Source organism: Colossoma macropomum, unplaced genomic scaffold (genome assembly GCF_904425465.1).
Source record: "Colossoma macropomum unplaced genomic scaffold, Colossoma_macropomum, whole genome shotgun sequence".
NCBI classification, from domain to species: domain Eukaryota; kingdom Metazoa; phylum Chordata; class Actinopteri; order Characiformes; family Serrasalmidae; genus Colossoma; species Colossoma macropomum.
Window position 1 is genome coordinate 13,385,080 of NW_023494787.1, and position 72,089 is coordinate 13,457,168.

The following is a 72,089-nucleotide window of genomic DNA, read 5'->3' on the forward strand; positions in this document are numbered from 1 at the left end:
TTGCTCTCCTACTGATCTTTCAAAAAGGGGGTCTAAAAATACATTTTTCCCCCACGTGCACTGTGCCATAAAACATTTATAGTCAGCCACAATCTGCTGTAGTCTGGGCGTTGATGCAACAGCCTTGAAATATTCATGAGACTGGCTGCAAGGTTGGCTGGGAGAGAGCCCTGGCAAAATAGAGCGGGGCCATGTTCCCGAGAGAGAGAGAGAGAGAGAGAGAGAGAGAGAGAGAGAGAGAGAGAGAGGGAGAGAGAGAGAGAGAGAGAGAGAGAGAGAGAGGGAGAGAGAGAGAGACTTACGTAATCAACCGGCCGCAGACCGAGGCTGCAGCTTTAGACACACGTCTCTATGGACAACTTCCATGCTTGCTTGCTCTCTCTCTCTCTCTCTCTCTCTCTCTCTCTGCAGTGCATTAAGACATTAGTCTTCTCCTTCTCCTTTTTCCCAGTGTGTCTCTATCACTGTATGAGGTACACAGTTATAAAGAATCATAAATAAAAATTGGAGGTGGCACAACAGCACCTTTTCTTTTCTGATGCAGATTCTGATACTGAATTCTTGAATATTGGCTGGTACTAATACACTGATCAGACTTTTTTCCTTATAAACTACAAAACTTTAAACTATGTGTATTTGAAGCGATTCACTTAATGGCATTTAAAGTATCATTCTAAAGCTGCTCAAACACTGCAAGTCTCATAAAACAAACAAACAAACAAAAAAAAAACAATTTTAGTGCGAATATTTGCAAAGCTAGACTATTTAATCTCAAGGACTTGAAAATATAGTATAGTGGCCCCAAAAAGTATTTGGACACATTAACCATTCAGCCACTGCAGAGATGGACTACAGACCAGGCCAGTGGGATTGGTGCTCAGGGGCTTCTCACTTCCAGGGGCCTCAGGGGGTCTCAGACCAACAAGGCCCGAGGCAGCTCATAGACTGAGGAGAGACCACTGCAGATGAACGAATATGTAATGACCAAATAAATGAAATAAAGGCCTCATACCACCATGTTTAAAATAATTAAGATAATAATAATTTCTTCTTTTATAGTTTGGTAACAGCAATAAAATGAAAAAAAATTAATAATGCTACGTAAGTATGAATTTAGACAATCAGAAACAATAACAGATCAAATGAGAGATAAAATTTTAATTAAATGCTAATTTAAGGAGATTTTAAATGTATAAAAAAGTGTACCGAGTTTGACTCCTAATAAAAGGTGGAACTGAGTTCTGCAGTTTAGAAGCATAATAACAAAAAAAAACTCTCTAAATGTTTTCAGTATTTTACAGAAGATCTAAGATCATATCTTGGAACATAATCAGAGGGACGTTCTCTAAGGTTCGCAGATGCTTAATGGCTACTAAGAGTTTTAATAACTTTAAAATCTATCTTAATAAGACACAGGCAGCCAATACAGTTCTTGCAAGGCGGGTATGATGAGCTCTCTTTTTTGTTTTTAGTAGATGTAAACCTGCAGCTGTCTGCAAGAAAACCATCCAAACAAAAATGTTCTGAAAAGCACCAGCAGCCTTTTGAAAGAATATATTGCCCAAAAAGAAAATTAATTGAGATGCATGACGATATCAGTCATATATGTGTCGGTCAGATGTTTAGATTTGACTGATATTTTAAACTGATATTTAATGATGCATTCATTGCATCACAGAAGAGTAGCACGTGCAGGTGATGCTGGGATACTGCAAAAAAATATCTGCGTTTTATTCATTTTACAGTAGTTGTAACTCTACAGATAGCAAGAGGATAGTGGGCCACTGTTGGCCTGCTCATGGCCAAGCTGGAGGCCCACTGGTAGTTAAGCAAAGTATTAGACAAAAAGCCAATTTTAATTGCTCATTTTCCACTCACAGTCCAATTTACTTAGTTTTACTTCATTTCTTTCTTTTGTTATACTTTGTAAATTCATTTTGTAAATAATTTTAACAGCAATATCATAAATAATGTCTATGTATAATAACTATACAGCTGTTACCACTTTAGCACAATGTCAGCAACAACATTTTTAACAAAATTATTTTATATTAGGCCGAGTCATTAATAGTTCTTCTCAAAATTCTTTGTAGTATTTGTTGTATTTTATGTTCTGAAATAAAAGACTATGTGTATTTAAAATCTGTTTGAGCAGATTAAAAACTAGTTAGACTTGCACGCAGGACAATAAAGTAGGCCAAGTGTCGGCAACATGCGGCTCTTTTCCTGCCCTGTTGTGGCTCCACAGCAGAATTAGATTTTTAGGTAAAACTAAAATAATCCTCCTTTACAGTAAAATAAAGCTCTGCTGATCGTTCAACACAGTTTTAGTAATAAATGGTCTTAAACACTGGAGTTAATGTATAACTGCTAATTCACCCTTTAACTCTGAAGGTTGGCGCGCAGACTGCTGGTCACCACAGCAACGCAGACAACAATCTTGCCTAGCTAAAGATTTAACAAGAATATTGATCATTTGGAGATGAATGGACTTCTTTGCATTTATAATCACTCCAGCTGGTTTCCGGATACGTTTAATCTGCAATGAGAAACTGTCAAACACTAAAAAGTCATGAAGCTGAAGTCAGTTTCTTGTTTGAATTCTTCTGTTCCACCTTAAATGGTGCAGCAGGAAAATTCAAACAAGAAGCTGGCGAATGAGAAGCGACTTCAGCCTCGTAAAAAATCAAACCTTGAGAGACATTTTGCAAGAAACGGTTGTACTTTTGGAAAAGTTTCCTGCCGGAGATGCGAGAAAAGCAGCTATAGCTGAGCTAAAGCTTAAAGTAGAGCAAAGTAAGTCTGCGTTTTCGTTTATATTAAACTAATATTAAGCCTATACTAACACAGTAAAACATACTGAGACATATTTACAGCCAAGATGGTAAAATAGACATAAAATATTACGGCTCTCAAGGTGGTTTGTTTTTTGCTGAAAGGACAAAATGGCTCTTCTTAACATTTGGGTCGCCGACCCCTGATCTAGGTGGTCCGAGGGTGGACCAGCAGTGGCATACAGTCAGCAGGGTGCTACCTCATCAAGCCAACAGACTGATATATGCTTACTTTCTAGGCCACTATACGTAGCTAGCTAAGCTACTTGTTGTTCTTATGTTACCATCAGACTACAGTCTACTGTTCAGGTGACCCATGTCTCTTCACATTATAGTCTAAGCAATCGTGTGATATTTCAAGCTGGATTTGTCACAGAATCACATTCATTCCCATTTTCTGCTGGTATTGGGCCGGTACTGATACTAGGTATCGGGTCTGAGTCATCTCTAATAAAAATGTCTTTGTGCTTGTGAGATATCAAATGTGGTCTGTCTACGCGATGTACACCCCCCTCCAACAGCACTTTATTGATTATTGAGGACAGCTATACCCTCTTTGTTTCTCTCTCATGTCAGCTGTCACTTCCAACAGCCTCCTCCTGCTCCTGCGGCTTTGTCTCCACTCCTCTCCAGCGGCCTTGGGCTGTGCTTTCATATCCAGGGGAAATCTGTGCGGCTGTATTTCTTATCGTGATTAGAAAAGCTCTGTGTTTCCCCCCTTTAGAAAACAAGGTGAATTCCCAGTGTCTCTATTACAGACAGCAGTGCTGCTGGGACTGTTATATGAACGCCATTATAGTGGAGATTTATTGTTTTTGACGGTAGGCGAGGGATACAGTCCTCCTGACTTTAGCTCCAGTCTCTCTGCTCCTAAATGAGACAATGAAATTAATCTGGGCTGTTTCTGATAGCAGACTGGTTAGACTCTCCTTCCAACACTGGAGGAAATGACATTGTTCTATTCAAATGCTAAAAATATTAGATAATGAGCTACAAAAGGCTGAGTGCTACTGTGATTTCACAGGTGAGGGGTGTTCTTAGGCACGACATAAAGCAGTTTTACAGTGAATCATTTAGTAAATGATTCACAACCACAATGATACTGCTTTCCACTGCTTGTACTGCTTGTATGCGATTTGCTGTGTAGTGTTAGCATAAAGCCAAAGGGGACCGCACATTCATTTTTTCCCACACTGGGTTTAATACTACTTAAGGCATATCTAACCAAAATACACACATTTGAGGCATGTAGGACCTTCATGAAACACATTGTTTATTTTCTATATTGCAGTTTTACAGTGAATCATTCAGTACATGTTTTACAACCCCAATGATAATGCTAGCACCTATATGCAATTTCCTGTGTTGTGTTAGCATTAAGCTAACGGTGCCACATATTTGTTTTCTCACACTGGGTTTAAACTAACCAAGGCCTATCTAGCCAAAATACAAACATTTGAGGCATATAAGATATTCATATGACAAATTATTTACTTTATATGTTGCAGTTATACAGTGAACCATTCAGCAACCGCATAGGCCCAGCATGCCTGGTCACCAGCAAAACCAGCATATGTTGTGTTTTGGATGCTGGTATGATGGTCAACCCTGTTTTTTTCAGCAGGGAAATCGAGCATAGCGTTAGTTCAGGCAGGACCCAGAGTCAAGCTCAGCTGATCGCTGGCTACACATAGAATTGGCTAAATTTGTCAGTGCATTTATTTAATCTTTAGCCCGCCCATCCTTGCCGCTTCCTCCGCAGCCACCCGCCTCTCCCCCTGTCTCCTCCCTGCTGTATCTGATTTGTTCAATGTCATGTTTATTGTCATTGATGCCTGCTCTGTTCTGCACCCTAGGGGAGTCTTTCTGCTGCTCTCCCTGCACTCCTTAATGTGTATGCACATGGAAGGGCAGGGAGGTCCCAGAACAGAGCCATAGCGCCAAATATAAATGTACTGCAAGTGGAAATAAAATTTCTTTGACAAAGTGGTCCTGACCGAAATACTTTCATTTAAAGCCTAACACTGAACACAGGGGCAGTTTAATTATAGCCTATTAATTACCTTTTATTTTATCCTGTTTAGCCAGTTATTTTAGGATGGCAGTATGTGGTTTTGGACGCAACATCAGTCCTCTACTCTGTAGTGCTCCCTGCTTGTATTGAAACTTAAAGCTCCAGCTCCGCTGGGAGCTGATAGGCCGATGAAGCACCACCACGCGTCACCTATGCAAACATGAATAGACAGACTGTATTCACAATAGCATACTCTTGTTTTCGGATCAGGAGTTACATGATGCAGACCAGTCCACCCCAAACTCTATGGAACAGTAAATGAGAATAAGAAGCTAACTTCATCTTCATCTGATCTCAGTCCACTGTACAAGGCAGTTACAATCAGTAAACTGGGCTGTATCACCGAAGGTGGGCTGCTGGTTTATCCCCTAAATAAAATCCTTTTAATTTGTCATAATTGATTGTTATTGTGCTTTTCTGTGAGAGTTCATACATTAGCTCAGAGTAACTGACCCAAAATTCTGCCAGCCCACCAGGAATTCTCCCAACACTCCTGATTACCCACTCCAGCATTGCTGTGTACTGTGTACTGTATACTGCAGCAGTATTTACTTCATGCTGTATGCTACTCTTCATCAGTAGTATAAATTAGAGTATCCAATCCAGTACACAATAAATGCAGTGTGCCAAACTACAGGGAAGGGATGCCAAATAGAGGCTGAGCCAATCAGACTGATCTCAAGGCCTGCCCCATCTTCCTTAGGCTTCCAGTCAGTGCTGAGCAAATATTGCTAGCTGCTTTTCAGGTCAAGTCAAGAGATGCTGTCCCAAATCCTAACCTCAATATTTCAACGTATATACTTAAATATGTAATCATAATATTTAGATGTTTTTTTTGCATTTTTTTCAATGTTGCTTTTAAAGATCTTTTTAATTTCTTTTAAAAAGAAGGTTTAAAGAATAGAGAAGAAAGAGATTTTTAGATTTTTCATGAGTTTAATTAAAAAAAAAAAAAAAATGCTGTCCCACGTTTTAATGTCACTACCCAAACACAGAGTTTTGGTCTATAGGACGATTCTAATTTTAGCCACACCCCTGTATTTTAAAGCAGGAAGTGAGACTGCATCCCAGTAGCAGTTAGATCCCATTGTTTTGAAGTATATGTGCCCCAAAATCTGAAAGTCACAGTGAAACAGTAGGAATTGTCAATACCGAAACACATTTTTTTGCAATGAAGTAAACTTTGTGTTTAGTGAAAAACATTCTGTGTGAACTGTTCAAAGCTGTGCTAGTCATGTGGTGTGTTTCGAGTCAAAATTAGATAGAGTTCTCACTACCGCACCATCACTACTGAAACATTTGGTAAGGTTTCGATAGAGTTACGATTGTTTTGGTAGTGATGGAATTCCAAAATGGAATGTTCACTCAATTATTTGAATAAATTAACATAATTAAGGTTTAGGGTCAATCAAAGCAAAGGGGTTTTATTCTAAAGTCCAAGTCAGTTAAAAGTCCGAGATGTCTTTCAACTCTGACTTTGAACTAATTTGGTAGAATGATGATCCATTAAGAACAATTCATCATTTAAAAGACAAAATTCTTAGTGACGAGTTTTGATTGATTGTAAATATAAATCTGACATTTTTCATTTCCTGTGCTCCACATGTTCTCTGATCTTGCCTGTGCGCAACCATGACTAAAAGAGCTTTTCCTGTCATTTGAAATTTGTTTAGCTGAGTGGGTATCAGTATAAGTACTTTGTAGAACTAGTTTGTATGCATTTTTATTAAAATAGTGGAACTTACTATGTATTTTTTAACAGTAAATCATCGTGCCAGTATCAACCAGCATGCATTATGGACCCACTACGTCATGACACATCAAATATTGATGACTCCTCCCATTTCTGTGTGCGTTCACGTTTCTGAATATAGGTATGGAGGGTGTACATTAATAATGGAACAGTGGAAGGGAAGGCCTGGTGCTGACTGAAAGGCCTTGTTGATGTGTGGTGGGGGGTGATTCTGCTCTGGATGGATGCAGCAGAGGTGTATGAATATGTATCAGAGAGGACGATGCTGGGTATTTGAGCTGGTTGAGATGAAGCCAGTCCCACTGCTCTTGTCAGGCATGACGCCCCTTCGCCACGGCTCAAAGGTCAGGCGGAAATCAAATCTGCGTCTTTGCCAGCTACTCGCGATGCACAAATCAAATCAGCCCCGCCCAGGGCCATTCAAATGAAAATAAGCCCGCCGGCTTATCAGCACTGGGTTTTGTTTGGCTTCACGTCCTGTTTTGTTTTGTCTGGTCGGAGTAGAAATAACCTTCAGAGGACTAGCAGATAGGAGAGGAGTGTATTATTTACTGCCAGCCTGGCATTTGCCGTCCAGCCGAGTTTGTTTACTGCTTTCACTCGATGCTTCTTGGCGTGATGTCTGCGGCAGAGTCTCAGACAGAGCAGGTCGGCCTGGCCAGAACGCTGCTTCTAATCCTGCGCCACAAAAACTTCTCTTTATTGACCGTGATAAATATTGCTTTTCATCTCCAAAGCTAAAATGACATTTTTATTCCCTTTTTGTGGGATAATAGTAAACCAACACATATGTGAGCGTGAATTCTCTTTGTGATTATCCAAAAACACTGCGTCACTTGTTTTAGCTATTGTCGCCATCTAGGATTTGAACTATTTTTATCTTCAACAAATAGAGACAGCTCAATGTTGAAACTGGTAATGTTGTCAGCAGTGGTGAATCATAACTATTAAAGCTAGGCTAAGGCCCAATCCCATTTCTTCATTTTACCCTACTCCTTGTTTTCGAGTGTCACCCTAACCCCTTGGAATGGAGTTACAAAGGGTAGTGGTTGAAATCTTGCCCTACAAAATGGGACAATCCTAGGAAATGGGACAAAAAAAAACATTACTTCATTAACAGCTACTAGCGGTGCTCTGTAGGTGACCCAGCCTGTCTTAAAAGTAAAAGCAGAGGAGGGAAAAGTTCAGCTCCTCACTGCTGGGCTTTAGTTACATTTAGGGCATCATATGCCTTCAAAGAGAATTATTTATTATCGACCACTGCTAATTCTTCAGTGGTATGAAGCTGAAGTCAGATATTCACCAGCTTCTTGTTTGAATTTTCCTGTTCCACCTTAAATGGTGCAGCAGTTACATTCTGGTGCTTCAGACATCGGTACTGCTGTACTATTTAAGGTGGAACGGGAAAATTAGCTAGCTAGCTACTGAGACATTAGCATACTTTTAGCGAATTTATATGCTTGTTACAAAGAAAATGAACATAATACATTGAAAAGACATTAAACTAAGATAAAACAGTGGTTATCGTCATTTTTTAAAAAGAAAATATTCACATTTGTGGGTTTCTTTGGTCACTCGCGCAGCCATCTTGCCGGTTTTTCTTTTTTATAACACTCCATTTGGAGTGAGTCTTTGAAAAACCTCCGTTTGGAGGGCTATGTAGCCCGAACACTTCACCCTACCCCCCCAGAGGGCTAAGGGCTAAGTGGTAGGGACAAGGGATGAAATGGGATTGGGCCCTATCAGTTCAGGCCACAAATGTCAAAGCCTGGTCAAAAAAAATGAGAAGAAAACTCTTAACTCAATGCACAACAATAATGCTAATTTTTATTAGTGCCTCTATGGCATTTCTTTTAGTATGTTAGCGCTAAGCTAATGGAAGTGCCTACATTTTTTTAGCTGTTCAAGACTAAACAGCTTGTAAAAGATACTACGTTTTATTAGACGTTTGTAACTGACGTTATTATATATTTTACATTTTTGTTGCATTTTTACAGTGACTCTTTCAGTAAAGAGTCCTGATATAGACCTGCCACTGCTTTCCATTTCTAACAACTGACTGAAACCTGGTTAGACTGTTGCTTATATTCACAGTCACTGATGTTTCCATGACTTCTAGAAGGCCTAGAGTGAGATTTTTTCTCCCAAAATTGGTCTCAGCCACTGGAAATCAAAACGTGATTGGTTGATTCCACTGTCACTCCATAATGATTTTGGTAGTGAATCGAAATGCCTTCATTTTAGCTCTTGAAGACCTAACCAATGGGAGAGCTTGCTTGGCTGTATCTACCTATATATCACAGAGAAAAATCCTGATTGGACAATTTTCCATTTTTCCAAAGCCTTCTCTGAGGACCTAGAAGGCCATGAAGGTTCCCTTCTGGTTGTCTGTGTTCATGGGTTCATTTGGATGATATGTTATTAGTGTCCACCTCCAGCTCCTACTCTCCTCAAACAAAGAGAAAGCAAAGCCTCCACACAAACAGGCCTGTGCTCTGGGATCAATTAGAGGTGCTTTTTGCCATGAAATTGGCCAAGACCAGCTAATACACAGTGAGTATGTGTAAAATCTACAGCAGTGAGATACTAGTGTGGATCAGGCTTGGTCATTTCAGACATGAATGTGCATGCCCCTCATGACCTGCCCATAGGAACCCATCAGCATGAGCCTCAACAGAGAGCAGACAGGATAAAGTGTATTGACTCTGTCTGGTACATATATGACCCACTGTCCTTCAAATAACACTAGGTGTATGTTTCATTAACCCTCTGGGGTCTATAGGCTTTTCTTGATTTTTGCATATCTTCTTAGGTTCACCTTTAAAGGCACTTGCATATAACACCATATCTATGCTCCGGTATCTTCGTACTACTTTCCAAAATCGCTGCAGCAACTTTAGCGGCTGTAAACTCTTTGCACACCATTTCATATGTGCCTCCAATGTCGACTGAAGAACGGAGAGTTTCCGACATGATGGGTCAGTCTTTAGTGATTTCCTGAGTGGTCAGTTTCACACAAAATGTAGATGGACACACAAATCCACCAGTTACACATTGTAAAAGGCAGATGACGTGTATCTCTACGCCATTTAATAGCCTCATAACTGCAGATGTGAGTCACAAATGATCTCGTGATGAGAAGGAATAGAAAGGGCAGAGTCTACACATTCAGGAAATGATTAAAGCATACTTCTGCACTGTATTATCACAAAGATAAAGAAACATACATACAAACATTGAATTTGATGTGTGAGTGCATTCGTGGACCCCAGAGGGTTGAAGAAATAATTTGGAGAAAAATCAAATTTACACAATTTGCCGCTTTTGTGGATGAAGTCGATCAGCCAAGACATGTTTGGCGTCCACATTTTTCTTCTATAGTTTAGCACTATAGCTATGAGGCTAACATTGCTAACAAACAATAGAAGTCAATGGTCACTCAAATCTTTTCCATAAATATGTCCTCAAGACTTCTCTTAGCACACAGACACAGCATCTAGGTCTTCAGTAAGTTTGCACAAACCTGTACAAGTGGTTTAGGACACAGTATGAACTATAAAAACGAACAAAACTTGTGTTCAAATTATGTCGCATTTGACTAAAGCTCTTACATCTGAATTTTACTCCTCTGACTAGTAAAAAACTGCGGATTCCTACTCGGAAATTCAGGATGGTGTTCTCAACTCTGTATAACATCAAGTCAACCTGGCTGCTCACAGCATTAACAGTAATAAAGAACCACTTCTGTACATTTAAATGAGATTATAGCAGCATTTGTTTTAGATCAGTCGGCATACAGACACAGTAGTTGGTTAAATCTACAACACTGACTAGAGTGTTTGCTGTGTTGAGAGGATAAATACATCATGAATGCTAAAGCTGTCACTCATAACTCCTAGCGTTAGCTGGCTAGCTTGTTGTTAACTAGCTGTCATGGAGGCATCCATGCTTTTTCCCCACAGTGTAGGTCAAAAGCACCGAGGTCGGACATGGCACAGTACGAAGTTCCAACTTCTCACTTCAGTACCGAGTCAAATGCAACATTATATGACTTATTTGCCAGGATTATGGTGTAATTATCCAAAAACACTGCATTGCTTGTTCTAGCAATTATTACCGTCTAGGTTTTGAAATGTGTGGCACAAACAGTAATGGACTACAGACATATCTACAGCCTTTGATGTTAAAAAATAATGAACCGCTGTCCAAGGACAGTTATCTTTCTCTTTGTCCCCAAGGCTTTTTTGTGCAGCTTTGAGGACATCAAAACCACGGCCTGGTCATTTAATGAGGCTGAGAACCTTTCAGAGTGTAGCCACTTGCAAAATTGATGATACGAATGAAACATTATTTTGTCCAGAAGACTATGTTCTGAACAAGAACACGCTGTACTGAACGACTCTCAAGATAACACGCTCTCCTCGTGCCTGAGTAGAACACAGGTACCTCACAGCGCTGAAACGCAGACATGAAAAGAAAATGACTGGGGAAAAAAGCAAGAAAATAATCGAGAAGTAACACATTTGTGCTGAGAATGGGTATAACGTGTCTTATCTAAGTGGCAGACTTGACTGAATGTTCAGGAAAAACAGGCCCAGCCATTAGCAGACTCTCAATGCAATATGTCCATTAACAAAATGGACATATCGCATTGATTAAATACAATGACCTTAGCGTACAAGTAATAAAACATCTTTTTTTTCCCCACTTTTTCTTGTGTGACCTGACCTGCCAGTGATGAAGCTCAATTTTAGAGATACACATAGAGGTCTTATGTATTACTCACACAGGAAGCTCTATCTTTTGTAGGAACTGGACATCATGACATAAAACAACAAAACACTCAATGTTTGTCTTAATCCATCTACAAAACTAAAAAAATTCATAGCCTTTTAAATATTCCAGAATACATGACTGGAAAATGATAAACAAAAGAGCTTTTAAATTAGGGCCCAATCAGTAGCACTGGGGTGGAGCTACCCGAAATTCTTTGGGTATGTGTAAATTCTTTGTGTGAATTATGTTGTTATTTTTCTTGAGGTTAGATTTTGATATATTTTACACCAGTACACTGCTATTAGTAATAGGAATACATGATGATATCAGAAATCCTATCCATTTCGCCAGATAACTGATAAATATTTAGATTCGACAGATATTTGACAGCAAATTCATTGTACTCTGGAAGGGCAGAGTGTTTAGTCAAAGCTGGCATACTTACTAAAAGATCCACTTTTTATTCATTTTACTACTTTGCTAACCCTCTACAACTACATTTTAAAGGGGACATATAATGGAAAACCTATTTGGTGTTTTGGTTATTTATTTAATTATTATTATTATTAACAAAAGCAGATGTGTAGTATGTAAACATTATTAAAGTTTCAAAATACACTTTTCTCCCCCCACTCTGTATGGTCCATACAGGTAAACTAAGCTGTAAGAACAGCCTGTGTTATAACTGCAGATGTTGTGATGTCACAACACCATCATATTTGCATATAGCCACTTACATATATTCAACCTCCAGCAGTTTAGCCCTGCCCATTTATGCTGAAGTTATAAGGAGTGTTTCATTCTGCTTTTTGACAGGCACAATACAGACTAGCCCATCAGAACAGAGGTCATTTACATGTATCACCCCTTAAAGGTACAGTAACAAAAACTGCCTGTTTTATTCAAACTGATAAAGAGAGGTTGGAATGGTCATGTAAAAAATTACACACAAAAAAGTTCAGGGTGGGGGGACATGGGCCTTTTACATTTCTCTTCAGTACTAATTGTGGTAGGTGTAGTCACAAGTTCTACATTTGTATGTACTGGGTTCAACATGAAAAATATTGGGATATGGACATTTGACCACTATTCCCATATCAGTGCATCCCTAATTATTAGTGTATAGTATGTGATTCTGGATGCATCCACAGAGTTAAATAGGGTGTGATTTACCTGTCATTTCTCAGTTTTTGACATACTTTGAAAATGAATGCCTGTTGTCCTTTATATTGTGTGTAAATTTCACATTTACATCAAAAGTAAAGTATGTTTTTTCCCTCTTTTTATATTTATAATAAGGATTGGATTTCTCATATAAAATAAATCAAATGTATAACACTCAAAATTAATTTTACAGGACCATCTCTAAATCCGTCAAACAGCCTGTGTTTATGTAAATGAACGCTGTTCTGATTGGCTGCACTGTGTTGTGGCATGTTCAAAAAGCATTCTGGACTGAAACACTTCTTATGGCTGCTTACAGTTATAGCTACTTATACCTCTGCGTGAATGGACGGAACTGCCTGCGAGCTGCTGTTTTAACATGTGGATGCCGTTTATATTGTTTCTTGTGACATCAAAATAATTAATTTCAAAGCAGCGTGTTTTCGTAGCTTAGTTCTCATATATAGAAATACATTTTCAAATATTGAAATATACACTTTAACTATGTTTACATACTAAATCAAAGTCTTTTATTTAAATCCGGAATTTGGGTTTCCATGACACGGGGCCTTTAACACATTCAGATATTTAAAACATCCAAATTACCAACGTTTCACAGAAGATGAATTTGAATTAGTTTTAATTCACACAAGGTCAATTTTAATCAACTTCTGTTGAATCCAGTAGTCGTGACAGCCCTATTACATTCATGATCTACTAGAACAGCTCACCATTTTGCTGAACGCTGACCAGCGCTGAACCACTGACAGTGAAGAGAAACACAAGGAAAACGAGCACCACATCGGTCTGCAGGGTTGAATAAGCCTACAACTTTTATTGCACATTCCTGTTTGGTTTTGCTCTGACCGTGTCCTGTGATGTTGCTTTGTGTAATCTGGAAAATACGCTTCGTCATGTCCTTTATTCCTGACAGCCCGGAGCCTGCGGTCCCTATACGGCAGACCCCCCTTCAATCCAGGTACATAATATTCCACTTTAAGGTTTTTTTCTCATTTTTTTTCTCTTTAATCAGTGACAATACCTGCAACATGCTTCAAAATCTTCATTTTGGCAAACCACAAATAAATTAAAACACAAACATTCATATAACACAATCTGACATTTAAGACATTAATGAAAGAAAAATGACAAAAACAGAAAAAAACACAAGTAAGATTTTTTTTCCTGTTCTTTTTTTCCCCCCATAGTTTTCCTGCTTTTCTTTGAAAAATAAAAAAAAATTGAAAGCTACCTAACAATCACAGACCACATGCAGATATAATACAATAGAATCATCTCACTTGTTTGGACAATTAATTCAGTTAGTGTCTGCAATCTACCAATCTAAACTATCACAAAATTATGCTCTTAAAGCCAGCAAACATCCAGTTTTTGAGATAACTTTGACCGGTTATAATTAGTCGATGTTATAGTATCTCCTCTTGCTACGTCCATACGAATATGCACATGACCACTTTTCAAATGACTGTCCAAACAGAGACTGGAGAAGACCAAGAGCGTTTGATTAGTGATCCGTTCTCTACCAGACGGACATCAAGTAAAAACCACATAGTCATCTGACATTTGTTTCTAAGCACAGGGACAAACCACCAGTTCTTTATACTGGAGTGTAATTCTTTCATCCACACTGCCTTTAAGCACATCCGGTTCCTCGAAACTACACGAGAAAGCTGTGACAAAAAATAAATAGTCATATCTTCAGCAGATATCAACAGCCCTTTTCTCTCTCATTTGCCTCAGGCCAGGCGTACACACCAGGAATTTTCCCAATCTTCGCCCTCTTTTAGTCTCAGAGGAGCGTTCTGAACTGCAGTGAAATACTGGTGTTTATTTTTTATGTATTTTTAGTCTAGTACAGGGAGCACTTTAAAGGAATACTCTAGCATGTCTTTAATCTGATCTCTATCTGCCACATATTTAGCATACGGTCAATTACCACGGACAAAAAATTCAACACGTCTTCCTGAACTTACGAAAGAACACAAAACTCATTAACAGGAAATACTCGTCCAATAGACGTCTATGGGCAGATGCTGAGTGTTCTGTTCTTGAACATGTTTTTATTTATCTATCTGGAATCATGATGTTGCACCAATTTATTTTGGGAAAGAAAATCGTGTCTGGACTCTTCCAGAGTAAAGGCTGTTATGACATGCCTTGCTAATAATGCGGGATCTTCTTCAATGACATGAAAGAGAAGGATGTCTGGAATTAAACTGTACAGTTCAAGCACCAGCATGGGCTCAGCAGTGAAATGCTGTACCGTGAACGCTTCCCTGACATACAGATTTTCTAAAGTCCATGTATCTTCTTGACCGAAACAGCATCAAAAAAACAGAATGCTTATTCGTTTGTTTTCTCCTTCTCCCTTTTTTGAAATGCCATGTTAATTAGCAGCATCCCTTATGACATTTAAAGTTCCCCTGAAGCACCAGAGGATATAATCAGGCTTTCTGCTACCAACTGCGCAGTCATGTAACGTGAAGCGAACGACGCACCAGGGACTGCATGAAGGAGCAACGAGAGGTGAAAAGTTCAAGCTATATGCAGTTTAGCTGAATTTGCCAGATCATAAGATATGAAGCAATTTCAGATCTTCTCAAGGTGATAGTCTAATAGCATATACTGGAGTAGCATTAGTTCAGGCTTGTTTGCTTTCTGCAGACACACTGAGGCTCGTGCCATTTTGGATTCATGCTGACATTTGGAGAGGCGGTCGATAACACCAAGGTGTGCCTCCCAGCATCAGTCGGGTCACTGAATGAGCTGCTAGCATTCCACACCACTGCTGGACAATAAAAAACACCCTAAACTGCTCCTTTTAGGTCCATCTTAATTTACCTCTTATCAACAGTGGCATCAGCAGGCGCATAGTGTACTGGCTAAGGGTTGTACTTAGGCCCAGTCTGGAGTCATAAAAGAGGATCTAGCATTTTAACTTTAAGGCTTGTCTACAACTAGAGTTTAATATGTTATAGGTTGTTTAATATGCAGTGCTATGCTCCTTCGCAATTTTGCATCATTTTCGTTCATCAATGTTCTCTCACTACAATTCCCAGCATGCATTATGCAAATACTTTGGGACATTCGGAATCCCTGTGGTGTCATCCAATCCTGACTGCAAGCCCAGCGACTGATCCATAGGCTAAAAAATATAACCAAGCCAGCATCAGTGTAGCTCTTACATCAGTCGTCAAACAAAAACACAAAGAAAACACTGATTCTGTTTCTATTCAGGACAAAATGGACACCAGGGGCAAGTTTTTTACCCTTTCAGCCAGAGTAACAAAGCCAAACTTTGGCACAGTATCTAGATAGCTAGCTACCTTTCTAAGTTCAGCTTTCAGCTTGTCATCCTCCTCATTTCTGTCATTTCTGTAATCCATTCTCCCCATTGAAACAATGATTTGAAGATAGCTACTACAGTTACACAGCTGGAATATGTGACTACAGTAACATTCGCTATCTGGCCTCCTTCTGCATTGTATCGTTTTCATTCATCAATGTTCTCTCACTACGATTCCCAGCATGCATTATGCAAATACGTTGGGACATTGGGAATCCCTGTGGTGTCACCCAATCCTGATTGCTAGCCTAGCCACTGATCTATAGGCATTAGTGTAGCTTTTACCTCAGTCGTCAAACAAAAAAATGCAAAGAAAACACTGATTCTGTTTCTATTCAGCACAAAATGGACACACGGGGCAGGTTTTTATATCCTTTCAGCCAGAGTAACAAAGGCAAACTTTGGTACAAAGGTAGCTAGATAGCTAGCTACGTTTCTAACTTCAGCTTTTAGCTTGCCATCCTCCTTATTTCTGTCATTTCTGTAATCCATCCTCTCCACTGAAACAATGATTTGAAGATAGCTACTACAGTTACACAGCTGGAGTGAGATATATGACTACAGTAACATTCGCTATCTGGATTCCTTCTGCATCCACCAGCTAACATAAAAAACTTCAGCCAGCCTGCAAAAATCCACCCAGAGTAGTTTTAGTTTTTAAAGTTCCTCTCACCTTCAAGATACATCATCAGAAGAGAGTTTCTTAGTCTTTAAACCAGAAAATCTCACTATAGAGGTGTTGCAAGATGCGAGTAAACAGGTTTACAACAGACGTATCAATGGCAGAGTCTTTCGTTTTGGTCAGAGAGTCCCTTTAAGATTAACAACTGAATAATACGCCTGCAGTTTAAGGTGCTGATACAGGCTCTGAGGCTCGGACCATTCTCCTTGACCCCTTGCAAGCCCTCTCTGCCTGAGCCATTTTGCTGCCTCTGCGCTGAGCATGATGAGGAACCGGAACAGTGATGCAAAGTCAGTGCAAGAAGAATTGGGCAGCAAATCAAAGCATGGCCACACCGCAAGGATAAACAACCCGAGCAGGTCAGTGTGTTCAATCTCCCGTATCAGAAAAACATCTTTTGTGTGCGACTGCAGTGTTTGGCTTGCGGGGAAATAAGCTGCAGCAGTGCCAAAACACAGTGTTGTCTTTACGGCTGTGCCAACGTGGGCCGCCAGTCCCCGCTGTAGCCATTACGTCACATAACTGATGCTCGCTGCTCTGAAGAGACTGACTTCATAAGCAGCGTTCATGCACGCTGCTAAAAACCACGTCACCACAGTGCTTAGCGCACGCTACCCCTGCCCTGCACTCAGTGTGCATTACGCCCACCTACACGCTGGGACTTTGACATTCGGTGCTGCCATCTGGTATCAAGATCATCAGAATTATAGGCTTTTGGTCTTCTCCAAAAAAAAGAAAAAGAAATAATATGTTAAATGACTATCAAGAATGGCTCACTACCACTCTTTTTTTAATCTTTACTGTACCTCTGCATAAGCAACGAGTGTTTTTTTTTTTCTCCATTAGAAATCAATCACCATCTACGCAACACAGTGATGTCTAAATTTAGCCACGCGCATGGAGAGAGATAGAGAGAGATATATATAGAGAGGGAGAGAGAGAGAGAAAGAGAAAGAAGAGCACAGCTCCACATAAATTACAATCTTCATGTTGCATTGAACTGTGAAAAATAGCACAGCCGAAGAAGAAAAGGAAAAAAAAACTGAACCTCAAATGTACTGTACTAATCTGCCTATCTATTAAATATTAACAGAGTCATTTGCATGTAAATGAAGGAAAGGCTGATGCTGTTCAGTGCAATGCGTCGTCAGCTCTAAAAAGAAAGAAAAAAGAGGAAAAACAGAGAAAAAGAAGAGGAGGAGGAGAAGTAGCAGGAGGAGTGAAAACACAGAGCACACTGATGAACACAGAGAGGTATAGAGTGATAGAGAGGTATAGTATAGAAGTAGGAGGTGAGGGTTGGGGCATGTCCTGTCCCAATACAGGGGCATTACATTCCTCAGGGCCTCATTCATTTCCACAGTCCTTCAGCAACAGACTGTCTTTTAGCGTAGTCCAATCCACAGCATTAATAAACGCAACACGTCACAGCCAGCGACTGGTCCATGGCACCTGGGTGAGGAATGAGAGATGAGCGGGGCAGGCGTGGTGGACGTGGTTGTGAAGAGTCAGCAACATTTGGAGGGTGCGACACGATAGCTTTTTTGTTGCGTTTTATTTTATTTCTTTTTTTTTTTTTCCATTTCAAGTTTGGTGGTGTGAAAAAAAAAACAATGAAAAACCCAACTCAAGAAAGCCACGTGGAGGAGGGAGGGAGAGAAGCTGCTGCACCGCTGGTTGAATTCGTCAACCGTCAGACACTGGAGGAGAAACCCAGCCGTACTTCTCGTGGGTCTTCACAAGGCTCTTGAAGGTGGCTTCAGCTTCCTTACGACTGAAGGCTTTCTTAGACTTCCCTGCTTTCCTGCAGATCCGGCCCTAGGAATGTAAAAAAAAAAATGGAAAAATTTGGTCGGAAACTGCAAATAAATGCAATAAAGAATACAGTAAAGATACAAGTGCATTAAAGATACAAAATACAATGTCTTGTACTTTATTTTTCTCTTGAGGTCCACTTAAAACATTTGTGTGGTTTTATGTGCCAAAAATTGTCATACTTCATTTCTCCAATCTCTCTTTAGCCCTCAGAACTGCACTTTTTATTACTGCACCTTTAAGAGTGATGTATGTAAATGACCTCTGCTCTGACTGCCTTTTATTTCGCCTCATTCAAAAAGCACTCAGAGCTGAAACACTCCATACGAGTCTGAGGGGCGGGGCTGAATAGGTGTAGTTGGGTCTTGTGACATCACAGAAACAATGGGCCTCATTCACCAACCGTTCTTAAGACGAAATTTCTTCTTAAAATACACAGTTTTTACAGATTCTGACATTCACCAGTGTTTTCTTACTTAAGGTTCTTAGGTAAGAACAGAATCTACACACACTCAAGAGCATAAAGGTGAGAACAATTCTGCGGTTTAATGAATCTGACGTAGAATAAATTTAAGAAGAAACACAGGAAGATATTTGTGAATAAGGCCCGACAAATTCAAAATGAGCTGCACTGTATGAATTGGGGAGTTAACTGTACGTTTGAAAGTTTAACAGTGCTTACATATTACTTCAAACCTTCCTTTATAGCAAATAAATCAGGAAAATTCGGTTTTCCTTGATACTGGCCTTTTAAAAAGAATGGTTTAATAGAAAATCAAATATACCATCTTACACAAACGTTTGAAAGTTTGAGCGTTATCTAAGTGATTTTATATATATATAAATAAAGGTTTGGGCACATGTCACATTTTATGTTTTTGTTTTCCCAAATAACTTAAATTGTCTTGACTGAAAATGTCTCATCTTTAGAGCATGACAGTGTGGGAAGAAAACCTCAAAAAACTTTACGGAAGAAGAAAAAAATGTTCTCAAATTTCAGTGTAAGTTAATGTGACGAAATTTTATTCTAAGTAATGCCACAAAGTAAACGGCAGCTGGCAAAAAAAGTACGAATTTGACCAGGAGTGTCCAAACTTTCACATGAGACTGCCTGTTTTTCTCCCTTACTTCAAATGTAGTCAGTGAGCCAAGATGTGTGGTTTTCTTCTTTAGTTTTGCACTGAAGCACTTTAGAAAATGTGGCTTATGTAGCTAAAAATTAATGAAGATTACCCCACCAATTAGCACTGTGCACACCTAAATCATCACACACTGAGCTCATGCTGAACTACATTTGTGGTTATGGAAAAATAGTGCAAATTTAGATTTTTAACCAAACTGATCATTTAATGAGCACAGAAACAAAACTATTCTTAGCTAACACCTTTTCAACTCACTGCAGGAACCACAAGAAAGCATGTTTCGACAAGCGACAGCTCACCTTGACAACTTTGTAAAGCTGAGGAACAGCTGATTTATCGCTTTAAGGAACCATCAGACCATGTTGAACTGTTCAGTAATCACTAAGAGACTTGCTTGTGAGCTTTCAGACACTGCATGGCACACAGTTGTCTATAAAAACTGAGTTGTGTCCAATACGATGGGCTTTAAAGGAACAGTATTTGAGATTACTTGACTGCTCCAGATATAAAAGTACATACTTCATGTGACATTAATGCAAGCAGCATTTGGCTTAAAGCATGCAGTTTACAAAATGCTAATTGTGTGCTATAGGCTTGCATTACATCTTAGCTACATAAGCCTCCATGTAGCTCCAGTGCAGAACTAAAGAAGTAAACACTGGACACCAAACATATGTTGGCCGATTGACTCGATTTAAAGGGGAAACTGTATAAATCTTATTTTCCCTTTAAAGTGATGAGGTTCGGTGCTGTTGGAGGGCTGTGACTAATCTCCCAGAAGCTGCAGTGCCGCAGGAAGGCCACGGTGTCCTCCAGCTTAAAGAGCGCTGCAAATCACCAGAGGACGCCAGGGGAAACAGCTAACTTCATTATGTAAGTAAACTGCTGTAGTGCTTAGTACTGCCTCCACAGTGAGGTCAGCCATTCTAATTGTGGTTAGGAGATACCAGGGTTTTCCAGAGACACCAATGGCATGAGTCCAAGTTCAGTTAAATCAAGATAATCTGATTCTGATGTGTAACGGCATAGCAGGAAACTTCCAGCAGTGTCGTGGAGCAGCAGTGGAAAATCGGACCCTGTTCATGGCTGTATCGAGGTTTATAATAAAAGGGCGATTCCACTGATTTTTCAAAATTTCTGTAGAGTTAAATAGTTTAGATGTAAGTCATTCAGAGTGAGTGTTGGTGTGAAATGGCCATGTGGTGGTGATAAGAACCAGACATCCGTAAGCTTTAATGCCTCTAAAAGCTCCCTCACAGTAAATTACTACAAAAAATAGTTACAAATATGCTGCTAAATAGTTCTGAGACAAACTTTTGGCCTAAAACATATTTTTTAAATCCATTCATGGTGGACAGATACATGCAACACGGATTCAGATTTACTCCTATTTTACTATTATCGACATTATATATAAAAACTCCCGTGTAGGTTCACTGGACAGTAAATAAAATAGATTTGCATTGTAAGCCTCATGACCCCTGGTTCCTATCTCCTCCACTGTAAAGAAATCAGAGTAAGGTGCTCCATCATGCACCATCAAACCACTATGAATGGCCTGGTTTCCATCTCAACAACTGAATTATGCAAATATTTGGTAGACGTTTCCTTTAAAGAAAGAAAAATACTTCTGATCATGATTAGTTGCTTTGATAAGACATTCTTGCACCAGCTGGTGAACGAAATGACTCACATTTGCAACTGTGTTGACTCACACTATAGAGCACATTGCCGCTTATAAAAAATATAATTCAGTCCTACAGCCTTTGCAGCAATAACCTTAATCATATGGCCTTGAAAGCCATTTAGTGTTCTCTCATTCTGAGAAGTGCAGGGGAGCGGTGCGCTTGCTGGGGTTTGATTTGCACAAAATGGCTGCTGACCATCAGACATAATTTTAAAGATGACTTCACTTAAGCCTTCAAATGTGCCTGGCATTTCAACAGAATGAGTGCCTACCTAAAACTGTAATACCTTATTTTTTTCTTATTTCTCTTCACATTTCACTAAATGTTATTATCTTCCATCGCTGTTCTTTTTTTAATCATCAGTAGCACAAACACAAAGCGCTCTTTATATCATTTTAATAATGAACTAATTAGGTTGCCAGAGGTTTGTTAAAGATTCAGCCTCAATTTGAGGCCTACAGGCTGTGTGGGACAAACAGATATTTGAGCTGACAGCCTGGTTTCTCACACACAGGCAGCAGCATATTGACAAAATGTAATATCTTGATTACATTGCTACATTAGGGCTGATTAGCAGTGGGCAGTGTACTGGCACATACACTGTTATACTGGTGTGCCACAAATACATGCAGATAACATGATATTCAAGCAGTGCAAACCACAGGAGCGTTAGCCTGTTTAGCTGAGTGGCTGAGTCAATGTTTCAGTCATGTTAACAGAAATGCAGCAGACCCTTGATCACCTCCTGCTGTCTAGTCTGTTGCACCTTACGTAGTCCACTTTGTTTTCAAGGCAGCGGACATAAAGGGACGGCTGGTCTTTTAGGGCTAGCCTCGGCCTAACATGGATACCAGACTGATAGTCGCACTTGTTTTCCTCTCCTACCACCTGAGAACTTGCCTTTTATCAGACGAGGCCACAGCTGGGGTCTTGTCTGCACAATAAGCCACAGAGCAGCTGGTACTGAAGCATGAATCACTGTAATATTTTACAAATTCCAGCAGTGTTTGATGGTCAGAGGTGTGAGTACATGGAACACCATTTTAGAAATCCTACAAAGCTGAAGCTGGCTTCTTATTCGAATTTCCCGCTCCACCTTAAATGGTGCAGGAGTTACATTCAAGAGCCTGTCATTGTGTTCGATTTAAGGTGGAATGGGAAATTCAAACAAAATGCTATGAGCTGAGTTGGCTTCTTATTCAATTTTCCCGCTCCACCTTAAATGGTGCAGCAGTTACATTCAAGAGCCTGCACATGTTTTCCATATATATATATATATATATATATATATATATATATATAATATATATATATATACACACACACACACACACTAGGGGTGGGAATCTCTAGGCACCTCACGATTTGATTCGATTACGATTCAGAGGGCTGCGATGCGATTATAAAACGATTATCGATGCACCTCAATGCACCTTTTTTTTCTATATAGCATTTATATTTTATCACAGTGTGAGCTCAAGTTTCGAGTTCAAGTTTCAAGTTTATTTGTCACTTGCACAACATGACATTTATGCATTGAAATGCTTGTGGTGAGGCTCAGCTAATCACTCTACAGAAAGTAAATAAATATAAATACAATACAAGAAAAACCAACTGAAATATATTAAATATACACAAAACATACACAGAATATGGAGACAATATACATTTTAAAGTGACTAACTCTGTGTTATTGTTATTTAAAGTGACTTGGTACTTTTAAACCAAAGTATTTGTAATGATCCATAATGAAATAAAATGCGCGGTTATGGTAAAATAAGATCCAGTGTCAGTGGATGTCCACGCAGCGCGTTACAGCCGTCCTACCCGGTTTCTTTAGTGATTTTATAACTTCGGTTTTGGTCTCGTTGTAGAGACGGGGGGATCGCTGTGTCAGTAAAGTATCTTTGAGACGGGTCGTGTGAAACATAGCGCGTAAGCCGTGTTTCGCAACAACTGAGAACCGGCGTGCAGACTGCAGGTCACATAGCAACGATGCGTTATTCGCATTTATAAGCAGCGCAGTTGGTTTCCTGGTACGTTAAATCTGCAACGAGAGACTGTCAAACACTAAAAAGTGGCGGAGCTGAAGTCAGCTTCTCTTTCGAATTCTCCCGTTCCACCTTAAATGGTGCCGCATTTACATTTGGCGCCTCAGTTAGAATTTAAGGTGGAACGGGTAAATTTGAACAAGAAGCTGGAGAACAAGAAGCGACTTTAGCCTCGTAAAACAGCCGAATGTAGAGAGACATTTAACTGATCTACTTCTGAGGAAAAGTCTTCAGGAGGAGATGGGAGGAAAGCGGCTGTAGGCGAAGCTTAAAGCAGAGCAAAGTAAATCTGCGCTCTCAGTTTACATTGTTTAGTCTATACTAGGACATCAGCACATACTGAGACATACTGGACATTAAATGTTGTGGCTCCCAAGGTGGTTTGATTTTTGTTGAAAGGACAAAATGGCTCTTCTGAACATTTGTGCTGTGACTCCTGATCTAACCTAGCTTGCAGAGGGAGCCGGTCGGATTAATGCAGAGAGAGCCAGGCACATTTGAAGGCTTAAGTGAAGTTTTAATTATATCGTGGTGTACATTTATGGCCATGCTGCCCACTGCTACACCTGATACCTTGTATTGGATCTGTGCAGTGGCCAAATCATTGTTAAAGATTAACAAATGATATACAGTGCAGCCCTCACACACACACACACACACACACACACATGCTCACATTCCACTCAGCGTGTGAGAGCGGTGTGCGAGAGCAGTGGGGTCGTACCAGTGCCACTGCTGATGTAAGGCAGCGGGGACGCAGAGACAGAAATAGCTTTGCTCTTGCCACAGGCTCTCTCCGGGCAGGCAGCGGCGTAATGGCCCAGAAGTAATGCAGTGCACTCACTTGTGAGGAGAGCGTCCTAACTGCGCACACAAAAGCCTGTGATTTTTGGATTAACAGGAGCTAACGAAACCTTAATTAAGCCACAATGCATTGCGGCTTAGCTCAAGAACAAGCGGTGCGAAAAAGAACTGAGAATTCGGTCCGGCTGCATTATTTCCCGCAGCAACACCTGCAACAACGTTAGCATGAGCTGATTTAGTGCAGCATGTATTGAGCGCTACACGGTGGCGGTGTGAGGTGCCAGATGGGTAATCTTCTGAATGGGGATCAGTCAGTGGACGCATTGGGCCTTTATGCATTGTGGGTGAACTCAAGCCACTGTTATTACATAACCCACACGGGCCTGTGAGGGATTTAAATGACGCCATCAAGACCTCATGGGTACATCCTGTTTGTGACCTCAGACAGACAAATCTGAAGGTGAAGTGACTAAGCAGTGGACTGTATTGTTGTGGTCATATTAAAACTACTGAAGTCATTTTTTTGTTTTTCATTTTTACACCAGCTGTACTTAAAGTTAGGAGTTCATGATGATGATCAATAGAGATTAGGGATGCACCGATATGGAAACTGCGCTATACACATAAAGTAGAAACTGGGAACACATCTAACTAGATTAGCATTACGGAGAAACGTAGCATTATTTCTGTATGGTTACAAGCCTGATATGAATCCGATTTAGCGCATCCCTAGAAATGGTGGTAATGAATAATATGCAGTATTGCAAGGCGTATAGGTGAATAATAAGCCCAGGGTTCAAGGACATAACCATAAACAGGTGATGGCAGATGTCGTATGCTGTCATGAGCGGACATGGTAGATTATTCCTAGTAATATAACGGTGTCATGTTACCATTACTGTTAAACGTCATATAGGATGCCATAACATTTGGTGACATGACGGCTAGAGTACTCAGCAAGAATCTGCACAAGACATAAGCGTCCTGACAAACATTATGGCATCTGTCATGACAATTACCGATAATCGTAACATAACCCTGAACTGAACAATGTCTGTCAAGACAGTTTATAACATCTGCCATGACATCTTTATGGCATGGTTTTTTCAAACCATGCCATAACCAGCAGAGTTCAAGTAAAGTGTTGCCATTGTCATTTTGGAGATATGTTACGACAGTGACAATAAGCATCAAGACGCAAGAAAAGATGAACGTCTCCCAAACCATCCATAATTAAGACCTGGCAACATATCAGCAGACCTTTCTAATGGAAAAGCCAAAATCTAGCCTAAATCCATTTTCCATATATAAAGCCTAGACAGGTACAAATCCCTTGGGTTTACAACTGGAATTCAATTTGATAATACTTTATCAGCCTTTTTGGGAATTTTGGGTCAGAACACACTCTAGAAAAAGGCATTGAACAAAGCAGCCCTGTTGTACCAAAGAATACAAACAGAATACTAGTGCCGGGCAATATTGATAAAATTCAGTATCATTACATTGTCCAAGTTTATACTAACCTACTATGTAGATTAATACTAATGTAAAATCTAAAGTGAGTTGCAAATTGCAGTCCCTGCAGTTTACATGACTAAAACTATTTAGTAACACTGCTATTGTGTTATATTATATCATGGATACAGTGCTCATTATTGATGAAATATTGCACAAAAATATTGCTAAAACTGAAAAGCAGTGCATCAAGATCACCAAATACCAGAACAGGCCATATGAATCACCCATTCAACGTTACAAGAGTGAATTCAACACTGTAGATCTTAAGACTGTAAGTAGGGGTGGGCGATCATGATGTCATATATTTTACACGAGGTTTGATCAGCTGGTACAGACAAAAAAGAACCAGTCATGCCACATTTTAATAACACTGTCCTTTGGGATGAACCAATCATGAGTGTTTACATTACTAATACATTTCCAGTACTTTCCATTAGCCAAAGTCTCAATATAAATAGCATGATTTGCTCTTTAATGGACCAAAGTGGCATTTTAAATTCATCACTATCAAATGTAAGAGGCTACTGGCAATTTCAAACACACTACATGACGTCTCTCTTCATGCCGTCACTGATTCTTTCTCTGAACACTAAAGGAGATTTCTGCTGCACATCCTCGCTGGTAAGGAGAATCATAATCCGCAGTTGTAGTAGCTACTGCGATGCATTAAATTAATTAAAATTACACAAACATCTCCGAGCTGCTGAGGACAGTAGCCTGATTAGATTGCATCACAGGCTTGCATAAAATGCTTCCTTACAACCGCAGAATTTCATCAACGATCATAAGCAAAAGAAAAAAAGACAAGCAGCAAATAAAGTGTTTGCAGCTAAGGTCTAACAAAGTGCAACGTTGTGTAATTATCATAAATATGACTGAATAATGTCTGTAGCATAACGTAACTATGAAAAGGCTTATCATAATGGACCTTCTTGTTATCTGCAGCAACATTTCTATGCACCGGACCTCCCTGGGGAATCTGCTGTGTTAGCAGTGTCTAGATTGGTAATTGCCCTTGAATGCTTCCGGCAATTTAATGAAAATGTTGTCCTAAAGGCGAAGGCCTATAAAATTGGCACACGAAAGCATTTTTAGTCACCTTGAAGCACAGACAAACATAATCAACACCTCTAAAATAACATGTGGCTAGTCAGCTTCTTTCCCTTGATCTTATTTTTAACACATTTCCATGTCACCAATTACAGGCTTCACAAACCCTCCATCAGCATGTCATATGAGCAGATAAGCCCCATCTATTCTCATGTGCTGTCTTGGATTCTGCTGCATTTGTTAAGCAGAATGTGCAATGACTGCTTATGATGCAGTGTGAGGAAACAATCAGGCCGATAATAAGGTAAGAGAAATCCTCTGCTTACAATGCAAAGAGAAATGTGCACTCGAGTAACAATAGATGCTTTAGTTTTTTTCCCTCTGTAATGAATTTCCTTTACAGCCTACCTTCTACCCACTGGGGCTAAAAAAGGACAGATGGCATAAGCCAGTCCTTGCAGATCTACCACCCTGCAGAGTTTGAGCTCCAACCCAAGTCCACCACACCTGATCCAGCTCACCACTGTGTTCAGAACTTCCACACAAAACCTTCTCCCAAAAGATCCACCTTCACCTCCAGCCCAAACCTCACAAATCTAATCTAGCTAACACAGCAAAATCCCCTTTGAATAAACACCTACAGGGTTTAAGAGAAGTCAAACTGGAAACAAATGAACTCTGAGTGACTTCAGCACCATATGAGTCAACTCAACACTGTAGGTGTGTATTTTTTACTGTTTCATTTAAACACTGTAGATGTTTCAATACAGCAGCTATTAACTCAACACTACATGAGCTAATTCCTCAACACTATATTACTTCATATACGTATGTATGTGTGTATAGTGTGTGTGTGTGTGTGTGTGTGTGTGCGTGTGCGTGTGTGCGTGCGTGTGTGTGTGTGTGGGTGTGTAAACAACCTTGAAAAAGCCCATGTTTGTTCAACACTATGTTCATTCAACATTGAAAGGGTGAATTCAACACTGTGGATGCTAATACTGAAAGTACTGGTGGGCAATATGGCAGAAACATGATACCGTGCTACTTCAAGATATTTTCCTGATACACAATATGCCTCATGATACATTTTTTTCCAAGGTTTGATTCGTTGGAACGGACCAGTCCTGCTACATTTAAATGACTGAATGAATCAATCATGATTTTTTTTACATTACTACTACATTTACAGTACTTTCTATTAGCCAAAGTCTCAATAACATAAATAATATAAACATGATTTGCTCTTTAATGGACCAAAGTGGCATTTTAAACTTACAAATGATGAGAAATCAGTTCATCAAAAATCAAATGTAAGAGGCGACCGACAATTTCAAACAGACCTCAATTATATTGTTTACATCATACAAGTGCAGCAGTCAAAATCAAAATAATAAATTGGCTGATTGGCATGTTCTGAGCAAAAATCTACTGATTACGATTTTTTTCCAATCCAATCCAACAAAACAGGACTAATTATGTAATGAAACAGGTGGTCAGTTGTCTTTAAGCACAAACAATATCCATGATCAGAAAAGCACATCAGCAGTGTTGGAACAAAACCTTATATCTCCAAAAAAATGACTTTACAGGAGGAAGAGAAAACATTTAACGCTCTTTCAGTGTGAGTTAATGTAAAAAGATTTTGTACCATTTCTATTGGTCCTTTCGTCACTGATTTCGTCCTCATTTGGTGTTTTCGAATTATGTCAAACAAAAGAAAAACGGCCAAAGTGGAGATACAAGGTTTCGTTCCCACAGTGATGACACTGTGACTGTATTTATCCCAATAATGGTACATATTGTCATATTGCCCACCCCTACAGTGTACGTATTAATTCAATAGTAAAAGAGTTAATTAAACACTGTAGGTGTTCATTCAGCTCTACTAGTTAATTAAAAACTGCTGGAACTAATTCAGCACTTCAAGAGTGAATTCAACACTGGGGGATTTTGCTGTGTGACCAGGTGTCTTTAAGGCTCTAAATAAGGCTGAATAAATGTTCTCTAGGACCAATCATGTAGTCATTCAACACAGCAGATGCCAGTTCAGCACCTTAGGTGTCGAATTCATCACTGTAGGCATTTCAACACTGTGCGAGTTCATTCAACTCAGTAGATCTTCATTAAATATGCCTGTATCAGGTGTCAATCCTGCTGGTATTCACAAAGCAGATCAGGGTCAGAGAGCTGCTCTCAGATCAGGTTCCCTCTGTGTTTATGATGTCCATAGTAAAAGAAAACCCTGATCCTAGGTCCTGATGTGGTTTGTGAATACAGACCCAGATCTCCAGCACCACCAAACCACCCTCATCCCACCCACCCATCCATCTCCCACCTCACCTGCCCTTTGACGAGGCTGGCGGCGAACTGCCTCATCACGGCCTCCACGGTGTAGGCGCTGCTCCATCCCCTGGGCGTGAGCAGCTCCATGCAGATGGCACCGCCGTCCAGCACGTAGCCGTTCTCCAGGCGCGGCGCCAGCACGCGCATGAAGGGCGGCGCGAAGGGGAAATTGTCCGGGAAGGTGACGTTGAGCAGGATGTACTCTGTGTTGGTCTCCTTCATGTCCTGCCACAGCGCCGAGTCCTTGTCCACCTGGTGCAGCTTCACGTTCCAGTCGTACAGGTTGTCGTCGGCCAGCTCCACCGTGATAAAGTTATCGCCCAGGCGCCGGATCTCCTGCAGCTCCTTCATGAGCCTGCGCGTGCGCACCTGCGTGCAGTGCTGCCGGTTGGGCGCAGGAGGCTGCTGAGGATGCTGCTTTGGCTGCTTCTCCTGCTGCTGTTGCTGTTGCTGTTGCTGCTGTTGCTGTTGCTGCTGCTGCAGCTGCTGCTTCTCCTTGCCCTCCTTGCTCGGCGCCTTCTTCTCCCGGACGTCCGAGGCCCTCTTGGCCTTAATCTCCGGCGTGCCCAGGATGCTGGTGTCTCCTCCCGCGCCGCAGTGCTTGGTGCCCCCTTTCTGGCTCTGGCCGGCCTGCTTGGCCACCTTGCGCGAGCCCTGTTGGTGCTTGGGGTCCTCCGTGTCTCGGTCGTGCAGCCGGATCAGGCCGATCTTCCGCAGGAGAGTAGCCATGAGTCGTGCCGGGGGTTGAAGGGGGAGGTGGGTGGGGGGGTGGGGAGGGAGGGGGGTTAGGAGAGGAGAGGAGAGGAGGGGTGGGGGGGGTTTGTGGAGGCGCGGGATGGGGGGCAAAACGCTGCAGGAGGGGGGGAAGGGAGGTGAGGGAAATAGAAAGGGGGGGAGACGAGACCAGCTCGGATGTGTGCGAGCAGCCCCCCTGGATATCCAGTGATTTCAACGAAGCATCGTTCCCGACGAGCTGAAATGCAAAAGAAGCGTTTTAACGCGCGTCCCCCTCACCGCCCCCCCAACACCCCAGATCGCCACGACAGTCTGTTATGCTGCAAATGCAAAATGCGCACAAAACGCTGTTATGTCAGTGAAGCACATCAGCATCTCTGCCCCTTTTTTACCGTGTCAGGAGCTGAAACGCAACACAAGACACATGAAATGTCACGCAAGCATCCTATGCATTCAATCGAAGCTTCCTATTCGAATGTTCCCGTTCCACCTTAAATAGTGCAGGCGCCAGAATGCAACTGCTGCACAATTTAAGGTGGAACGGGAACATTCGAACAAGAAGCTCCTATGGTTTGACCTGTTCTGCCCTTAATGACCTACCCTTGTTGATGATTGCTTGATGTTGCACCCCTTAAAAATGGATGGATGGGTGGTCGGAGGCGCAGGGCTGCGGAGGTGGATCCCCCAGGCTCCTCTGCTCTGCTCTGTCCTGGCCGAGCTAGAAGCTTTGCTGAAAGGCAGCGGTTGCAGCAGCCCTGTCGCTCTAATGGAACGAACCAATCCGATAATCCGACACCGACAGAGATCACGCTCGTAAAAACAACAGCAGCAGCAGCAGCAGCGGACGACTCGGACTGTAGCTTGGCTGCTTGGCTGCTCTGCTGCTCGCTCGGTTTCCGCTGTACCTGCACAGAATGAATAATCAAGTATGTGGCGCTGGGAATGTGAGGGCTGAGGAGGACAGGGGGCTGGACTTGCAGCGCATCAGCTGGCCTGCGCCAATGAGCTACAGCCCTCAGCTCCACCTACACGCTGCTGCCTTTGTACAAAGACGTAGTGAACGAATCGTTCTTTCGAATCGATTCCTTTTAGCAAACCGATTTTTGTAGCATCCACGCCATATGTAGGGCCGTGTCACAACGCGTGTGACACAACTCTAATGATAGATAGATAATGTCATGAAATCGTGACACAAACCCTCACATATTAATGACAGTTTGATTGATTCAACTGATTCGAATCTTTGAATCATCCGTGCCGATTCGTTCGAACGGTGCCTTTTAATGATTCACAAACACAACAGAGAGAGGAACCACCTTGTTGCAGGTTACAGAGGGAATGTGTAAACGCCGGTACATAATCTGTTACAGTATGTGATGTTTAATGTTATGAGGCCGAAGTGTGAAAGATCATTATTCAGTCGTCCGCCCGAGTAACACAGACGTAAACAGTAGTACACGAGAAGTTCGATTCCCTTGGACTTGTGAATCGGTTCGACTGATTCACTGAAAAACAACCGAATCACAAGAACAATTTGTTCATGAGTGGGACATCAGTACTTGGTGCAATTGAAATTCCATCTTTCAAAAATAAATAAATAAAAACACTCATATTTGCATACTGGTCATCTAAATGGTTGCAGAAGCTCATGTTTTCCCAGTTGTGCCTTTTGTTTTATATGGCTACAGTGATCAGACTGCAGCTTCATGGGAAGGGCGGATTTAGTGATTCTTGGGCTCTAGGAGAAAGACGGGAATGGGGCCCCTGGATGCATCTTTAATGTAGTCGAAATATGTAATATTTCTCAGTTTTAGATTATTACAAGAATATTATAAGATTATTTCTTATTGAAACTTACATCGATCTGGCATAACATTATGACTACCTCCTTGTTTCTATGCTCATTGTCCATTTTATCAGCTCCACTTACTATATAGGAGCACTTTGTAGTTCTACAGTTACAGACTGTAGTATGTATGTATGTATGTATGTATGTATGTATGTATGTGTGTGTGTGTGTGTGTGTGTGTGTGTATGTATGTGTGTATGTGCGTGTGTGTGTGTGTATGTGTGTGTGTGTGTGTGTGTGTGTGTATGTGTGTGTGTGTGTGTGTGTGTGTGTGTGTGTGTGTGATGGAATTTTGTATCCCCTTTTTTCCCTTTTCTCTATGAACACCTGGTAATGAATGTATGTATATATTTCGGTTCTTCTTACTTTTTGGTGGTAAAATGAGATCAAAAGCGCTCGAAATCATAACACTGATTTATGAACTACAAAAAAAAAAGAATAAACTCGGTGTTGTTGGCTGTCCTTTCCACGACACATTTGCAGCAGCCCAGGACGCCGCGCGTTACATCCGTAGAATCCGTTACCATGGCGACTGTCGAATCCCTATCAGCGATTGGTCCACGGTTTGCCGGAAAGCGAGTGTCTAGGTTGCCCGTAGCCGCTTAGCTCAGCGTTGCTATGAGGTTCGTTTCTGCTCCGTAGTTTGTCGTTTTGTTTTGTTTCTGTTTCTGTTTCTGTGATAATTTTCCACATCATGGCCGAGAAGTTCGATAATCTGGAAGAACACCTTGAGAAATTCATCGAAAACATACGACAGCTGGGGATCATAGTGAGCGATTTTCAGCCCAGCAGCCAAACTGTGCTCAACCAGAAACTGTGAGTTCGGTCGGCTTCATTTATCGACACTTTCGGTCTAAACGTTTACTTTAGACGAGGAGCAGTGACGGATTTAGACACGTACGAAGTGTAAAGTTTATGGTGATATTACTACTGGTTTAAGTTTCATTTGTATTCCTAGTTTTGTGCATTAAATGTTGCTTTTCCCTTCGCTTTGTAGAGGTTAGCTGGAGGCTAGCTCAGTATTTTTATCTTACAGTGATCAAACCTCTCGTAAAACTCCACCGAGTTCAAAAATGTAAAAAATCTATATAATTAAATGTTTAGGATGTAAAAGAAGTCGTTCAAAGTTATTTGGCGTGAAATGCTGCGTTGTAGAGACACCTACCAAGTCAGAACTCTCCAGTGGTGGTGATAGGAACCAGACGTCCACCTTTAAAAGCTTTCTCACAGAGAGTTGTTCTATTAACCTCTTATTCTCCAGGGTATATTTTGGTTTTTCCATCTGAATTTACATGACCAAATCGTAAGGCAAATTATTCAGTAACTGCCTGAAATAAATGTAAATTTTATTTGTTTATTTTTTGTAAAAGCTCCCCTCAAATTAACAGAACATGTGTTTTATGATCACACATATTGCTATATGCTTACAATTTACTGCCGAAAGCCAAAAATCTTTGTATTATTTTATCAAAATAATTTTACAGAGCAGATCACTGAAGAGACGCCATCTGTTGAAAGTTATGAAGAATATGATGAACCACCGGTGGTTCCAATGAGTTTAAGAGGCTACAAATTCTACATAATTAAATGGTTACGATGTAAATAAAGTCATTCAAAGTTATTTGGCGTGAAATGCTTCGTTGTAGAGACACTTACCTAGTCCAAACTGTCCAGTGGTGGTGATAGGAACCAGACATCCGCCTTTAAAAGCTTTCTTACAGAGAGTTATTACATTAAATGGTTATGAACACACTGTCTGATGTCTAACACATTGTTTTATGATAGTTTTGTAATAAGTTTTGGCTTAAAATTTATTTGAATCGACTTATTTGAATCCATGGTGGAGGGGTGCACGCAGGGTGTTGTAAGGCAAAATAGTCCCCCCAGATACTTATCTCCCAAAGAAAGCTTTTTTTTTTTCAGATTTATGACTATTTTACCTTTGTCAACATTATATCTAAAAACTCAGAATACACATGTAGGTTCACTGGTGGTTTGGATAGTAAATTAAATGGTTATAATTATATTGTTGACATAGTGACCGCTGGTTCCTATCATCACCTTTGTAAAAAAGTCAGTAAGTTTCTCTACAGTGAGCCACTTCACACCGACCACTCTGACTGACTTTGTTTACATGTCAAGGACTAAGATGTTCAGAAATTTTAAAAAGCTGGTGGAATTCCCCTATAGTGCATGCTACATTGCATGAAAAGCTGAATATTTTTCTCTTTATCAGGGCAGTTACTTTTGGCAACTTCAGTTTCCCATTTAGGTTTTTTTTTTTCCTTTAAGTCAGCATGGCTTAGAGTTGACCTTCATTGTTTGTTCACTGCAAATAAATCAGTTGCGTTGCTTTCGCAGGAACTTCATGATCACAGGACTGCAGGACGTTGAGAAATGTCGACAGCAGCTGAACGATATCCACGTACCTTTGGAAGCGTTTGAGTGAGTGGTTTGATAGTTGAAGTATTTTAAAGCTACTCTCAGAGACTTGCTCAACTGGTGAAGTAAATAAATTGCAAATGTATTACAGAACCAACAGCATGTTTCACGTTTGACACACATACATACACTATGTGGACAAAAGTATTGGGACACCTACAGGAGCTTTCGTGACCCATGTGTCAAACACAAGGCCCGGGGGCCAAGTATGGCCCGTGGCACAATCCTATTCGGCCCACAAAATCATTTTAATTTTCTGTCAATAGTAGCCCGTTCCACCATTAGCTGCGCTACAATACCCAGCATGCTCTGCAACATAATGTGCATCTTTGGGACAGCACCATAAAAAGAAAAGATGTCTAGTTCAAGCAAACAGGACGGTTTAAAAAAACCCACTGTACATTGGGGACATTTAAAGAGCTTTAACAGTGATTTGTAGCTAACATATCCTATTGTTTTATATAAAGCCTATTGTATATTATTATTATATATTATTATTTTATTATAGAAGTATTTAGTGTATTATTTTGCTGTTACGGTTTTGGCATATTTTGAACAATGTTAAGTAAAAATAAAAACGCAGGTGGCCCACAGAGTTGTTGAGATTTTTTAATATGGGCGTTTTAGTGGTTTGACATCCCTGTTTGACATTCCATTCTGAATCAATAGGCATTAATATGGAGTTGGTCCCGCCTTTGCTGCTATAACAGCTTCCACTCTTCTGGGAAGCTTTCTACAAGATTTTTCTTTCTACAAGATCCCTTTATCCAGAAGAGGATTTATGAGGTCAGACACTGATGTTGGACGAGAGGGCCTGGCTCTCAGTTTCATCCTAAAGGTGTTGGATGGGGTTGTGGCCAGGGCTCTGTGTGGGCCAGTCAAGTTCTTCCACACCAAACTCACCCAGCCATGACTTTCTGGACCTTGCTTTGTGCACTGGGGCTCAGTCATGCTGGAACAGAAAAGGTTCTTCCCCAAACTGTTCCAACAAAGTTGGAAGTGTGTAATTGTCCAAAATGTCTTGCTGTGCTGAAGCATTAAGATTTCTCTTCACTGGAACTAAGGGTTCTAGGCCAACCTCTGAAAAACAACCCCATATCATCATCCCTCCTCCACCAAACTTTACAGCTGGAACAATGCCATCAGGCAGGCATCAGTTCTCAGACTGATAGATAGGGAACCGTGATTCGTCACTCTACAGAATACATTTCCACTGCTCCGGAGTCCAGTGTTGTCGTGCTTTACACCACTCAGGTAGACGCTTGGCATTGTGCTTGGTGATATAAGGCTTGCATGCATCTGCTTGACCATAGAAACCCATACCTTGAAGCTGCCAGCGCAAAGTTTTTGTGCTGATGTTAATGCCAGAGGAGGTTTGGATATCTGCAGTAATTGAGTCAGCAGAGCGTTGATGACTTTTATGCTCTGTGCTCCTCAGCACTCGGCAACCTGCTCTGTAACTTTATGTGGTCTGACACTTCATGGCTGAGTTGCTGTGGTTCCTAAACACTTCCACTTTTCAATAATACCACTCACAGATGATCGTGGAAAATCTAGGAGGGAAGAAATTTTGCCTGAAGACTTGTTGCACTGGTGGCATCCTATTACAGCATCATGCTTGAATTCAGTGAGCTCTTTAGAACGACCCATTCTTTCATAAACGTTTGTAAAGGCAGACTGCATGGCTGGGTGCTTGATTTTGTACACCTGTGGCAATAAGACTGAATGAAATTTCTGAATTCAGTGACTAAGAGGTGTGTCCCAATTCTTTTTTCTATATAATGTATCTTTACTGCTGATATGTTTAAAAGGATGTTCTAAGGAGAAAACAGTAGAAGGAGAGTTGTACCTTGCAAGTGAGCCAGTGGATCTGATTTGAACATCTGAACGTCTTTTTCTTGATTACAGGGATGCTTGCGTTCCTCACAGTTCCTTAGTTTGCCATAGTTTCAGTGTGCACAACAAACAAACTGTGATTTTATTATTGGAATGTAAGATTATTAAAACACTGGAGGAAAAACAAAAACATTTGCGAACTCACATGTATACTGTCTGCTAGATTACATCAGAATTTCAAGATATTAAACGTTTTCATTATAATGTAGTGTAAACAAAAGCCCTCAAACTGCCTGACCAGCTTCTCTCAGCATGACAGTTTTCAGTCAGGTTAATCAAACAGTCAGAAACGAAGTTCACTAGCAAAATAGACATGAATGATATTAATGCTGAGAATACAAAATAAAACGATCTTATATGGTGTAGACTAAAAGTCTCAGCTGCTGTTCAATAAAATGTAATCTACAATCAGATTCTTAGTTAACTCACTACATTTATACATTAAATAAATTATATAAAAAAAGTTAAATAGGTTATAGATACATTGAAACATGCCACTTCTTCATTTAAAGCTACCTTGTCCAGTATTTTTATTTCAGGTCAGTTTTACATTATTAATTAACTGCTGGTCTCAGGGCTGTCAGCGTGACTTTATATAACTCTGTAAAAGAAGCGAACCCCTCAGTTTGCTCAGCTCATGTGAAACTCACCCCTAATCATCTTACAGCATTTCATATCAGCAGTTAATTAAGGTTTTTTTTACATCAGGCACAAATCAATTTTGGATTTTGCCGTTCCTCAGCTAATGAGTGTCGCTTTTAACTTTCTCCACAGATACATCGATCAGGGCCGCAACCCTCAGCTATACACTAAAGAGTGCCTGGAACGAGCCTTGGCTAAAAACGAGCAAGTGAAGGGAAAGATTGACACCATGACAGTGAGTCAATATTCTGTTTTTACAAGCATTAGAAATGTGCAGTTTTTCGCTAACTAAATAAAGTTTTGCTTTTTTTAGTATCAAATTGAATGTTGCATGGATCAGTGTTAATTAAGAATTCATGATTATATTGGAATCATATTGGGTGGACAGGTGATTGTTCAGATTGATTTGTAGAATTGACCAGTATTTCAAACTGGTATTTAAGGTGTATTTAATGTACTCCAGAAGAGCAGAATGTTTAGGTGAAGATGCTAAAATATGGGATTTTTAATTAATTTTACTGTATTTGTAGCATTATACAAATAAATGTTAGATTTCTCTGTAATGCAATTCAGATTTACTCCCAATTTATACTTTTATAAATGTTTGTGGTTTGAAATTGACAAATATATAAAATGTATTGTGCATCAGCATCGGTCCAAAATTCCCATGTCAGTGCATCTATTAATTATTCTGTTAATAATTCTATTAATTCTATTATTAGTAAATTGCTTACTTAAGTAACATGAATCAAATAAAGTGCTACATCAAAAGTTAGAGGCAGCTGAATACTTGGCGCAACAGTCGTGCATCGTTATGATGCAACATTTTGATTTAGATGCCGCAGCGTTCAAATACTTGCTCATAAAATTGCAACACAGTAAAAATAAAAATTAATTTTATTTTTTGTCTAGATCACAGTTCTGCACACTTTTAGTCCCATGATGGATGTTCCGGAAACAGTTTTGAGTATTTAAGTATTGGAATGTAGTTTCTCTCTTCAAAAACTTATTAACCCCTATATTATAACAATTTTCTTTGCAGAAATTTAAAAGTCTCCTCATCACTGAGCTGGGGAAGGTTTTTCCAGAAGAAATGGCCAAATATAAAGCCATCCATGGAGATGACCCTCCTTCATAGACACACGCACCATTTTAACAGCAGTATTAAAGTTGTACATATGCTGATAGTCATGTTTTGTAAGATTCAAAGCATCTGTCTTGTTTTGCATTTTTACAGCTTTTTCAGTGTTTCTGTTTGCCTTTGTATTCCCTGAAGATATTCCTGTTGCTTTAAAAGGTGTGAGACGTTTTGTATACAACTAAAATTGAGTTTCATTTTTTGCGTGATCTATTGTTTTCTTTCTGTTGGCTATGTGTGTTTCTTTTTTAAATAAATAATTATTTAAAGTTCAGCGTAAAACTATGATGTTTGATGTTTATGAAAACAAGATCATTTGTAGCCCTTGGAGGGTTTCTGATGAAGCTCATAGATTTTAGTGTTCTCCAACTAGGGTAACCAGACAACCTGTATTTTGGTCCTGTATTATAGATAATGGTGCCTTTTCATTGCTGGAACACTGCAGTGTGTGCGTAGTGTACATGTTCAAATTGAAATGAAATGCAGCTCAAAGTGTGTTGCATGCAGAGAATCTGAACCATAAAAGACAAAGTCGAAAAGCAAAGATGAGACATTCATAAAAATAAATAACAATCACATAAAACTAAATAAACAGATTTAATAAAGCAATAAAATAAACTTAATTAGCTAAATGCCTGAAATGAAGTCTGAAGTCTGCTTTTAAAAGAGGAGATAAGGGCAGATTTCAGCTCATCAGAGCCCTTTCGCTTAGGGGTGGGCAATATGACAGTATTTTGTTGCTGTATTGTGATATTTATCATATATAATGAAAATATCTTAAAGTATCCTAATATTATTGTATTACTTTCTATATCACCTCCCCTACTTGTACCCATTTCACTGTGGGTATAGCTAGAAGGTCTGTGCCAATGGCCATGTTCTATCTGATATGTACAGTGCAAGAAGAAATCATAAAAAATAAGTAATTTCAGTTTATTTGAAGAAGACCTTTAAAATGTACACATTTGAGAAAGTCTAATGCCGCATCTCATCTGTTGCAGGGATTAAGTCTGGTTTTGGACTACATAGCATTAATGGCAGTTCTCAATTGAAAGGAAAGTGTAGTCCAGGACTAGGCTTAATGCCTGTCCAGGAAACTGACTTCATCTGTCTAAAAGTTCATAGACGTCTGATTTCTTCAGAAATCAGGGCTGTTAATAGGGAGTTTGTCTTTCTTTGCTGCCGTAACAGCCTCTTAAAGGGATAAAGATTATCTCCCGTAATCACACACACACATTTTCTAAACCGCTCATCCTTCTGGTCGTGAGGGGAGCTGGAGCCTATCCCAACGGTCATTGGGCGGAAGGCAGGAAACACCCTGGACAGGTCGCCAGTTCATCACAGGACAGACACAGACATATACATTCACACACACAACCAGATCTTCCGTAATCAAATTAGCATTTTTTATATAGTTTAATATTATTATTATTATTATATTTTTTTATATAATTTTTTCTCACACCTAGAAATATAGTTCTTCAGCCTTTGTGTCTCTAAGGCTGTGGCACGAGATAAGGACTTGTTTATGCCCGTCTTCAGTCTATCCTAGTCATGGCGGCAGCCTATAATACAGGAGTTGGAACTGGGCATTTCCATCATCATATAACTGGGTGAAAGGTGACCACTCGGGAACCTGATAGCGACTCTTGAATTTCATGAATGATGCCGTTTTCAGTTGTGTTTCTGAACCAGTCCAAGTCTGCATTATGATAGTCTTGATTTGTGATGGTTAATCAGCAATTGCATATGTAGATTGTCTAATTTACATAGAATTTGCATAAAGGTGCATAGAGGTGCTTTGAGTTTGCAAGGTGGGGAAGACACCACCTCTCTCTCTGTCTCTCTCTCTCACCCAACACTCTGCTCTTCTGGGAAGGTTTTTTCACTAGATGTTAGAACATTGCTGTGAGGATCTGATGGCATTCAGCAACAAGAGCATTAGTGAGATTGGATGATCAGTTCTGGAACTCTAACTGATCCCAAAGGTACTGGATAGAGCTTCATTACTCCAGGGGCACAGTTCCACTGTTCCACAGCTCAGTACTAGGGGGGGCTTCATACTCCTCTAGCTGATGCTTGGCATTGGACATGGTGACCTTAGGCTCATGCATAGCTGCTCCTGACCGTACCATTCTATTGGTCAATGCTTTTTAATGGAGGTTACACAAGCTACACAAGCAAGTTTTGAAGGGCTGTCTGGATACTTTTGGTCATGTAGTGCATGTAATGATATAAACATGGTTCAATTTGCTTGACCCCCACCCCTTTGGCCCATATTGGGCCATGGAATATCAGTCTCTGAAATTTGGTAGAATTTGATTTTGTTCATGCAGCTTATCCATTTTTATGTAATATTAAATATAATATTAAATTTTATAAAATAAAAATTTATTCTGCATTTGAAACATGAACTACAGAAGAGATCGCAGAGACATGAGTAAGGAAATAATTTGATTTGAAGGGGTGCATATGTGCTTTTTTTATAAATTGGCAAACTAGTATGACAGCATGAACCAATTTACCTTACAGAAAATGAGTCCTGATGTTGGGTTTCGTTAAGTATTAGCTGCTTTAATCTTTAAGCCTGTCTCTCGTTTCATAGTGGAAGTGCTTAGCCATTACCCTTGACAGCAGGACTCTGCACAGACGCAGGGACGTCATGAGTGGATGACGTGAGTACTCCTATAGAGGAGACGAGTCTTACCTACGTAGGCAGTAAGTTTATCACAGAATCCTATCATTTAGTGCCTGTTATTACTCACTATTTCACTTAACTTTCTTTTCATCCATGCAGGAATGCGTGGCTGGAGCAGAGGCGTTAAACTGGTGGGCAGTATTCAAGGCCACATTTCATTTCATTTCATTTCATTTCTGTGAGACATTGTTGGAAGATGATCAGCGAACTCTAAACTCATCTACCTGCTCTAGTGTATGAAATGTTTTCTATGTTGAGCACAGGATATTCATTAACTTTTGAGAATCCCACATTCTTTCCTTGCATTGCAATAAACCATTGCCTCCTGTTCTGCTTCCTGTTGCTCATGATCAGAGACTTGAGTTAATGTTAACAGGCCTGTTACTGTTTGCCCAAAACATATGAACGTAAATTTGGATGTTTTCACTTACGTCCCTTTTCCTTAAGTTAGCTGCATACAGTCACTACAGGGAAGTCCAGAGTCATTTAGAGGGTCTTGATGCAAAATTCTTTGTTCTAGAGAAACTTACTGTGTAACTAAGAATTGTTCAAAGTCATGGTGATAGGAACCGAACGTCTAAAGAGTTTAATTACTTTAAAAGCTCCTGAAAAAGGTACTGAATGATAAACAGAGAGAAAGACAGACAGAGAGACATACAGATAAAGAAAAAGACACATATAGGTTTTAGACAGACACAGAGATAGACAGATAGATACACATATAAACAGACAGATAGATAGATAGATAGATAGATAGATAGATAGATAGATAGAGACAAAAGTAGATGTGGTGGATAGATAGATAGATAGGTAGATAGATAGACAGATAGATAGATAGATAGATAGATAGATAGATAGACAGACATACAGACAGATACACAGACAGACAGACGGACAGAGGTAGGAAGATGGAAAGATAGATAGCCCCAAGCAGTGAAATAGTGACTGAAACGAGGTGCATATAGATGATGCATTTCCTTGGTTGGATGAGGAACTGTACACTGCAGATGCTCTCGCAGTGAACAGATTAGTTAAGCTTGTCTTTGAAGCCAGTGATGCTCTCCTTTCTGTTGCCTTTGATCCGGATTTTGAATGTGGAGCCAAATGCAGGCAAACCCTCACGTGTGCAGCCGTTTCTCTAGTGAGCCAGTGGGCTGCATAATGCAGCCTTTTATTTTATTAGCATAATGGCTTTGTAATGCTAATGGAAGGTACTTGAAGCTGACCGTGCTTGTGTGTGTGTGCGCACGCAATACAGAGGAGCTGCGTTTTATTTACTTATTTATTGGTGATTTAACACTTTCCGCAGACAGAAGAGCGGCTGTGTCTGTTTCAGTGACGGTCACCCTCTCTGTGAAGGTCACAAGACAGTGAAACCCCTCAGCCTTCTGTTACTGCAGTCGCCACGGCAACGCCACTGCCTTCCCCTGAGAAAGACAAAGGCTCATGCTGGTTTGGGGGGTGGGGGTGTGTGTGGGAAAAGCTTTAACACTGATGCATATTCACTATGCACACACACACACACACACCACACAGGCATGTCAATACACGTGCAGAGTCTGGACACAGGAAGCTCAATCCACACGACAAAAATGGCTCAAATGAAGCCTAAAACAACCTTTAGTGAATCAACCCACAAGTCATAATTCGGGTGCAATGAATGCAAAACCCATCGCCACATATCTGCTAATCGTTTCCTGTGAGTCAGAGTCCAGTACGAGAAAGGCCCATAATGATCTTGTGCATGAGTCAAAGCAAATACTGATTCCAATTTTGCACTGTTTTATCTGGTGACCTAAACAGCAGTAGACTGTGTGTCAGATTATGTGTGATTATGTGTCGTGCATTTTCAGTATGTACGTTTTCTGACTATGTATGAAAACAGGAAAGCAAAGCTAACCTGCAAGGTCAGGACCAAATAAACCAAATAAATGATTAGGTTCAGGGTTGGGCTTAGAAAATCCTTACATACACACACACAGATACACCGATCAGGCATAACATTATGACTGTTTCCTTGTTTCTACGCTCATTGTCCATTTTATCAGCTCCACTTACTATATAGGTGCACTTTGTAGTTCTACAGTTACAGACTGTAGTCCATCTGTTTCTCTGCATACTTTGTTAGCCCCCTGTTACCCTGTTCCTCAGTGGTCTGTTCCCCCATGGACCCTCCCAGAGCAGGTACTATTTGGGTGGTGGATCATTCTCAGCACTGCAGCAACACTGACGTGGTGGTGGTGTGTTAGTGTGTGTTGTGCTGGTATGAGTGGATCAGACACAGCAGTGCTGCTGGAGGTTTTAAACACTGTGTCCACTCACTGTCCACTCTATTAGACACTCCTACCTTGTCAGTCCACCTTGTAGATAAAGTCAGAGACGATAGCTCATCTGCTGCTGCACAGTTTGTGTTGGTCATCCTCTAGTCCTTCATCAGTGGTCACAGTACGCTGCCCACAAGACGCTGTTGGCTGGACATTTTTGGTTGGTGGACTATTCTCAGTCCAGCAGTGACACTGAGGTGTTTAAAAACTCCAGCAGCACTGCTGTGTCTGATCCACTCATACCAGCACAGGACACACTAACACACCACCACCACATCAGTGTTACTGCAGTGCTGAGAATGATCCACCACCCAAATAGTACCTGCTCTGTGAGGGTCCCTGGGTCGTATTGTCGTACAATAAGACACAGAAAACATAGTGCTTCATGTGGATGCTCTTTTATTGAACAGCAGCAGAGGAGAACGGCCACTCATCGCTACTGACAGGCCAGGATAGCAGGGCAGGTCATAAACAGCCACACAAAACCAGCACCTTCCAAGAGCATGTAAATGGCTGCTTGAGCCAGTAGCATGCTATGTATACATAGAGAAGGGTGGCACAGTGTCGAAGTGGGTAGTGTAGTTGCCTTACAGCAAGAAAGGCCTGTGTTTAATTCCCTGGCCAGGTGACCAGGGTCCCTTCTGTGCGAAGTTTATGTGTTCTCCCTGTGTCCGTGTAGGTTTCCTCTGGGTGCTCTGGTTTCTTCCCACAGACCGTCCGTTAGGCGACTGGAGATGCTAAATTGCCCCTAGGTGTTAACGGGTATATGAATGTATATGTCTGGATGGACTGGTGGCCTGTCCAAGGTGTTTCCTGCCTTCTGCCCAGCTTCTGTAAGCATTTATTTGCTCATAAAAACACTAATATTACAATAAATACAAATAACATTTGAACAACAAGTAGTGATTTTTCATGTCAAATTATTTGTTTATCCCCTTCCAATTTTTTTTTCCTTTTCCAAGTGTTAGTAGTTTTTATCCAGTATATAGTTTGGCTAATCAATACTTTGGTAAGTTAAATCAGATTTTCTGGTGATGTTAACAAATCCTTATGGTGGCTGGAGGCATCCAGGGGTAATCTGGAGCCAAAATTATTTTTTAGTTTTTCAAAATTAGAAAATATTGTTACTTTTTACTGTATTTATATTACTTTGAATATATATGATGTTTATATGATATATATCCACACACACACACATATGGAGACAAAAATGGAGATACAAGGTTTTGTTCCGACAGAGGCGTTATGTTCAACCCGCATGTACGATCCCATATATTGACATTGTATAAAAACAAATGTGTGTGTATTACAAGCTAAGCCGAGGGTCTAATGTGAAACTGTATAGAGGTGAAACGTGCAGGGTTGAGGGCAGCTCGGAAAGAGGCCAGTGCTGTGGATCTTGCTGGTCTCCATGGAGATGAGTGTCTCTCTCCCTCCATCTTTTCCTCATTAAAGCCGACAAGGCAAAAAGCCACAGGCTCTGGCCTCTTCTCTCTGAAGACACAGTAGAACCTGTGCAGTGGGATACTTACTCCCCAAAACACCGTGTAAGTAGGAGAGAGGTTTAGTGCACATGATTATAAAGTCTTTTTTTCAGAGACTGAGGAGGATTTCATCCAAGTACTGGCACAGTATTAGGTTTCAAACCTAACTTTTCTTTCTGTCCCCTTTTCTGTATCCTCCATCTGCCTGAGGGGTCATTAGTTTTAAATATAATCGGCATCATTTGCTGATGTGATTATTAGGTTGCCATTAAAGTCTGAAGTGATACTGTATGTGGCTTTTTGAGTTCCCACAGGCTTTTGCCCTTTGTGAGTGAAATGTATTTTTGGAAAATTGTTTGTTTTTGTGGATTATGTAAACATGTAACATTGACGTTTCCTGCAGTGAAACCATAGTTTGTTTGTTTCATAAGTTGTTTGCTTTTCAAAATGTGACATGTTTTGATTGCACTATGTGGTCACGGTCATAAAAATACCTTGTATCTCACAAAAAGTAACTTTATAGGAGAAAGAAAAACATAATTTAACAATATTTTCTTTGAAGTAATTTAAGACCATTTTCTATTGGCCGATACACTGGTGAGACAAATAATGGTCCTCTGCGTGCCACCAAAAGAGTTCCCATTGATGAGGCATGGACTCTACAAGACCTCTGAAGGTGATCTGGTGGTATCTGACACCAAGACGTGAGCCGCAGATACTTTAAGTCCTGTACGTTGTGAGTTGGAGTTGCTGTGGACTTGCCCATGGATGCTGGAGGCCAGGGCAACACTCTGAACTCTTCATATGTCCAAGTATTTAAAATATTGTATACAGTGCAGCATTATTTACACTGGAATGTTTAAAAGACTCAGCTGATTATAATATTGTCATGATGGAAGTGAACAAGGCCAAGTCATGGCTGGAGTGCAGTGAGAAGTCAGGAGACAAACTGGTGTCCTAACTATGTTAACCTACACAATAAATAACTTCAAAGCCAAACAACACATTATTTCTTTTACTTGTGTTTAACCCAATGTTATATATCAAACTAAATGCATTCAAATGCTAGTGAGTAGCAATGCCTTAAGCGTATCAACTCATCTGACACATTATAACATCATTTAAACATGCAAATTACATTGTGGTTTTTTATGAATTGAAAGTGATTTTTGTATAGTGGGGAAGCTCATGATTGTTTTTGCACAGTGACCCATAAGATCCTTATTACGCCGCTGCATCCACAGGAATGCTGGACCCAGAGTTTCCCAGCAGAACATTGTCCAGGGCATCACACTCCCTTCAACGGCGTGTCTTCTTCCCACAGTGCATCCTGGTGCCATCACTTCCCCTGGTAAACGGCCCACACGTACCAAGCCATCTACATGACGTAAAAGAAAACAGGAACAGACGACTTCCTTCCGTTGCTCTATGGTCCAGTTCCGATGCTCACGTGCCCACTATAGGTGCTTCGGATGGTGTACAGGGGTTAGCATGGGTTCTCTGACTGGTCAAGATTTTTTTGTGTGTAAGAACACATTTGTTAAATTCCATCAGCAGCACTGAAATTAAAGTAATTGATAAGATGAACTGGGTACTGGGTGGCCTACTGGACATCCTTGAGGAGATTACGACTCATCTCAAAATCTCAATGGATTGTTTATTCATTTATTTATCTGTTTTAATCTTACCTAAAAACTTACTGCCCAGATAATTGGCTTTAAAAAGCATTTTCTCAGGTGGCCTAGGACTTTTGCACAGCACTGTATATGAGTAAGTTTGTATTTAACATCTCACTTCATATTTAACTTCATCTTTCTTGGAAAATGAGGCATTTTTATAAATGTGCATTTAGGCCTGATGTTATTTAGACAAGAACGTGAGAGTAGAAGAGGTCAAAATTAGCATGCAAATCATCCGGGCTGATTAAAATGTTAATTTGTATCACCCATAATCCCATTATGTCACATGGGAGACGGGCGCTCCTTTGTGACCGGAGTGTCCGCCTGAACCCTCAAATACAAAACACGGCATACGTCCAGGCCCATAAAACTGCTGGGCCCTGCCCGGCCTTTGTGTCACCATTTGCTCCAAACTCCTGTCCTCTTTGTGGAGGTGTGGATGGACGTCTGAGGCCTCAACGGCACAATAAACTCCACTTATCAGCCCAGACTGGAAAAGGCGCAGACTGCAGGCTTTTTACAGATCTTAACAGTACTGAGCTGCATCATGCTTTCAAGTGATTGTGGGACAAAAAAAAATCCAATTTTGCTCAATATCAAAATACAACTGATCAACAAAGAGATGTCTGAAGAGCTGCGAGGCTAATGCAGCTAACAAGAAAGATGATTTAAGCCTGCAGTTTGTACGATGCTAATTCGCGGCTGTATGTTTCCATGATGTGTTAGCTACATTAGCCTTGTAGCTCCAGTGCAAAACTAAATAAGTAAATTTAAGACACCAAACATGTCTTGGCTGACTGACTTCATTTAGGTTAAGGAGAAAAATCATACAAAAGCACTTTAAAAATCTGGTAACTTTCAGGGAGAAGGAAAAAAATCTTAAAATAATAACAATAAAAATAATAAGCTTTATATTAAGCTTTATTTTATACATACAATGCAAATACTCAAGGTACTTTATAGATGGGTAAAATGATATTAAAAAAAGAGATACAAATTCTAATTAAATTTTTAATCATGCAAGAGCAAAAAAGCAGTAAGAATATAGTCAAATAATATAAAATTAGAAACATAAAACAATAAAATAACCATCCATAATAATGAATGGCAAAAAGTATGAAACAGAAAAAGTAAGATAACAATAAAATAATAACAATAATAATGACAAAAGGAATAATAACAAGAAAAAAAATTGTAATATCAATACTAATATAAATGGAATTGCTTTGAAAACCAAAATTTGTAAAAAATATGTTTAATATATTGTGTTTATGCTGTCAGAATGAAACCTTGCATCTTACTTATTCATTTTTTATTCATTTATTTTTCTTTACATAATTTGAAAGCTCCAACTTCTCCTTTACATTGTATGAACATTTCAAGACAAATACAAATGGTTCAAATTTACTTGGAAGAAAATTATGACAGCAACACTATGTCAATATTATGTTGTTTACTTTAACTTCACTTTAATTCGTACTGGATCCTTTCTGTTGGTTCTTTTTAATAAAATATTCACACCGTGTAAAAGGCAGCTGGCACTTTCAACTAATGTGAAAAACAAAGTTTTCTTAAGGCAGTTATACACTAATGGACCTACACTGGACTTTCTGTCACTGCTGGTTTGGTTCACAATAGGGACGTTACTGTTTCTGATGTTTAAGAGGATCTTAAAGGTCATTTACATGATAACATACAGGCCTCCAGGACGGGTCAGATCTTCAGAGCAGAGCAGTTTGCTGGGGGTTGGGGTCATTAGATAAGGATCATGGTTTGAATGGAGGCTGGGGGAGGATGCGGTCGTCCTCATCTAATAGTCTGAAACGGCCACATTGTTTCTGACTCGTGCTCCAGGTTCCTCAGTGGCAGCAGATGCTGAGTTACGCAGGGCCATTTGAACATAATTAATCACTGTCTGCTCTGCTCTCTGCCCCAGGACCATCAGCACAGACCTTCTCTCAGTGTGTGTGTGTGTGTGCTCATCCACGTGTCCCTCAGGGAGGGTGTGTGGGGTTCAGTCTAATTCTGAGCAAATCTAGGAGTCATTATGCTATTTGTGTTGTATGTGTACAATATGTCTGTTGTATTTAGAGCTGTCACTATTGATTACATCAGGAACCAAATAATCTACCAATTATTTTCATGATTAAATAAGGACATATAATACAAATGGATTTAATATCTACATTGAAGTGTTCTAAAATACTTTATTGGAAAAAGATAAACGTAGAATTAGAGATGTGTGATGATATCTGGTTCATGTATCAGCATCGTATGTCGTATGTCGTTTATCTATTTTGGAGGAGCAGAATGTTTAATGGATGCTCGGTTACTGTATTGAAATATATGCATTATATTCATTTCATTGCATTTATAATCCTGCACAAATAAACTGTATAATTCTAATGCTAATCCAGATTAATTTAGTCGCAATTTCTACACTTCATAAATGTTAATGTAACGGTATCAGCATAAACACATATGCACATAAAAATATTGGATATCAGTGGATCCCTACCAAGATAATTTGAATGCATATACAGTACTGTGGTTACAACATAGGATGTCATAGGCATCTGAGAAAATGGCATTTAAAGCTATTTATCTGGATAGGAAGCTTTTATTTGATTAAAAAAATAATATATATGGCACATAGAATACATACAAATAAATACTGTAAATACTATAACATATAGAGTACATACAAATGAATGCTATAAATACTATAACACACACAATAAAAATAAATGAATACTATACATACTATAACGCACACAATAAATATAAGGGAGATTCGCTTTGCACAGTCTGGATGGTCCTTTTTCTTCTTTGGCACAGAGAACACAATATTCATTATTTCCATTGACAATCTGAAAGGCTGCCTCATCAGACCACAGTACATTTCCACTGTGCATCCGTTCATCTGAGATGAGACAGAGCTTGGAGAAGTCAGAGGCATCTGAGTGTCATTGACATATGACTTCTACTGTGTCTGGTACAGTCCCAACTCGGATTTGTGGATGCAGTGATGAACAGCGTTAATAGACAAGTTTGTCAAAATAAAAATGACAATCTAATTAAATTATTTTCAGAGATTTAACACCCCTAGAAAGCACCAATAAAGATAAATTCCTGACACATGCGAGCGTACTTGGGCAATAAGGCGATTGATTTGCTCTGTACAGGCCAAAAATGAAGAGAGCATGGGAAGGAGGTGTTCGGTGGTCTTCCTCTACAACCAACTCCATCATGTCTTTACGCTCTTGCTTTGTTTAGAGAGCCTTCACAGACTTGAAACATTATTGCTGTTGACGTTCTACTGAAATATTTAAGATTACACTCCGCGTAACCTGTGATTGTTTGCAGTTTAAAAGCGAACATGCCCACTACAAAGCCCACATGCGTGATTCACACCTGCACCTCTCCAGCTCAAGGTCTTTCATCCACACAATCTAGCCTACACTGCTGGAGGTGTGCATGGCTTTTTGTGTCATGCTATATTTTATATAATTTGGTGCTTTATAATGAAAGCTAAGTAAATGCCCTATTGACTCCATACTCAGCTAAACCTTTTACCTAATATCTAATCAAGCAACAGCTGTTTCACCTCTAAAATATATAACCTGAGCGAGAAAGTGATCAGTTAGAGATGACTGATGTTGACTGCAAGTATTAATCAAACACCTAAATCCTAATCCGTCTGAATTCAACCTTATCAACATTTTGGAAAATCTTAGTGCAATGATGTGCACTATGTTGATTTTATGATCATTTGAAAAAAATCAAAGCATTAATTACATAAATAGTGGCTTAGCAAGACTACATTTCTATTGGATTTTGAAAGGAACACCCTGTATCACCCACATGCTGCCAACTGAAGATGCAGGATACATTCAAGTCCATCAACATGCTGGAACAGTACAAATCCAGCCTAAAGAAATCAAGGAGTCTGTCAGTGAATTGATGTGTCAGTTTTGTGTGTTTATTGTCATCTGTCGTCTCATTATAGCCCCACACAACACATTCTGTTTGATGTAAATTATCCAAAATTTCAAATGATAAAGATAAATGGCATATAGTTTATAAGACGTTACTGTGCATGTCACGTATATATCAGCCATTTTCTTCATAATCATCTATTTGCTCGTCCTGTTCAGGTTCCTAATTGCTGTGGATGATGGCTCCAGCCTCGGTTTTACTAATGAGTATTAATTCAGTTGTCAGGCAGGATTTCATTATGAGATTTTGTTCATTCTGGCCGTGAAATTCCCAAGCGGCCAGAAACGCACGTCTCCAGCAGCGGGGTATTGGCTGAGCTTCCACTGAGTGGATTTCTGTTGGCAGATGTTCACCACCTACTTCTGCTGACGTAGATCATGTTTAGGGTTGGACATATGGCCAGATGTCACCATGCAAAGCATAGAGGCATGAACAATTTTAAACAAAACAGTAAACTCTTAAAGGGGCCACATCTGGCATTTTTCCCTGTATTTTTTTGTGTGTGTGGGGGGGGGCAAACTTGGTATTTGTGTTGGTTTATATACCAAAGACAGTGGTACTAAAGGTTACATGATCATTTTGCTACCTCTCTTTATTACTTTATTAAACAGGCTGTTTTTGTTACTGTGCCTTTAAGACTGATGTATGGAAATGAGCCCTTTTCTGATTGGCTGCATTGTACTGTGCCTCATTCAGGCTGAAACACTTTAATGTGATTACACAGGCTGAACTGCTGTTGGCTGAATATGCAGACCTTCACCAATGCATTTGCTTTTGTGACATCACAAAAGCAATTCATTAAAAACTGGCTGAATCTGCAGCTCAGTTTCCATATATAGGGGAATTAATGGTATGTTTTGAAACCGTAACCTGGATAAACTCCTTGAAATCGCTGGTTCTTGGCTCAGGCATGGAAAAACTTAGTATAATAGTTAGTAAAAAGCATTTACATGATTTATAGACTTTACTTTAAACATCAGATTTACAAAAATGTTGCTGTAAAGAACCATCCACTGAAAAGTGAAAGAAATAAAGGTTCTGTTCAGGTACATTTTTCGTTCATCAAGGTACAAACAATGTAAATGTGCCCTCAAAGGTACAACAGTGGTTTTAAGGTCCAACTGTGTACCTTAAATAAGTTTTTCCAGGTGAGAAGTACATATTTGTACCTTTTCATAACTTAATATTTTAAAACAGAACAGTAAATGTATTTACTCCACACACAGGAGTAAATCTTCATAAAACTTGACAAAGAGTAAACAGCAGCTGTCATTTTCAAATCACATAATTCTTTAAAAACATTACAAATTGAGAAAAATGTTTTTTTTTGGACAACACTAATATATGTATATTAATATTTATATATGTAACATGGTATTTGTACATACAAACAGTTCATCTATTTAATTTCCAGTCAAATGGGCATTACATTATTCATTTTATTAGGCTTAATTTAACATAATTTAATAGGAAGTAATAATATATTAATTAATATAGTAATATATTAATAGTAATTATGATACTAATCAGTAAAAACAATATAATAAGATGTGGGAAATCTAATAAAAATGAGTTTCCAAAACGCAAGTTTAAAAAATCATCAGAGAATATGGGCCTCCAAACAACTATGCACAACCTGGTAGACACCAAAACTGTCCCCGTCAGATAAATAACACTTAAAGCTTTCATCTTTGAGAGATGCAACCAACTTCTAAGACTGAACTTTGGAGAAAAAATATCCCTGCAAATTTCTTTATAAAAATTAAAGTTAGTCATCTGAAAAGAACAGAAGCTGTAATAAAGATAAAGAGTGGACAGACTGAATACTGAAAAATGTGATATCATATTTAGTTGTTTGGGTTTCTATGTCATTTTCTGATAAATTGCACAGTACTTTAGGTCCTTACACATGCCTGCTGGCCATTGACTACACAGATCCATGGTCACTAGCCAACCACTGTTGCTATATTTGCCTTTCGGTCAGTGCTGCATACTTTAAGCCAGTAAACATAGAGTCAAATTAGCTGCTGCACTAATTCTCTACTGCCTTGGCTACCAGGCGCTCAAAGTGACTGTATTGGTCATTACATAATGTTATGTAACTACTAGTCTTGACTGTGGTACAAGACTGAAAATAGGATTTCCTCATGAAGACTTAATAATTTGGCGCTTTCTGATTTAACTACAGTAATCCAATTAATCCCTATTAAGCTTCATGCATGTATGCAGAGCCCAGTGTATTTGCATGCAGAGGCATATCCCACTTCTGCATGAATGCAGCTCAGCCTGCTATTATTTGGACGCCAAATTCAATTAATGTAGGACCTTGAAAAGAGTTAGCAACCAATAAAGTGTGATATATAGAAACACAATTATCTGGAACCAGGGCAGGAAAAAGATAACTATAGTGTATTCATAACAGGAGATTAAGTCTGGATCTTTATTCAAACTTGTTTTTGGAAGGGAGTCAATAGTAGCCAGCCATAAATAACTCATAGCACTGCAATGCAGAGGCTGTAGACATAATGAAAAGCAAAAGCAATGCATCAGGATTTTTCCCACTTTCAGAAAAGCGTAGCCACACTTGTAAGAAAGTGTCCCGAAGGCTTGGGAGATGTGATGACTGTAAATTATTGAGCTAGCCTGACTGAAACAACACCTGCTGAAGGTAATGAAGCATGTGGCGCAACCTTGGATGCGTACTCTACTCAAATAAAGATTTCTTGTCTGTCCCATGCAGACACCTTTTTAGATGCTGTAGTGAGAATAAATACAGGTGTCACTTTATTTTCATGGTCCTTTTTAGATGAAATACACACTCAACAGACTCTCAGTAACATATCAACAGTGTATCAATGATATAGCAGCAGTAAAGACATTCAGTAGATGATCAACAGACTTTTAACTAACTTTGTCAATAAAATTAGTTTATAATCTGCTGAATTCAGCTGTTTTTCACTTTATTTGGAGAGTCCAAGTTCATATCTGTAGATGTTTAACCTGAGAAGTCACTGAACATGTAACAGGTTTAATGCAGACCATCTCAGAGACACACTGCTGACACCATTCTGTAACTGGAGCTTAAACTGGATTAGGATTTGGTTAAAGTTAGGGTTTGGATTAGGTTTTGGGTTGAAGTTAAGGTTAGGGTTAGGCCCAGGGTACCTGGGTTTTGAATAAGGTTGGGCAAGGTTAGGTTGTGCTTAATGAAGGTAACATATTAAGTCGACTTCATGTGACATATCAACAATACATCTACTTAATGTAAGTAATGTATCAATAATACATCTTCAAGATATTCACCTCAATGTATTCAGATGCTGCACTACTGCTACTTCCCTGCTGTGTTGCTGATGTGTTACTGATACTCTGCTGAAAGTTTTTAATCATCTACAAAGCTAAGGTGTTGCTAAACAATTGCTAAGGTATCCAAAGTGACTGCTAAGGTGTTGCTAGGTGATTACTATGGTATCTCAAGTGGTTGCTAAGGTGTTACTAAGCAATCGCTATGGTATCCAAAGTGACTGCTAAGGTGTTGCTAGGCCATTACTATGGTATCTCAAGTGGTTGCTAAGGTGTTGCTAGGCCATTGCTATGATGTCCCAGGTGGTTGCTAAGATATTGCAATGTCATTGCTATGGTATCCCAGGTGGTTGCTAATATGTGTATATATGTAAATGTGCTGTGTGTAATGCCTATGAGTGGCAGTATGAGAGATGTGCTTCATTTTAGTGGTTCTAGCTTGAAAACTACAATCCATGAAAATGGTCAAAAATGTGCATCATAATAATAATAATACTAATAAGAAGAAGATCATATTGAAGAACAGTAAATTGGCCAACTTAAAAACAGAAGTTTTCAAATGTGCAATTGACTGACCACCCCAGAGTCCAGACCTTAACATCACTGAATGTGTTTGTTATTACTTTGAGTGTGCAAATTCAACCAAATTCCAAAACTGAACTTTGGAGGTGTGGAAAAATATCCCTGCAGATTTCTTGGAAAAACTGAAAGCAAGTCTTCTGAAAAGAATGGAAGCTGTAATACAGGCCAAGTGTGGACACAGTAAATGCTAAAAAAATAGATTAGATTTAGCTGTTGAAGCCTCTGTATATTTTTTTTTTAAATATGTTTTTTTTCTGCTTTTTCCTGACACTGAAAAATGAAATGAATTGTTCTGTATGCACTGAAGCCTCACGGATGTTCATGAAGCCTTCACACGTGTATTACCGCATACATTTTCATTAGTTTGCTTCACAAGACAGGATATGGAATTAATAACAGTTCCCCTACTTGTTCGTCCCTGGAGAGCATGATGGCCTTTTTTTTTGTTAAGGCAGTGAAGCTCGCCAAATTTAGATTGGCCGAAAACGCTGACGCTACCACAAATCCAGAGTCAGCGAATTGTCTTTTTTCCGAACAGATAGTGCGAAATGAGAGAGGGAATACTTTGCAGCAGGAAGCCTCTCTTTGGCCCAGTTCATAGCCTCACACTGATGGCCTGATCAAGCCCACGAAATAGCAAGGAGGTCCACATGGAGCTGCAGCAGCATTTTAGAATATGCGTTTTGTTTGCCAGTATTGTATGGTGCGCACAATGCGCTTCATATATGTGTCCCTTACTGGCAGAGTGCCCTGTGCCTCGCACTGCAACTTTGTAAAAGATGTATGATACTGCTTGCACGAAGCAAAGGCTCAGAAGCATTTCAGTGACGCAACCGTATGAGTCTCTGGGTCAGCATTCTTCATGCATGAGGGCTTCAGGATGATTTCTAGTCCAAGGTGATGCTGTACCAGTGAATGTCTCTACCATGACTCAGCTGCTTGATGATGCAGAAGGTCATGTTGTTTGAAGGCTTTAAAGGACCCATAACTTGAATTCCTTTTTAGAAATAATGTTTAATAATGTTTAAAATTGGATGTAAACTCCATAGAGTCCATACAGTTGGATGCAAAAGTTTGGGCACCCTGGTCAAATTACATACATACATCATCTAAACTGCTTATCCTACTGGGTGGCGGTGGGGTGCTGGAGCCTATCCCAGCTGACATCGGGCGGAAGGCAGGATACACCCTGGACAGGTCGCCAGTCCATCGCAGGGCAGACAGACAGACATACACAGTTACACACTCACTCACACCTAGGGGCAATTCAGCATGTCCAATCAGCCTGACAGCATGTTTTTGGACTGTGGGAGGAAACCGGAGTACCCGGAGGAAACCCACGCAGACACGGGGAGAACAGGCAAACTCCACACAGAAATGACCCTGGTCACCCAGCCGGGAATCGAACCCAGGCCATTCTTGCTGTGAGGCGAGCCGCCCTGTCAAATTACATTTTTTGTTTATTTTCTTAATGATAATAAGTTAAAACATCCTCTGTTTGCTGAATTTAACATTTTGGGGAAAATTTAAACATAAAACGTGACCTGTGCAAAAGTTATGGCACATATTATACACAATATATGTCCAAAAGTTTGCAGACACCTGCTAAAGTGGCTCATGCAACATTTCCTCTGAAATCAAGGGTAGTAATAGGGAGTTTGTTCCCTTTCGCTATAGTACCAACATCTACTCTTCTGAGAAGGCTTTACACTAGATGTTGGAACATTGCTGTGCGGATTTGATTGCATTTGGCCACAAGAGCATTAGTAAGGTCAGGTACTGATTTTTGGATGATCAGTTCTGGATCACAAACGCTGCTCCAACTCATTGCAAAGGTATTGAATGCAGATCTATCACTCCAGAGAACACAGATCCACTGCTCCTCAGCCCAATGCTGGGGGTCTTTGTGCCCCTCTAGTCATTGCTTGGCTTTGGGAATGGTGACGTTATATGCTTATATGCAGCTGATCCAGAGTGTCCCATTCTTTTGCTAGTGCTTTTCTATGGAGATTATACAAGCTGGGTGCACAGTTTAACTCTTGTGTCAGCTATGGATGCACCTTAAAATAACTGAATTCACTAATAAGAAGATGTATCTTGATGCTTTTGGATGTATGGTCTATTTCCAATATACTAAACTCAGCCAATAAATGGAAGATGCGTAGGTGTTATGCAGAACAATTCTATATTTAAGTGTGCTTTATGTAGATGATGTGTTAGTTTCTTCACTTACAATAATACATGGGATACGGAATATGGTCTATATATGGAAACTAGGCTGCAAAAACAGTTAATTATTAATTTATTTCTTTGTGATGTCTCAAATAGCAACACATTTACATATATCTGCCCATTGAGCATACAGTTTAGGATTGAGGCACAATACAGAGCAACCAATCAGATCTGAGCTTATTTACATAGACCAAAAAACACTATAACAAAAAGTCTAAAGGATAAAACAAGCATTATGATGATAAACTATGACTTTTTTTTGTTACATAAACCACATAAAGTGGAGCTCAGGCATAAGAAAAATGTAAAATATGGGCACTTTAATGTTTAAAGGAAGAGACTGAAAAATGTCAAAAACAATGAGAACAATATTTCCCCTTGACCCAAAAATAGTCAATCAGTCAAGCCATATATATCTTTATATATCATATAGATATCTGAAGTATATGCTTCTTCAGTTTTGCACTAGAGCTGCATCAATTAGCCTGCAAACAACACGCTTAAGTCATCATGTATTTGCCTCAAACTATGTCAAGCTGTCCAGTAATCTCAAAGAGACAAGCTTCTGTGGTTTCTAACCCTGTATCACATCGACAAATGTACCAACACAGTTCACACTTCAGGATGGCTACTACTGTTTTTTAAACTATGTGATGTAGGTTTGTCCATTTTTATAGATAACAGTAAGTAATTCAGTGTCTGAAACCACATAGTCAAGTCTATTTGAGATTACTTGGCAACTGGACACGCAGGCGAGTGTGTGATGATTTAGACATGCAGTCGATTCTAACTGGTGAGTATAAGCAGGCACGGCTCCAGAACAAAATCACTGAGGGTGCATTAGAAATAGATGGGAGTGCACATCAGCCCAGTGCACATTATTCACACGGGCAGGCAAAAACAAAGAACAGAGCAAAACAACAAAACTAGCTCATGCTCACACAAACCAACTCCTACTGGAGAGCTATTAATATTACTGCAAATATATTAGTTGGAGGTTTATATGGCTGTGATATTTATACATATATCCATGGCTACTAAATTTGTAGCTACCTCAACATTAGTGAACATCCAGGATATTAACCCTATGTGTGTGTGTGTGTGTGTGTATATATATATATATATATATATATATACACATTTTGGTGATAAGCAAATTCACCATGGCAGCAGTTGGAAATAACTTTGGTTTTATTAACAGAGCTATCAATGGAACTTGCCACACAAAAGCTTTTTAAACTCTACAAGTATTACCACACTACTCTTGTGTCACTGTTAAGTTCTGGATGCAAACAAAAGGGTTAATTTCTTGAAATGCCCAGTGGAAAATTAGCGCATCAGAAATTGTTCTTCATGGTATCCAGGTAGATATAGCTAAGTGACCTCTCCTATTGGTCAGGATGTCAGGCGCTGAAGAGAAGTCCTAACACATTTCTTTCACCATCATACATGACTGACTGTGAATACGAGCAACAGCCTAATCAATGGACTGTTAGAAATGGAAAACAGCAGTGGCAGCTCTATACCAGGGCATTTAGCTCACTATGAACCTGCTTCAACAAGCAATGTTAGGTCAGTGCTAACAAACTACTAGAGTCCCACTGGGACGGATTTTTTGACCAAGTTTTGATAATTATACACAAAATTAAAGGCCTAGCTCTAAGAGTCATAGTTTACCACTGGAAATTAAAACACTTTTAAACATTTATTGCATCATTAATGTTTTCACTTTGAGACTACTAACAAGAACATTAGGCGTTTTCAGATGCGAGTGTGATGTGTAGGCTAATTATAATTCTCATCCTCTGCTGTCCAGCCTAGGTTTCATCATCTGATGGCCAAAGCATGAAACACTCAATTGATGGAGCAAAAATTCTAACTGAGGATGCTTTTGCACCCCAATAGAAATGGACCTGTGTGAAAATGTCTAATACATGCTTACATGCTACACTACATTGTAGATCAACAATGCTACACTAGCATTGTAGATTTCATGCAAAAGTAAAGAAGCAAACTTAAAACATCTAAAATGTCTTGGCAAATCAACTACATTTGGGGTAATGGGAAAAGTGTAAACATCCGATTTTTGACTGAACAATCGCTTTAAGGATCAGTGTGAATATGCACAGGCTGGCAGTGACATGGCCATGATCAGACACGCCCACTCTCTCTTTGACTCCTCTGTTAAAGCAGACAGCGGCTGGAGGTTTCAGGGTTAAGCTGACATGGCTCCATTATGGTGGAAAGAGGGGGGGAGGGGGGCTAATCTCAATCCTTTGAAGATTTGAAGAGCTTTGCATTTCATTTTTGCCATGTGTTTGCATTTCCTCTTGTCTTTCCCTGTTGTTCATGCCGCTGGTGAATTTAGCAGGAGGGGAGACATATGTCAGCTGTAACAGGCTGGGGGCTGACAGGCCTCTCTCCGCTCATCTTTCACTACCCCTGCATTAATGGAGCTGCCGCAGTGCCCTGGTGTCCTCTCAGTCCGGCCCGCAGGATCAGTTTGATGGAGCGGCAGCTGAATCTCGGCCTGGTGGGTTAGCGGGCCAGTTTGAATCAACTGACTGACCTGATCTTCTCTTCTACTACTAAAAACACAAATTGGTTTTAATCGACAGTTTAGATTCTGCACTTTCAACAGAATTTCTCTGCTTGTTTCAATGAGCTATGAGTGAGAAACAAGTGAACAAAATGTAAGCACAGGTGTTTTAAAGTGTATATGTCATGTGGCAGAGCAGGTTTGAGGATCAGTACCATTGGAGCACTCTGTGATTACCAATGCATTATTTTTAGTGCTTGCTTTGGGCCAGACACCCTTTATCTCCACCCATTTCACCTAGACAAAGCATTGCCTTCCACACAAAGACAACATTTAGAAATAGTACAGCACACAGAAATGGAAACACCCCTGAACCATCTCTGTCCTGTGATTTCAATTTCATAGAATGCATGTGGCATGTATTTTTTAAAAAAACATTAAAATTTCTCAATTTCAGAATTTAATATGTTGTCTTTGTACTGCTTTCAATTACGCACAGTGTTTAAATGATTTGCACATAATTGTATTCTGTATTTATTTCTGTTTTGCACAGCAGCCCAGTGTTTTTGTAAATTTGGGAGTTGTATAAATCATAAATTTTTTCTGTGATAGCATCAATTTGCATTGATGCGCTGATGACAGTGATATACTGATGCACACATGCACTGATGACAATGATATAGAACGTGTTCTTGCCCTCATGGGAGATGACGTCAGATGGCTAACTGCAAAATTGCTGTTAGATTTGCAATCACATCAGTCACATGATCAGATGTGTTAATGCCACAAAGTGGACCACAACAATCTCTCACTCTCTGCCGGTAACCATTACATCTAAACAGCGCCCTGGGGAGTCTGCAGAACGCAGGAGATTGGATTAGTGTGTGTGTGTGTGTGTGTGTGTGTGTCTGTGTGTGTGTGTGTGTGTGTGTGTGTGGGTTGATGGTATAATAAACTTGTAGAGTTAACATGTGAGAGTGCTATGTTCAGCTGCAGTACACATAATCAGTGCACACACACAGGTTTGCAATATCTGAATGTATATATCTCATATGTATGAAAAATGTAAATACCTGTGTTATAATAATGTGTCCCATATATATGATATATATGTGAGTGTCTATAAATAATAATAATATGTTCCATGTACCTTTATGTAATAATATTATGTCCCACATATATCAGATAAATAATATTCAAAGCTTTCATCTTTGAGAGAGGAGAAAATAAAGATCCACTGAAAAGATTTTTGCAAATCCAATTGAAGACATTCTGATTATAGATTAAGACTGAGGTGTTTATATTCTCACTCTACTCAACAATCTGACAGAAAATTTCTGTTTACATGCTCACTACAAGTAATCAGTTCCAAAATTACATGCATACGTAGAGAACTGCTTAGTGTAGATGTTACCATGACAACGAGCATCACGTGAGCCCAATCAGAGGGAGCCGAGCAGCAGTGAGCAGTGCTTGTGTTTGCAATTACTTTAAAATGATGTCAGACTCAGGAAAACATACTTCACATGTCCTTATTAAAGAAGGCCGAGAGGAAGACGTCGTGTTCTGAGACACATAAGCTGGACGTCCGTCCCACCGCCGTCTTTTAAAGATCAGAGCATAAACTTCGTCTCCTCTGCAGACCAGTTTCTGCTCCGCCATGTTGAACGTTATAATCTTTTGCTATGACGTGACGCACATGATCAGAACGGACTTAAAATTTCCGATAGAGAATGTAATCAGATACAGGCGTTTACGTGGTTATTTTTCTTCTCTAGCCTCAATCAGACTAGACCATTCCAAATGAGGTTTATACATGGATGCATTCTGTTCCGATTGAGCTACAGGTCGGATTTTTAACGGATATTTAGGCTGCATGTACACATGTCTACTGAGAAAAGGAAACAGACAAAAGAATAAGAACATTTACAAATCAAACAAAGAAGCTTCTGGTGTTCTCAGAACAATGGACTGACCACCCCAGGGTCCAGACCTCAACATCACTGAATGTGTTTGGGAATACTTGGATGTGAGAACTAGAAAATGCAACCAGCTTCTAAGACTGAACTTTAGGGGAAAAATATCCCTGCAGATTTCTTTCTCTGAAAAACTGAAGGAAAGTTGAAATGAATAACTTGAACATTTTGACTCAAAAGTAAATACATGTAGAGTGGTGTCTGATTTTTGCATATGTAACTATCTATATTAATATATATAACTATCTACATGCATTTGTGATTTTTTAAACCTAATCCTACGCCTAATCCTAATCTTGAAATTCAGTAACCCAGAAGAAATTGTTTTCATAATTAAAACATGGGGCTCACACATGCTGCCTCCCTGCCTCTTCACTCTCTCTCAGAAAGCAGATCAGTCTGGCTTACCGGCATGAGGATAATGCTCATTAAAACAGGAACACACACAGGAGTCAGTGACGGACACGGGAAATCAGATGACTCCATTCACAAAGCAGGATGAGATCAGTTCAGTTTAGCCAAGCCCAATCCAGAATTAATCATAATGTCAACACAGTTTTTATTGAGCACACTAGCACATGTAGTCCATTACAGATTCCAATATCCTCGAAGAACAAAGAAAAAAAAGACACAACAGCATAAGCAGGTTAGTTTCACTGGACTGTCAGTAACAACAACACAGTAGTGCTTTCTTTGTCTTTTGAGGAGGATGGGAAATTTTGTGGGCTTTGACTATTTAAACCTGAACAAAGAGAGAATATGTCTGCCTTTATCTGTATGTGTTTTATTACAGCTTCAACAGAATGTGCCAGAACAAAGACGTGTGTGTGCGTGTTTTTGTGTCCATGTTTGTCTTTGTGCATGTGTGTAACGCCTCATGTACTATGCAGCAAGAAGTGGGTGCCTTTGAAATGCACAAAACATGGGTGACTCACTCACTTCCTTCTTTTCATGTCTAAGTACTGGACTCTACGCTGCCCAGTGCAACCGGGGCAACAGTGCCCAGGGCAACAAATCAAGCCTTCTCTTAAATCGATTCACGTAAGAGTTCAATTGACCATTAGAATGGTCTCCTTGTTGTAGTGTGCACTCTAGAGCCTGAAACAGTCATGATCGATTTATGAAAATGAGAATGAGAATGAAAATTAGATTAAAACTGTCTGTATTTCAATGAACTGAACTGAGCGTTTGAAAAACATCAAAACATTTTTGAAAAACATGTAGCAAAGCCAGTCAATGTATGTAAAAAAGTAGTATTTCAGCAACTCTGCAAATGAACCAGCATAGCATCTGTAGCACTCTGTCGTCGTTTATCCAATCAGATGCATTTATGTAAATTACCAAATAGCAATGGCCTAGCAAAGGCCTTAGCAACCACCTGGGAATAGCATAACCAAAGTTACCAAAGCAGCAGCCTAGCAACACCTTAGCAACTACCTGGGATAGCAAAACAATAGCCTATAAATACTTTAGCAACCACCTAGGATGGCACAGCAACAGCCTAGCAACACCTTAGCAACTACTTGGGATACCATAGCCATGGCTAAAGGTATCCCAAAGGTTTACTTGATTTAACCAAAATGAACAATATTAATTAAACGTAATGTATGTATGTATGTATGTATGTTTTTATTTGTATGTTATTATTATTATTATTATTATTATTATTATTATTATTACTAGTTGAGCTTCAGACCTCTGATGTAGAGTAAGGCGGAGTATTACCATTACCATTCCTATTGCCATCACTATAAATTGGTTTCTCTGCAATTATGCAGAAATTTTGAAAAATCAGTGGAACTCCCCTTTAAAACTGGCAGATGTTCTCAGCAAGCTCTTGTGTGATCACATTGCTTTGCATGGTGAATCTCAAATCCATTGCTTTGCGTCTGCATTCTAACAAAAGCCGTTTATAGCATGGGAAGCGTCACTCTCAGGCGAGAGTCAAGAATATCCTGGCAAGGACGTTCCTCCAGGGCGGGGTAATGAGGGGATAAAAGGGGGTTAGTGGATTTAGAAGAAGGCAGACGGCAGCGGAGGCCGCCTGAAGGTGTAATGTGGTAATAGGCTGGAGGAGCATTGGGTCACAGGGATGGATCTTTAGCTTCTCCACAGTCTGTGAACAGTGAGAGATTAACCTCCCTGTACACATCGCTCAGCACCTGAATTAGAGCCACTCACATATAGACTGCATTAGTGATTGACACAGCACTGTTACGCAGAGAGAGTCTGTGAAAGTGATAGTCTGGCCAAAAATCTAATTTACACAGTTAATCTCTTACCCCAAATACTGTTGGCCAGCTGAGACATGTTTGGTGTCTCAAGTTGGCTTCCTCAGTATAGTTGAGCTGTTTTCCTGTTTGAAAACAAGCTGGAGAAGCTTGACTGTGACATCATGAACCTCAGTGTTAAAGAAGAGGACACTCAGACATAAACATGCATTAATGCTTTAAACACTGCTGTTTATTTGATGCTACAGTCAAGATTCTCCTAATTTGTTCTCAAATTAAAGGGCCCATATCTTACATTTTTTGTCCTTGCTAGTCATATAAACTCAGCCAGAACATGTAGGTGTGCAGTTTAGCTATGAGGCTAGTGTGGCTAACACAAGTGGAAGCTTATAGCCTTGCAATTACTTACAGCTACATTAGCCTGAGCTCTTTTGAGATTAGCTGCTTCATTCAGAAAGCAGGGTTTCTAATCTCCGTGTGAACGGGCGGGGCTTATCTGACTGTTTTTGGAGCTTAGTTTCCACATATATGGACTGTATAGCCCTGTGTGATGTTGTGAAACAATGTTTACTACATCAAACTAATTTGGTAAAAAGTGAGAAAAATACAGTTTTCTATGAAATAGGCTCTTTAAACATTGCCTTTACAACATGGTACAAATAGAAAAGTGTTTAAAACCTATACACTTGGTTTTCCAGTGCATATGGCACAGGCAGCAATTTTAGAATTGGAAATGTAAGATTATGGTGGTCAGATATTACAGTTATGAGAGGAAACGTCAGGTATTCTGTCAGATTCAGACTCAGAAGGGCAGTGTCTAAATATATAAAAAGCATAAATATTACACACAAATAGATTCAATGTAAACATGCAGCATTACTGTTTAAACACTGCTGTTTATTTGATGCTACAGTCAAGATTTTCCTCATTTGTTCTCAAATTAAAGGGCACATATGTCACATTTTTGTCCTTGCTAGTCATCTAAACTTAGCCAGAACATGTAGATATTGCGTCCATAGTCTACATTTTTTGTGTATTTATTTTTCTTCTGAAGTTCACTTTTAACATTTGTGTGAGTTTATGCACCTAAAATAATCATCAATATTTTTACATGACCATTTTCCAACCTCTCCTTAACACTCTTTATATCACAGAATTGAACTAGCTGTTTTTGTTACTGTGCCTCCAAGACAGATAATGAGCTCTGTTCTGATTGGCTGCCTCATCCAAAAAGCAGGGCTGTAACACTAATAACTTCTGCATGAATGGGTGCAGCTAAACTGCAGACTCAAGAGGAATGCATACGGAAATATGTTCGCTTTTATGACATCACATAAACAGTGAATTAAAATGTCTGACTGTTTTAGTTGCTCAGTTTCCATATAAGGATTGTATGGACTGGCATGTTTTGAGACGATGTTTGCTACATCAAACTAATTTATTATTTTTTTTAATGAGGAACATCCACTTGTCCATGATATGGGCGTTGATGTTAGTTACTCAGTGGTCCACCACATTATAGTTTTTTAAATCAATACAGCCATAACAACTTATGTAAAACTACCAGATGTTTAAAATTTTACAAGTGGCCAGTGTAGAGTTCTCCTTTAGCAACTGTTGCTAGTCAGCAGCCTGTCCATGTTGTCCACCCTCACACACACACATATACAAACACATACACACACAGACACTAACAGCAGGCCATGTAGGAGGAGAACAGAGTGAAGGAAACAGCACCTCCACACTTTTATTCCCCGCAGGTTCACCCCAACACCACGTATGTAATATAAATGTGTAGGGGGTGAAGAATTTTATATGTTCTTCACAGAAAATAAACAAAGGCCAAGGAATCTGAGGCTGAAATAATAATACATCACATCATTTTTTCTTTTGGTGAACATTGAAAATGGGTCCCACAGACCCCCACACCACACAAGTGTTAAACACTGCGATGTTAAAAACCTAAAGGGTTGGAATTACAGTGCATGTGGCCTGGACAGGAAGTTTAGCATTGGAAATGTGAGATTATAGTGGTCAGATATTACAGCTATAGGAGGAAATGCCAGGTGTTCTGTCAGGTTTGGTCTCAGAAGGGCACATTCTCCGCCTGTCCTCTGCCTACATTCCCCCTCAATCAGCTCAGTCTCAGGGGAGCCGTTTTGAACAGGATGTTTCAGCCACTCCAGTCATTCTTATTCTGCTCAACCTGTCGAGGGGGGGGGTGACTAAAAAAGGTTACTGCATTATTGGTTAATTTAATATTGAAAGAGGCAGGGCTATTTTTAGCTAACGTTTATATCCTTTTCCCTCTACTCCCTATGTCCCTCACTCACATATAGTAAGGCGTTTGAGTCTCTTGCCTACTAATGAGTCTATTTGTCACTCCAGTGCTGCCAGCAAGCACAGCTAACTTCATCTAATTTCCTCTGGAACTGATTAACTATGCCCCCTCCGCCCACCCGGGCCTGTCTTTCCACATATTAAACATTCACGCGCTGGAATCGCACGCAGCCCAGAGCTGTAACACAATAGAGGTCACTCACACTCACATGCACGCGCACACCGTCTGGACTCACCGACTCACTTCATTTAAATGACCTGAGTCGTGCTAATCAGGTCTGAATGAGCCTTGAGTTCTAGGTGAAAGAGCTGACATGAGGCAGCTACTACCTTCAAGGAGCTGCTCAGAGTGCATTGCACTTACACATCTTTTTAAAAAGCTAGCATGAATATTGCACACAGGTAGATCAGCATTGTGCTGTACTTTAAGACTACTTATTTTATCCTTGCTAATCATCTAAACACAGAACATGTGTGCAGTTTGGCTATGAGGCTAATGTGGCTAACACAGCTGGAAGCTTATACCCATCCAATTGCTTTGCTACATTAGCCTGAGCTCTGTTGTGATTAACTGCTTCATACAGAAAGCAGGGCTTATAACTTCCGCGTGAATGGGCGGGGCTTATCTGCTGTTTTCATGACATCACAAAAACAGTGAATTGAAAATGGACTGTTTTTGTCGCTTAGTTTCCAGATATGGACTGTATGGCCCTGAATATGTTTTGAAACAATGTTTACTATATTAAAGTAATTTATTTGGTAAAAAGTGAGAAAAATACAGTTTTCCATTAAATGGGCTCAGTAGATGTGTTAGCAATGACGCTAATATGGCTAATCATTAGTGGAAGCTTATTTCCCTCCAATTGCTTAGCTGCATTAGCCTCATAGCTCCACTGTAAAACTAACAAAGCGAATTCAAACAATAATCATCTTTTGGCTGATCAACTACATTTGAGGAAAGAGAGAAATTTTGAGGTGTGAATTTTTATATATTTCTATTTGCTTGGCATTTGGGCCTAAAACTAGCATTTACCAGTAACCTCAATAGTTAGCCTTCATCAACACTACACAGACAGCTTTGACATCTGTTTATCTCCCTCTTACTCATTATGCAGCTCATTCAACCATTTTGAGACAACCTGCAACAAGATACATATATATATATATATTATTTTAAAGTCTTAAACAGGAAGTTTGTTTGAAATGTAACAATAGTGACTACAAACAAAAAGCATCATTGTCATTATTGATTAATTCAAATTCTTTTTTTATGGGGGGCTCTTTAATACACCACCAAATATAGTATTAACATATATTGACATATCATTGTTCTGAGGTTTGATGAGTTGGAACAGACACAGTGCACTGATCTTTTTGTACAATATTTCACATACTGCACAGCATTATAGCTGTTTAAGCAGAACCAATTAAGCTCCCATTCAAACACAACAATAGGGCTTTAAAACTTAACACAGCTACACCACTTGAGAGACCTGGCTAAATCTCTCTTTGATGAAATGTGTAGTTAGTTAGTCTACTTTAAAGGGCCTCTGTTCTCCATTTATCTCTCTGTGAGTGTGTTGGTTTTTATTACATTACACAAATAGTGCATTCAAAATGAAAAACTGAAAACAAACATTGCTAATAACCAGGGGTGTGGACGAATTTGATGACTTGAGACTCGACTCGACAATCAACTTTGACCCAAACACCAATGACTTGGACTTTGACTCGGACTTGATCAGAGGAAGAAACGTGGAGAGAGTCTGACTGCAGACGGGACCCTACACAGCCGGTTAGTATTCATGTGAACAGATTCGTTTCCTGCCATAAATTTGATGTACAGCAACATCGTCAAATGTCTGTTACTGTGTTTATGCTCAGCTTATTTTATTTCAGAAGACCAGTGAAGTGTTAGAGTTAAAGTTTGCCTCCATAAGCTAGAAACAAGTGAACCCTCAGTAGCATTAATAAGCCCAACTCAGCTTTTAAACTCTTACTAGATAAACCTACCAGGTGAACTGACTATTTTCTCATGACAGCAAAGCAAAAGAAACAGCTCTTTCTATTTGACCGATTTTAACAGCTTCTGTAGGTAAAATAAGCACAGCGTTCACCACGAGGCTGACGTTGACTTTTTATTCGCCAGCTTCAGATTTCGTCTTAAATGGTACAGCAGGCACTGCCATGTAACTACGGTACCGTTTAAGGTCAAACGGAAGATCCGAATAAGAAGTTGTTGCCAAGTAAAATTTCAGCTTTGTACATTCACCATCATTTTGCTGTCTTTTCTGTAAACTTTGTTTAGCCTGGCTGTTTTGGTTTCTGTTGTCATTTAAATTCAATTTAAACTAGCTGGCTTTAGTTGGCTGAGCTATTTTAGAGCTATAGTTTTTAGCTCTAGCGTAGGGTTCTCCTTTAGCAGCTGTAGCCAGTCAGCAGCCTGTCCATATTGTCCACCCTCACACACACAGACACACACACTAACAGCAAACCATGTAGGAGGAGAACAGAGTGAAGGACACAGCACCTCCACACTTTTATTCTCCGCGGGTTCACCCAACACCACATATGTAATATGAATGTGTAGGGGATGAACAGTGTGAAGAAACTGAAAATGGGTTATTTTATATGTTCTTTACAGAAAATGAGCAAAGGCAAAAGAAATCTGAGGTTGAAATAATAATAATTTTTTTTTCTTTTGTTAAACATTGAAAATGGGTCCCACAGACCCCAACACCACACAAGGGTTAATCCTATTAGAATTGGGACTTAGTACTTGACTTGAGACTCCCCTGTACTGTCTTGGGACTTGACTCGGGACTCCAGTGTCAAGACTTGAGACTTACTGTTACTTGTAATTTAGTGACTTGTTCCCAACTCTGCTAATAATAAACTCTTTTACTTAAAAACTATGAGGAAAATTTGTTTTTACACAATATGGGCTCTTTAAATTCAGTACAGCCTATTGTGATAATTGCCCACCAGGTGTGATATACTGTAATATACTGTCCACCATGTGGGTGCATGCTCCCCATAAAAAAGGACACTTGTCTTGTTAATGTTGTCCTTCTGTGAGCCTAAGGTCTGTGTACATGGTCATAGTGTTAATCTGTGTTGGGGAGTGGGGTCAGTTAGAGTGGGTTGTGTTTACCACAGAGTGGAATGGCTAAAGGTCACCTGCCTGCTCCGCAGTTGTGTTTGTATGTGTCTTTCTTCTGATGTTTCAATAAAAGAGCACTACTCAAAAAGGAATCATGGCCTCCTCTCTGTTTTACTCAACGCCAGCACCACTGTATACTAGCCTCCGACTGCACACTGCATTAGCCTACATTGCTGAGAGCTCTTCGTCTCTGGTGTTTGGAAGAAGATAAGGTCGACATGTCCTGTCTCGAGAGAGATGAAGCCTGCTCCACATTCTATATTCTATCTAAATCTCAGTGCGGAGATAAGACTGTATGGGACCCATTTACGGTTGTGGAATATATTGGGCTGAAATGGAATGATTAATTGCTGGTGCTTTACACTTAATGAATGTAAGTGCTTACATTAGAACATTTGTTGCTGATATTTGCAATGTCGCTGTGATTTAGCAAAGGACAGGAGGTAGAAATACACATTGAGACACATTTTACATGCACACAAACAGGCTTATTCAGACAGGCAGCACAAATCTGATGTTTTAACATATTTGATGAACACCTTAAATGGCCAGGGAGCACCGGTGGGCCAAAGTTATATCACACACTTCTATAACCTAAGAATAGTTCAACTAGTTTTCATTTAAGTCCATGTTGTTACTGAATAATAAGCATTAGTTTGTAATAAGCCTGGGATTTTAAGGGGTTAAGAGTCCAAAGAGGCAGTCCAAAATTCAGAAGAATGATCTGTATGATGGCTGATTACATACTAAGACTTAATATTCAGTAACTACAGGGATTTCAATGCAAACAGATTGAGATATTCTTAGGTTATAGAAATGTGTAATAAAACTTTGGGCTCACAGGTAGACCCATGGCCATGTAAGGGGTTAAAAAAACATGGACTATCTGGTTTGTTGTCATCCATCATGATATGTAATACGAGTATTATGAATAATAATATATGAGTCATTTATAGGTTTTGCATCAGTTACTTTTAGATTGTCTAAAATATTAATAAAGCACATTAGTAGTTTTTAGAATCAGAGTCAGAATCACTGTTTTTTGCCAAGTATGTTACATATTATAAATATATTATATGTACAAGGAATTTGTCTTGATAAGTGCTCACCAATATGACCTATAATATACTGAACAGAACAGACAAGCACACAGGCTAATAATAATTATTAAACTAAGGGATAAATAAAATAAGCATACAATAAACAGAATAAGAATAAGATGAATAAAGAGCCAATGCGAGAGGAGCTTAAAGAGATTCTGGTCTAAGGAGACATAATATAATATAATATAATATAATATAATATAATATAATAACTTTTATACAGAGTACAATAGTTTCTATATTACAGGATGATATGAACTAGTAGAGTACTGATACAGAAGCACACTCAACTGATTGCACATAATTTACATCAGAGTTCTCTCCAAATTACAATGTTTGCCTGAGGAATGCCTTACTGGATGACTTTTGGGCATATTTCATATGTGCATCAGATGACATTTATTGGCTGTGCTTCCTACATCATTCACTCATGATTCGCTCACCTCAATTAAATAATTAACCACAATGTCTGGAATTAAAGGTCCACACCTGACAGTCAGCTCATTAAAACATGTTATTTATAGCGCTTTCCACACTGCTGAGATTAACATATAATCAGGAGACAACATTGCATTAGCATTAGCCATTCAATTCGATAGTGGCTGTCTCAGCATGCATAAAGCAAAAGATTTAAAGCTGACATCTTGGCGGTTAAGGTAGATGCTAACATTTGAATCTGGACTGACTAATAATCAGAGCTGTAATCTACAGTTACCTTCCATATTCAGCACACACAGTGACAATAATATTATTTATACAGTATATTTAAATTGAAAAGTTTAACAATAAACTGCAAAATGTATATTTAAATTTAGATTAACCAATCATGCACTGACAAAAGTGTTGCATTGAATGTACTTGATTCAAATATGAACATCAGTTCCATATTAATAAAGTACATTACATCAACACAGTTATTCCCAAAAGTAACTAAAAATAATGGCTGTAATCGTGTTGATGTTTACACTAGAAATAACAGGAATGTACGGAAGCCCGTTCCCGCAAAAATGCTTCTGGCAGCAGTGTGTCAAAATATTGACTTAGTATCTCAGAATAATGACTTATTTTCTTAAATTGTTTACTTAGTATCTGGAAATGACTTGTTTGAAATAATGACTTAAATAATTACTAATAATTAATTATTTTGAGATACTAAATAATTATTTTAGAAAATAAGTAATCATTTTGAAATACTAAGTAATTTTTTTCAAGAAAATAAGTCAGCATTTTAGAGATTCTAAGTCAATATGTTGAGACATCGTCAATATTTTGAGGAAATAAGTAACTATTTTGAGATATGAAGTCATTATTCTGATACAGTATGTCTCTGTTTCAGTCTTATATTTTGAGAAAATAAGTAATTATTTTGAGAAAGTAAGAAAATATCTTGAGAAAACAAGTAATTATTTTGAGATAGTAAGTCAATATTTTGACAAAGTAAGTCATTATTTTGAGGCATTAAGTCAATATTTTGAGAAAATTAACTATTTTGAGATATTAAGTAATTATAGAAAATGTCATTATTTTTGAGATTCTAAGTCAATATTTTAAGACAATAAGTCATTATTTTGAGACAGTAAATCAATGTTTTGAGACAATAAGTCATTTGAAATTGTAAGTCAATATTTTGAGATACTGTCAATATTTTGAGAAAATAAGTAACTATTTTGAGACATTGACTAATTGTTTTCAGAAAATATGTCATTATTTTTGAGATTTTAAGTGAATATTTTAATACAATAAGTCATTGTTTTGTGACAGTAAGTATAGATTTTGAGAAAACAAGTCATTATTTTGAGATAGTAAGTCACTATTTTGAGACACTCAATATTTTGAGATGATAAATTATTATTTTGAGATGGTATCTCAGTATTCTGAGAAAATAATGACATACTACGTTTCTATTTTGACAAAATATGTCATTATTTTGAGATACTAAGTCAATACTTTGACAAATAAACTAACATTTATTTATTTTTTTTTACCTGGCAAAAAAGGGCTCCAATGTGTAGCATACATTTTTATGTTGACTAACTAATATAATTACAAAGCGTGCTTTTTAGTAGCTTCTCATTACACGGTGCATAGTGACAAAATGTTATTTACACAGTAAATTTACTCTAAACACAACTCTAAAAAACACATTTTATGCTTTTATTTTTTCTTCCAAAATGTTTAACTCAGAAAATAAACAGTAACAGTGCACTAAAATGTGCAGAAGTGTGTTCTCTGTAGAGGATGTGTTCAGATATTTTCAAAACATATTTGATCAGGGGCGCTCAAACTTTTGCATACAGTTGAATATGGTAGGTGTTCTGTCATTTGGACAATGCTGTACATGCTGATCTGGACTGATTAAAAACCGGGGCCATCACTGTACACAGTGACTTTACTGTAAAAACAATAGAAATGCTTTACAACGTGCAGCCAAGTGTGCATTTTAATCTGGACTGACTAAAAATCAGAGCCATAATTTACAGTGACAGTAATGTATAATCTATAGTATAGACAACATAATAATATTTGTATAATGTACAGCACAGACATAACAGACAATGAAATGATATAAAGATGTGGGGGCAGAGACAAAGGGACGAAGGGGAGGAGATGGAAGAGACTGGGATGAATCAGCAGGAGGCGTGTGGTCAATCTGGCCACCACATTGAGGTGAGG

General features: G+C 39.3%; 2 protein-coding genes across 2 annotated transcripts; one reads left to right on the forward strand and one right to left on the reverse strand.

Annotated features, from left to right (window-relative positions):
• Positions 1 to 13,407: 13,407 nt before the first annotated feature.
• ube2ql1 (ubiquitin-conjugating enzyme E2Q family-like 1) lies at positions 13,408 to 29,813 on the reverse strand. The gene is made up of 2 exons (XM_036566197.1): positions 29,059 to 29,813; positions 13,408 to 18,468 (listed from the first exon to the last, which is right to left on the reverse strand). The coding sequence occupies exons 1-2, from the start codon at positions 29,788 to 29,790 to the stop codon at positions 18,337 to 18,339; spliced, it is 864 nt and encodes a 287-aa protein (XP_036422090.1). The 5' UTR covers positions 29,791 to 29,813; the 3' UTR covers positions 13,408 to 18,336.
• Positions 29,814 to 32,231: 2,418 nt separating this feature from the next.
• On the forward strand, positions 32,232 to 38,037 carry med10 (mediator complex subunit 10). The gene is made up of 4 exons (XM_036566198.1): positions 32,232 to 32,461; positions 34,007 to 34,090; positions 36,758 to 36,860; positions 37,668 to 38,037. The coding sequence occupies exons 1-4, from the start codon at positions 32,340 to 32,342 to the stop codon at positions 37,761 to 37,763; spliced, it is 405 nt and encodes a 134-aa protein (XP_036422091.1). The 5' UTR covers positions 32,232 to 32,339; the 3' UTR covers positions 37,764 to 38,037.
• The last annotated feature ends 34,052 nt before the right edge of the window (positions 38,038 to 72,089 follow it).

Bases quoted from the DNA above. Each gene is read 5' to 3' on its own strand.
- ube2ql1 (XM_036566197.1), bottom strand. From the start codon at position 29,790: ATGGCTACTCTCCTGCGGAAGATCGGCCTGATCCGGCTGCACGACCGA. The intron at 18,469-29,058 runs GTGAGGTGGGAG...TTACATTCCTAG, and splicing joins CCAGCCTCGTCAAAGGGCAG to GGCCGGATCTGCAGGAAAGC.
- med10 (XM_036566198.1), top strand. From the start codon at position 32,340: ATGGCCGAGAAGTTCGATAATCTGGAAGAACACCTTGAGAAATTCATC. The intron at 34,091-36,757 runs GTGAGTGGTTTG...CTTTCTCCACAG, and splicing joins GTACCTTTGGAAGCGTTTGA to ATACATCGATCAGGGCCGCA. The intron at 36,861-37,667 runs GTGAGTCAATAT...TTTTCTTTGCAG, and splicing joins GAAAGATTGACACCATGACA to AAATTTAAAAGTCTCCTCAT.